Source organism: Lycorma delicatula, chromosome 1 (genome assembly GCF_047948215.1).
Source record: "Lycorma delicatula isolate Av1 chromosome 1, ASM4794821v1, whole genome shotgun sequence".
NCBI lineage: Eukaryota > Metazoa > Arthropoda > Insecta > Hemiptera > Fulgoridae > Lycorma > Lycorma delicatula.
The window spans coordinates 253,453,847-253,525,935 of record NC_134455.1 but is presented as its reverse complement, the minus strand read 5'-3'; positions in this window follow the sequence as shown (position 1 = coordinate 253,525,935).

Sequence of the window (72,089 nt, the reverse complement as noted above, 5' to 3'; positions counted from 1 at the left end):
CAAAAGAGAATGGTAACTTCCAAAAGGTAAGTCCATTCTTAATTGCTAGAGAGATTACAAATTGTGCTGGTGGTCCTGTCAAGGATATCCGTAAGACGTTTAACGGATTACATGTCGAAACTATAAACGACATGCAAAGTCAGAAAGTCCAGGCGTTGAAGAAGATCGGTGAATTTGCGGTTACTGTCCAACCGCATAGTACACTTAATTCATCTAGAGGAGTTGTTGTTTGCCGTGATCTTCTTAACTGTACTGAAGAAGAAATAGTGCAGGAAATGTCTAGCCAGGGAGTGACACATTGTCGCAGACTTTCTATGAGACGAAACGGTGAGATTCTTCCTTCGGCCTCTCATGTATTGACATTCAATAGGCCAAGTCTTCCTGAAAAGGTACGAGCTGGCATCCATCGGCTTGATGTACGGGCATTTATTCCGCAGCCGATGAGATGTTTTAGGTGTCAACGTTTCGGACACACTGCCGCTAGATGTGAAGCGCAGGAAATTTGTATATGCGGATTGAAGATACATGAGGGTGATCCATGTAAAGACCCTCCAGTCTGCATTAATTGTAAAGGGCACCATAACTGTCGATCCAGGAACTGCCCAGTATACAAATCAGAAACAGCCATTCAGGAGGTTAAAACGCTTCAAAAAGTCAGCTATCCTGAAGCGAAGAAGATTGTTAACCTACGTACACCTAGACCATCGACTTCATACGCAGAAGCAGCTGCTGCTCCCCCCACACCTAAAATCAACGTGGAGCAGTTGCTTAATACGATGGCGCCAAGTCTCGCGACAATAATAGAAAGAATCATTGATTCCAAGATCGAGTCTACTCAACAGATACAACAAAGTAAACATGAGAAGGCTCAATCCCGGACTGACGTCGCCGACAGAAGACCCGCACCAGCGCAGTTTAAAAAACCGGCAAAATCCTCGATTATAACTCCAGCAATAGACGTAATGAAGAAAAATCTTGATCTATCCAACAAAGATCTAAAGATCACCCCGACGACGAGTCATATAGCTAAGGATACTGTGACAAGAGTACAGGAAAAATCTGCGTCAACCAAAATGGAGGTGCAAGTAACTATCGAAAAAGCACCAGACACAGACGATATTAAAACCGTACCTACAGAGGCCCCAAAAGCTCAGAGAACAACTGTGGCGAGAGCATCTGTATCAGCCGGCCCAAGCACAGCCTTAGATATCGAATCGAGTTCATCAGCCGCCGAAAGTGCATCGGTTGCAAGTTTAGACTCAATTGCAACGATGCTCACAGCACCATTGAAGCTTTCATCGCCTGATGTAAGCCGGCGAACGTCATTGGCGTCAGAAAGAGAAGACGAAGCCATGTCCGAAGCCTCAGACACTCTGTCGTCGGAAGTTGAGGCCGTTCGCAGGATGGAAAAGCGGTGTAAAAAAGGTTGGCCGAAAGGAAAGCCTAGGCGGTAATTTGTGGATTTTAAATTAGAAGATTGAAATTTTGCTCACTTATTTTCTTCATGGAAATATGAATTAAAGAACCTTTTTTTTTATTTTTTTTTGAAGTGGGATGGGGCTAATGACCAAAGTAGTCGATGCCCCTAAAAACCTCAAAAAAAAAAAAAAAAAAAAAAAAAAAAAAAAATAATAATAATAATAATAATAATAATAATAATAATAATAATAATAATAATAATAATAATAATAATAATAATACAGAAGGGATCCACTGTTCATGAATTTTTCTGAACAAACTAACGTGGCAGAGGGTGCACGTAAACACCCTCGTTTAGAAACCGCCGATTCGCCACAAGCGAAGAGGAAAAAAAGCAAGGAGAGTGATAAGTTAAGAAAAGATGCTGATAAAATCAGTAAAGATTTAAGAAAAGCTTTGTTTGGAAATAATTTTCCCAAACCAAGATTTTTGATCATTACAAAAGAGAATGGTAACTTCCAAAAGGTAAGTCCATTCTTAATTGCTAGAGAGATTACAAATTGTGCTGGTGGTCCTGTCAAGGATATTCGTAAAACTTTTAATGGATTGCATGTCGAAACCATCAACGACATGCAAAGCCAGAAAGTTTTGGCGTTAAAGAAGATCGGTGAATATGCGGTTTCGGTCCAACCGCATAGTACACTTAATTCATCTAGAGGAGTTGTTGTTTGCCGTGATCTTCTTAACTGTACTGAAGAAAAAATAGTGCAGGAAATGTCTAGTCAGGGAGTGACACATTGTCGCAGACTTTCTATGAGACGAAATGGTCAGATTCTTCCTTCGGCCTCTCATGTCTTGACATTCAATAGGCCAAGTCTTCCTGAAAAGGTACGAGCTGGCATCCATCGGCTTGATGTACGGGCATTTATTCCGCAGCCGATGAGATGTTTTAGATGTCAACGTTTCGGACACACTGCCGCTAGATGTGAAGCGCAGGAAATTTGTATATGCGGATCGAAGATACATGAGGGTGATCCATGTAAAGACCCTCCAGTCTGCATTAATTGTAAAGGGCACCATAACTGTCGATCCAGGAACTGCCCAGTATACAAATCAGAAACAGCCATTCAGGAGGTTAAAACGCTTCAAAAAGTCAGCTACCCTGAAGCGAAGAAGATTGTAAACCTACGTACACCTAGACCATCGACTTCATACGCAGAAGCAGCTGCTGCTCCCCCCACACCTAAAATCAACGTGGAGCAGTTGCTTAATACGATGGCGCCAAGTCTCGCGACAATAATAGAAAGAATCATTGATTCCAAGATCGAGTCGACTCATCAGATACAACAAAGTAAACATGAGAAGGCTCAATCCCGGACTGACGTCGCCGACAGAAGACCCGTACCAGCGCAGTTTAAAAAACCGGCAAAATCCTCGATTATAACTCCAGCAATAGACGTAATGAAGAAAAATCTTGATTTATCCGAGAAAGATCTAAAGATCACCCCGACGACGAGTCATATAGCTAAGGATACTGTGACAAGAGTACAGGAAAAATTTGCGTCAACCAAAATGGAGGTGCAAGTAACTATCGAGAAAGCACCAGACACAGACGATATTAAAACCGTACCTACAGAGGCCCCAAAAGCTCAGAGAACAACTGTGGCGAGAGCATCTGTATCAGCCGGCCCAAGCACAGCCTTAGACATTGAATCGAGTTCATCAGCCGCCGAAAGTGCATCGGTTGCAAGTTTAGACTCAATTGCAACGATGCTCACAGCACCATTGAAGCTTTCATCACCAGATGTAAGCCGGCGAACGTCATTGGCGTCAGAAAGAGAAGACGATGCCATGTCCGAAGCCTCAGACACTCTGTCGTCGGAAGTTGAGGCCGTTCGCAGAATGGAAAAGCGGTGTAAAAAAGGTTGGCCGAAAGGAAAGCCTAGGAAGTAGTATAACTGGATCAGAAATTATAAGGAAAAGCAAAATTTTGATCATTTTGTGAAATTTTGAACCTTTTTTTTTATTTTTTTTTGAAGTGGGATGGGGCTAATGACCAAAGTAGTCGATGCCCCTAAAAACCTCAAAAAAAAAAAAAAAAAAAAAAAAAAAAAAAAATAATAATAATAATAATAATAATAATAATAATAATAATAATAATAATAATAATAATAATAATAATAATAATAATAATAATAATAATAATAATAATAATAATAATAATAATAATAATAATAATAATAATAATACCTAGGCGGTAATTTGTGGATTCGAAGTTAGGAGAACATAAATTTTTGAACATTTTTGATTCAAAGAAATGTGAATAATTGAACCTTTTTTTTTTTTTTTTTTTTATTTTTTTTTTTTTGAAGTGGGATGGGGCTAATGACCAAAGTAGTCGATGCCCCTAAAAACCTCAAAAAAAAAAAAAAAAAAAAAAAATAATTATTATTATTGTCGATCCCGTTATCGTTGAGTGCCTAAGTGTCGTTATGGGTAAGTGGTGCACAAATCTTTTGTTGACTATTCCAGATAAGAACCCCGTTAAGGTCGGAGTAACACAGATCAACCGAGGCATTTTTCAGGGCGATTCCTTGAGCGCTCTATGGTTTTGCTTAGCGTTGAATCCTCTGTCTGCCATCTTACGGAAGTCCAAGAAGGGTTTTACTCTTGGGCAGTACAGTTTTAGCCACCTCATGTATATGGATGATATTAAGCTTTTTTCTGACACTGAAAAAGGGATCCGGCAACTTGTCAAATTAGTCGAGAGGTTCAGTGTCGACATACGCATGAGTTTTGGTCTTGACAAGTGTAGGGTCAATGCTATGAAGAGAGGAAAATGGTCGCAGATTGAGGCGTGTGAAGTGCCGAAGATGGATGCTCCTGCACTCATGAATGCAATGCAGCGTGGTGAGACATATAAGTACCTTGGTTTCCTGCAGGATATTGGAATTAGCCATAGTCGAGCGAAAGAGGACCTTACATCTGGCTTCAAGAGTAGAGTAAGAGCCGTCATGAGTTCCCAGTTGAGTGGTTCTAATAAGGTAAAGGCCATTAACATATTTGCCGTTCCGTTGATTTCCTATAGCTTTGGCGTGATAAATTGGACGCGGACAGACCTTGAAGGGCTTAATAGAATGATTCGTGTATCGTTCACGCGACACCGCTCCCATCACCCGCTCAGCTCTGTCGAGCGGTTTCACCTGTCCAGGAATAGAGGAGGAAGAGGCGTTGTGGATTTGCGGGAGGTTCATGCAAAACAACTGCTGAATCTCCGGAAATACTTCCTAGAGAAGAGCCAATCCAGCTTGCTCCACGGGGTTATAGTAAAAAGTGACAGTAATCTAACCCCATTGCGCCTCGGGGATGACAAATTTCAGCCCCTTGAGGATACCTTCTCCGAGATCAGTGTGATGGATAGGTGGCGTTCGAGGGAGTTGCATGGGAGGTACTATGCGGCGCTTATGGATGAAGCGGTTGATCGAGATGCGTCTGTGGCCTGGCTGAAGTATGCCGAGTTGTTTGCTGAGACGGAGGGCCTTGTATTTGCTATACAGGACAGGGTCATCAGCACACTCAGCTACAGAAAGCATGTCGTCAAGGATCCTGCTGTAACCATTGACCTGTGCCGTCTCTGTGGATCGACCAACGAGTCCATCGAGCATGTGGTTAGCGGGTGTCAGTTTTTAGCTCCAAGGGAATATACAGTCCGACATAACAACGTGGCGAAGATACTTCATCAGAGACTGGCTTTGGACCTGGGTCTTCTCTCCGTTTCAGTCCCGTATTTTAAGTATGCTCCTCAGTCTGTATTAGAGGACGATCAGTATAAACTGTACTACGATCGTACTGTTCTGACGGACAGGACAGTGGAGCATAATAGGCCAGACATCGTTCTGACCAAGAAGCAGGAAAAAATCACCTTCCTGATTGATGTCACAATCCCATTGTCCACCAACATAGTGAAGAAGTACACGGAAAGACTAGTGAAGTATAGGGATCTTGCAGAACAAGTCAGGGAGATTTGGGACCAGGAGAGCGTAACAGTGGTCCCGGTGGTTTTGGGCGCGATGGGAGAGATTCCACGTTCTCTGCATGGTTCATTAAGATCCGTTGGAGCACCAGCAAATCTGTTCCGACCAATGCAGAAGGCTGTGTTGCTGGATACATGCCGCTTGGTCCGTCGGTACATCACAAGCTCGAGCGATAAGGTAACGCCTGTTCTTGAGGGGCCACCTGATCGTCATCAGATGGAACTGCAGACGGGGGACAATGGCCGTTAACATCGGCTGTTCATAAGTTGTTATGTCTGGTATTTTATCTTTCATTCTTAAATTTTACCCATAGTTTTTTTTTTTTTTTTTTCAATAGTTCATGCTACCATATACAATGCACGTCAGAACAATAGTTAAGCTCCTGCGCCTTGCCTATGGGCCGGCCAGGATGCTTTTTACTGGGCTTGCCCAAGAGAATAATAATAATAATAATAATAATAATAATAATAATAATAATAATAATAATAATAATAATAATAATAATAATAATAATAATAATAATAATAATAATAATAATAATAATAATAATAATAATAATAATAATAATAATAATAATAATAATAATAATAATAATAATAATAATAATAATAATAATAATAATAATAATAATAATAATAATAATAATAATAATAATAATAATAATAATAATAATAATAATAATAATAATAATAATAATAATAATAATAATAATAATAATAATAATAATAATAATAATAATAATAATAATAATAATAATAATAATAATAATAATAATAATAATGCCCTGAGGTAGATAATCCCCACGTCCGGAACACAACATCTATGTTCCACGTCCAGGGCGGCAACAGCTGTACCTTTGTACATCACATATAGCTGGCTAACGGGGTTCCGAGTAAATTCCTCGGTTATGCATTGTTGAGTTTGACCTGGTTCCAACTTCAGGTCACTAAACGGACTGGATTTTTGGCTACCTGCAGGAAATGGAGTAATATATGATTTTGGAAATGGATTCATACCATTCTTAGAGCTGGCGATGTGGCGGCCAGGGTCAATGTTATTGCAGGTGTAACGGAGACCCTTCCGTTGTCCACATGCCCCCTGCGATGGCAAGCATGTAGCAATGGTGCCCATGTATGTCGGTGCATGGGAGCTCTGAAAGCTTCGGTGAGTAGGAGCCTGGAGTCAGTGCAGAGACTGCGCATCCGCTCTCTGCCAGGACATATGCCGGTTCCACCGGAGTACCGGATCGGACCTCCAAGGTTAGTAGCCCTGGAGTGGGGGTGTACCCCGGCGGCTAGCCTTGCTACAGAAGGGATCAATGTTCATGAATTTTCCTGAACAATCTAACGTGGCAGAGGGTGCACGTAAACACCCTCGTTTAGAAACCGCCGATTCGCCACAAGCGCGGAAAAAAAGCAAGGAGAGTGATAAGTTAAGAAAAGATGCTGATAAAATCAGTAAAGATTTGAGAAAAGCTTTGTTTGGTAATAATGTTCCCAAACCAAGATTTTTGGTCATTACAAAAGAGAATGGTAACTTCCAAAAGGTAAGTCCATTCTTAATTGCTAGAGAGATTACAAATTGTGCTGGTGGTCCTGTCAAGGATATCCGTAAGACGTTTAACGGATTACATGTCGAAACTATAAACGACATGCAAAGTCAGAAAGTCCAGGCGTTGAAGAAGATCGGTGAATTTGCGGTTACTGTCCAACCGCATAGTACACTCAATTCATCTAGAGGAGTTGTTGTTTGCCGTGATCTTCTTAACTGTACTGAAGAAGAAATAGTGCAGGAAATGTCTAGTCAGGGAGTGACACATTGTCGCAGACTTTCTATGAGACGAAATGGTGAGATTCTTCCTTCGGCCTCTCATGTATTGACATTCAATAGGCCAAGTCTTCCTGAAAAGGTACGAGCTGGCATCCATCGGCTTGATGTACGGGCATTTATTCCGCAGCCGATGAGATGTTTCAGATGTCAACGTTTCGGACACACTGCAGCTAGATGTGAAGCGCAGGAAATTTGTATATGCGGATTGAAGATACATGAGGGTGATCCATGTAAAGACCCTCCAGTCTGCATTAATTGTAAAGGGCATCATAACTGTCGATCCAGGAACTGCCCAGTATACAAATCAGAAACAGCCATTCAGGAGGTTAAAACGCTTCAAAAAGTCAGCTACCCTGAAGCGAAGAAGATTGTTAACCTACGTACACCTAGACCATCGACTTCATACGCAGAAGCAGCTGCTGCTCCCCCCACACCTAAAATCAACGTGGAGCAGTTGCTTAATACGATGGCGCCAAGTCTCGCGACAATAATAGAAAGAATCATTGATTCCAAGATCGAGTCTACTCAACAGATACAACAAAGTAAACATGAGAAGGCTCAATCCCGGACTGACGTCGCCGACAGAAGACCCGCACCAGCGCAGTTTAAAAAACCGGCAAAATCCTCGATTATAACTCCAGCAATAGACGTAATGAAGAAAAATCTTGATCTATCCAACAAAGATCTAAAGATCACCCCGACGACGAGTCATATAGCTAAGGATACTGTGACAAGAGTACAGGAAAAATCTGCGTCAACCAAAATGGAGGTGCAAGTAACTATCGAAAAAGCACCAGACACAGACGATATTAAAACTGTACCTACAGAGGCCCCAAAAGCTCAGAGAACAACTGTGGCGAGAGCATCTGTATCAGCCGGACCAAGCACAGCCTTAGACATCGAATCGAGTTCATCAGCCGCCGAAAGTGCATCGGTTGCAAGTTTAGACTCAATTGCAACGATGCTCACAGCACCATTGAAGCTTTCATCACCTGATGTAAGCCGGCGAACGTCATTGGCGTCAGAAAGAGAAGACGACGCCATGTCCGAAGCCTCAGACACTCTGTCGTCGGAAGTTGAGGCCGTTCGCAGAATGGAAAAGCGGTGTAAAAAGGGTTGGCCGAAAGGAAAGCCTAGAAAATGATATAATTGGACCAGAAATTATAAGGAAAAGCAAAATTTTGATCATTTTGTGAAATTTTGAACCTTTTTTTTTTTGTTTTTTTTTGAAGTGGGACGGGGCTAATGACCAAAGTAGTCGATGCCCCTAAAAACCTCAAAAAAAAAAAAAAAAAAAAAAAAAAATAATAATAATAATAATAATAATAATAATAATAATAATAATAATAATAATAATAATAATAATAATAATAATAATAATAATAATAATAATAATAATAATAATAATAATAATAATAATAATAATAATAATAATAATAATAATAATAATAATAATAATAATAATAATAATAATAATAATAATAATAATAATAATAATAATAATAATAATAATAATAATAATAATAATAATAATAATAATAATAATAATAATAATAATAATAATAATAATAATAATAATAATAATAATAATAATAATAATAATAATAATAATAATAATAATAATAATAATAATAATAATAATAATAATAAACAATAAAAATCAGTACATGAATTCAAGCAGTTAGAATAATCGTCCTTTCATAAAGTTCATGAGATTTGAACTCGTTTATTGTTTCTTCTTTATAAACCAATTTTTTTTTCATTTTTAGGATCAAACAATTAATATTGTATATCGTAAATATTATTGAATATTACCGTTCGAAAAAAAAATTATAACGATATTTTACATTTTAGAAAAAATAAATACACAAAAACACTAGTTGATGTGAAGATCCATCATTTTTGAAAAACAAGTTTCGTAAAATAAAATAAAAAATAAGAAGAACATACTAGCAATAGTAGGAGTGCGTGAGCACGCTTATATACATAAAATAGTAGTGTAAAATTTGAAAATAAAATCAACTCTGAAAATATAATACAGACAAAAGCCTAAGGTAAAAGATTTAAAAGGTTCCTTCATAATAATATCAATTATGCAACCCTAGTGGGAACCCCTGTCTCAATATCGAAAAATATAACCAATTACGGAGAGTTAAAAGTACTGTTAAGCTATGTATTTTTAAAGGAGGAAATGAAAGCATTTCGAGTTGACATGAGTAACGCATGGATAGTCTGTTATTTCAAGCACAAATGGTAAAGGAAAAGTTCACAACAGTCCCACTTTAGTTTGTTTAGTAGTACTTAAGTATTTTTTGTGTCCTAGCTTACTGTCAACCTCATTCTACTAACATCGGATTGCTCGATTTGCTTGGCCACGGACAACTACTACTTCTACTGAACTATCTTGAACTAACGTTTCACTAAGTACAGTCGCCTCCCAGTAAGCCGATACTTTTTAATGTCAGATTTTTTAATCCAGATATTCTTTAATCCAACACCTCCAGTAATCCGACACTCGTCTAACTGTTGAGACAGTTCGTATAATGCCACCTTTTATTTTACTTCCGACTTCTGTGCTCTCCGTCACAACTTATAAAATAGAGAGACGCCAGGGCCGAGTGGTGAGTATGTTGTTTTAAGTGAGTAGGCCGCGGTTACGTGGAATACTCTTATAAATTACGGTACAGTACTTCTGACCGTCGCCGATTACGTCATTGGCTGTGTCTGCAGTTGAACATTACCGGGGTCTGCAGACGGCATTAAATTTTTTACGGTATCTTACTACACGCCTCAATATTGCATGTGATCGTCTCCCGTGTTTAGTTGTCATATTCGTTTTAACGTGTCTACTTTTCCCTATCTTATAGTGTTCAGTTTTTCGTATCTTAAACAGTATCCGAACTTCGTTGTTTTTAGTTTTGAAGATGTCGAAACCACAAAACCGTAAGCACATCACGCTATGTTATTTAAAAAAGCAGAAATTCATAAAAGTATTGAAATAGGCGAAAAATTGATATCGTAGCTTTACAGTCCGGAAATATACGTACAACGATTTATGACTTAAAAAAATAGAAAAAAATTTAAAGATGTCATTTGTAAAAGTGATTGGAAAATATTCAATTCTGGCCCTTTCCCGTTAATGGAAGATGCACTTATGCTTGGTTTATCCAGGAACGTTCCAAACATATTCCTCTTTCTGTTGAAATCATCAAAGACTACTGAAATCATCTAAGCTACTCTATAAATAAATAATGAAGAAAGATTTCTGCGAAAGTGACGGGTGGTTCGACAAATTCAAGAACCGCTATGCAATCCGTTTACTAACCACCACAGGAGATAAAATTTCTTGTGATTTTACTGACGTCAAGCCATATAAATAAAAATTTATAAAGGCAGTCAAAGAGTTAGGTCTTGGTCTTGACCCGGTATCCGATGAGAGTGAGTTGTTAGCTGCTACCAAATGAAAACATTCGTCCATTGTTCTGAAAATAACGATTCAGGTCGGATAATGTCGAAAAACAGAATTACATTTATGCCTTGTTCAAACGCGAGGGGTACCCGTAAACTTGAATTGCTTGTTATATAGGCAAGTCCAAAAATCCTAGGACTTTTAAAAATGTAAGATTTCCTGTAAAATACAAAAATCAGAACCGAGCATGAATCACAAAGGAATGGTTATTTGTATTTTTGGAATAGTTGATTGGTTTTACTTCGTCATTAATAAAAAATTTCCTTAAATAAAGATGGTTACCAGAAAAAGCATTGTTACCTTTAGAACTGCACGAGGCACCCAAATGAGGAAGACTTCGAAAGTAAAGATGGGTTTATCCGTGTCTTATTTGTTTCTCTAAATGTTACAGCTATTATTCAGCCGATGGATCAAAATTTAATCCAGATGGTTAAAACAAATTAAAAAAAGAGTCTAACGTATAGTGTAATGAGTAAATCGAAAAATACGCCTATTTTAAAACGTTTAAAAGAAATAAATCTTAAAGACGTCGTGTTTGATTTCGCACAAGGATGGGAAAATAATCCTGCCAAAACAAAAGTCCGCTCCTGGAAAAATTTGTGCCCAACTCATCCTCTATTACATTTATATGAAGAACGCAAAAAAACAGTGGAAAATTAACAAATACCGACAACATCCGAAAGTAGTTTCAGACAGCTACTCTCCGAAATTACTATTTTGGAACTACTATTCCGAAAGTAATGATTTCAGTCCTGATGCAGATATAAACGAAATTTTGGAGTCGCTATCCCAAATTTGCAGTCAGGATGATTCAGAGGGACTGATAAGACGACGTAAATGAATGGCTGACCGGAATTGATGATTGAAATTATCAATTGATGACCGACTGGGAGATAATTGAAGATGCTGGATCAGGACGAAGACGATGATGACAGCGAAAACGTGACACCTTCGCCATCGATTAGTACCGTAGGTCACGAAAGTGCTTTCAGCGCTTTTAACGTATTTATCAAGTGGGCTGAAGAAAATGAAGTGGCAGCTGCCGCGATATTTTAGAATTAAAAGGTTTGAGAGAAAATAATTTTTAACTGTCTATTGAAGCAAAAGAAAAACAAAAGACTACGTATAGTGACCAGAAACGTTTTGTTAAGTAGTTAGTTTTATTATTATTTTCTTAATCAAATTACGTCAGTAATTCAAATTAATAAATGGATATGAAAGTACTAACGTTTGCTGTTGATTATTACATTGAAATTAGAATGATTCCAGTAGTCCGAAAATTTCCGGTAATCCGACATCAGGGCTTCCCGATATGGGTCGGATTATCGAGAACCTCATGTACATAAAATTGTAATGAATCACCCTTTTCGCGATTTCGGCTTAATGCAACACATACATGTATCTCATGAGATACTGGCTTGTATCTCCGGGACTGCATTTATATTATTATATAGAACCTGTAGAACATGTAACACCGTTTTGGTTAATCCAATGATCCTCAGAATCATAGTTGTAACATTAAAACCCGATTCACTGGATCGGGTTTTAATAACATTTTTCTCCCCGCAAACAGAAATTATTTTTAAACAGTTATAAAACTGCTTGCAAAGGGATATGAATATTACAAGAGAAAAAGGAAAGTTGAAAAAAAAATGACAGTTCCTTTTTATGAAGGTTATGTGTAGTTATTCCTTGTTAATGTTATGTGTAATTCAGATAGATTCAATTAATAAACTCGAATTCAGTTTAGTAAACATAATATACTGTAATTAACGTTTACCGTACATTTTACTGATGTCTAATTTAGTAATTTTATTGCTATTCCTAGATTTTTTCTTTATTTTTTACAATTTTTATATTCCAGTTTCGAGATTCGAAAGCTGTGAAAGTTAGCTGTTGCATTTTTCTTTCAATAAAGAGAAAAATATAAGTGATTAGAAGACACAAGACCTTGTTATTTTTTCCTTACTTTCATTTTTCAATTTCAACAGGAATGCTAGAAGGGGAATACCTTCGTAATAATACTGGCAACTCCTTAACAGCGGTAAAATTGTTATGATATTTACTTGCGAAATATTTTCGCTTACAAATAGAAGGTACATTGAAACTTTTATAACAGTATTTCCGTAACTCATAGGATTGTAAATTGAACATATCAGAAAATATAACGATACAACGATTCATACATAGCGATATAACGATTATCAACGATATTCTTACCAAATATTCAGTAAAATTCAGTCGATATTTTATTGAAATAATATTTAGTTCTAATGTTCAGTTGTATTTTCAATAACGGATATTTATCAAATTTTACTGTCACACGTCAATCATTTCGTTGAAAATCGCATCACAGTTTCTATTGTTATTTACAATTCGGGAACATCAATAATATAGGAGAAAATAATGAGAAGAAAATAGTATGAGAGTTGCAAAGTTTGGGGAATTGTGAGAAGATTGAGTTGTGTTAGAGGTCATGTCGTACGAGTAACTGATGGAACATATTTGTCCTCTACCTATTTCTACATTACATTTTTTATCTATCCTTGATGAATATTAGCTGATGCGCTTGGGTAATTTGTAAATTCTATAAGAAGAGCTTTTATAACCATAAGAATAGTTGAATGAAAAAGATAATTTTTCAAATGGATGTAATTTTATATTATTTTGTCGGTTTTACATATCACTAATTATTAAATACGGATTGGGCTTTTTAAAACTGTTGATAATGAGCTAAGAAAGATTTATTTTTAATTGTGTTGGTTAGTGTATATTGCTAACTTTTAGATAACCTGATTCTTCTGCTTAAAGTAATTATGTATTACAGAGAAAATACCCTCCCTTCTGCTAGTTTTCGGCAAACAATTACAATAGAAATTTATTTGAATTGCAATTTTTGAATACCAATACCACAAGAGAAACTGAAACCGATCATTATTTGTTTAAATCTGGCAGATATTTGCTAATTTATTCCTGTAAAATTTGTTTAATGTTTTTTTTAATTATGATAATTGAGAGATATTTTTGATGATTTTAAAAGAGCCAAAAATATGAGTGTAACAACTGGAGACGAAACAAAATTGCGATTAATAATAAGTATGAAAAATTGAGATCAGGTTTATCATTTAAATATCGTAAACCAAGATGTTATCTTACATTTTATCCATAAAAAGAATAAGTTAATGAACTACAACTTAATTATTAAGGGAGAAAATTTAATCTTTCCTGTAAACTTTCTTATTTAAAAAAAAAAATGATTCTTGGTGCGTTGGCCTAAACTTATATGACTATTTATAACTAATACTTTACGAAATTCAACAGAAATTGGAAACAATATGCTGAATACCAATATGTATTTTCTGTATGCACAATCTCATTTCGTCTATTTTTTTAATACGTTTCTTTTATTCTGACACTGAAGTTGGTATTTGGGAGTTATTCTAAAAAAGGAAAATCTTTAGTTTTTCTACAGAGAACACATCAGGTTTTAGTAAAATTGAACCCACTAGCAGTGAAAATGATAATTATAAGGGGATAGTATTTTTTTTTTTTTTTTAATTAAAACATGAATTAACAACTTGTCCATAATTTGAAGCATTATTGGTGCATATATTTTATACAGAAAAGTTTTTTATACACATTTTTATTAAGTATTGCTGTCATAGAATCAAATGTCATTATTTATTTTATACATGCAGAAACATTCCACTTCTTTAGCAAGAACACTTCTTTTGACAAGATGTATCTTCTTTTAAGTATTATTTCAATTTTAAAACTATATCTGTTTTTAGTGAAATAGATTTATTGATAGTCAACAGCTCTTTAAAGGTAAAATAAGTCGTAGTAATTGAAATAAAATAGTCATTTAAGTAGTAGTTACTGCAACAATTCCAATAACAATACGGATAACATTTTGATTAATATCAGACACACTTTACTACAACTTTTGAAAGATTATTAAAAGTGAAACAAATTAAACTTGGGTTAGTTTCTGAAAATTAACAAAGATCAAGCTACTGGATTTATTATTCACGAATGTTGAGGTAAAAGAAAAAAAATATGTGTAAGGTTTTAGATGGTATTATTTTTCAGGAATATGACCTTTTGAGTTTATTATATTAAATAAAAAAATATTTTTCTCATACGTAAATCCAAAAGGTTGCGGTATTTATGAAAAACATGTAGTAAAATTTTATGACTTAGTTTATTTGGCGAATGTTAATCAGTATGTTAATCTACATTTTCCCCTAACATCTTTAAGTTTTAGAATGTGAAATTATGCTTTTACGCGACACTCTCTTCAAAGTTGATCTCAATAATAATTTGTCGACTTTTAAAGTGAAAGATAGTTAAAAATAAATTGACGTTAAAAACAACTTGTCATATGTAATTTTATGTGTGGTGTATTTTAAGAGTCAGAATCATTGGAGTGCAAGCACGAAGCACTCACGATTCAAATTCATATAAATAGATATTCAGTTAATCTATCATAACATTTTTTTTTTAATAAGTGTTGAAATTGAATAAATTTTAAACGTGAAAACTAAAGGAGAAAAAATACCACTTAATCCGGTTTTAGTACTTGAAAATAAACAAGAAAAAAACGAAAGTATTAAAATGTAGTAGAAATAATGTAGATGACCACTGAATATAAAATTAGGAAGAGAAAATATTACGGAGGTAGGAGAATTTTGTTATTTGGAAAGTAGAATTACTAAAGATGGACGAAGCAGAAGCGATGTAAAATGCCAAATAACACAGGCAAAACGGGCTTAGAGTCAGACATATAATTTGCTTACATCAAAAATTAATTTAAAAGTCTGGAAAACATTTTTGAACGTATATGTTTGGAATGTAGCTTTATATGGAAGTGAAACCTGGATTATCGGAGTACCTGAGGAGAAAAGATAGAAGCTTTTAAATGTGGTGCTGTAGGAGAATGTTAAAAATCAGATGGTGGATAAAGTGACAAATAAAAAGGTGTTGCGGCAAATTGACTAAGAAAGAAGCATTTGGAAAAATATACATTTATAATTAAATATAAAAATTTATATTTTATAAATAATTATTCCGATTAATTTCTTTCAACAGTTGCTATGATAAGTGCGTTTCAATTAGTTAATATAAACGAGCAGAAATATTCCTTACTCGTATCCCGCAAACAGAAATGTTATTTCTTTTGTTTTCCAAAAAAATATTACCCGAATTTCTAAATTCTATACATGTTACCTTACAATAGTGCGATGAACAAAAAATAAGTTAAATGTTTCTGAGAATTATTGAATTTATGTTTCATAAAAAGAAAAAATAACGCGCTTCTTTCTGGATTGAAAGAGCAATAGGTCTTTATTTTTCCATTTCGGTTTTCAGTTTTCATCCTAATATATTTACTCTTACCGGGATAGAAAACCTGTTTTAAAATTATAAATATTGTACTGTTAAATCGGTTAAAAGAGTTTTGTAAAAAAATATCACTAGTGTTAAGTTATTTTAAATTATTATAGATCACTCTTTCTTCATGCAGTTTAAGTGAAAAAGATTTTCATCAAAGAAACAACATCATTATAATAAAATAATAATAATATAATCAAATAATAGTTTCATAATTTAACGATAATTTTCTTTTTTAAACATAACTCGCTTTAAATTATTCAGCAAAGTAGTAAGGAATGAGTAAATGGGAATTAGTATTTAGAGCGCATTTATACTAGACACGATTCAGAACAAGGGTAAAAAGTTATAACAACGGTTTCTCTAATATCTGTGAATGTTCCTAAAATTTTAAAGAAAAAAATATTCAGCAAAGATGCTGACTACGAATCTCTATGAACTGTATCTCGAAATTCAATTTTAAATCTATAATAATTGAGTGAAAATAGGAAGAAGTGATACTTCCAGTTTATTTTCTAAAAGTGCTGATAACATTAAACAAAACCGTCATGTAAGGGACAAGCATTTTCCATATATTACATATTCTCCATATATAACATATTCTGTTCACCAGATGAAATTTTAAATTGACTCTTTAATATAAAACAACGTTATGATCTGTAAGTGCAGAGCGTACAGAAGGGACTTATAAATAATAAAGTGGTAGCCTAAAAAATTCTGCATTTGTACACGTGAAGAGCGGATAATTTAGTTCGTGTAAAAACATGAGGATAGTAATTAAATAAATTTAAAAAAATTAAGAACTACTACTAAATCAAAAGCTGTAAATCAACTACAAAAAAAAGTTATGACAACTAAAAATTTAGTTTCAATTTCTTAGTTTGGCTGCAAAGATTCATATACATATTTGATTTAGTGTTTTAATTTGGGGAAATTAAAATCTGTATCTCAGTGGTACAGAATAGCTGGACCGAAGGTGCAACCATATCGGAGAGGATCTGTTGAGAGCCAGACTAAGGAATGATTCCTGAAAGAGGACAGCAGCTCTTCCAGTTGTTGGTAAGGGCGTAGGTTAGGGCGACTTAAACGGCATTATCAACATCACTCAATCCTCTGAGTACTGTGCAGCTGAAAGCAATGGAAAACTACAGGTGGTTTTTTCCAAGAAAATATAGCTCTCTGCATTTTCATATAACAATGATGCAAACGCCTTCCTTGGTAAAATATTCCGGAGGTAAACTAGTCCCCGTTCGGATCTCCGAGTGGGGAATACTAACGAAGGGGTCACCAGAAAATTTAAAAAAATAACATTCTACGAGTCGGAGCGTGGATTGTTAGAAGTCTAAAAAAGGTCGGTAGGTTAGAAAATTTAAAGAGAGAAATGGATAGGATAAATGTGGATGTAGTAGGAATTGGCGAGGTTGGTTGGGAAGAGGAAAACGACTTTTGGTTAGGTGATTTTAGAATAATTAACTCAGCTTCAAATAATGGGGGGCAGGAGTAAGTTTCATAATGAACAAGAAGATAGGGAAGAGAGTACAGTATTTCAAAATGGATAGCGATAGAATCATTGTTATAAGGATAAAATCGAAACCTAAACCGACGATTGTTAATGTCTATATGCTTACAGGCGCCCATGATGATGATGAGGTAGAGTGTGTATACGAAGAAATTGACGAAGCAATTAAACACATAAAAGGAGATGAAATTTTAATAATGGTTGGAGACTGGAATGCAAGAATCGGAAAAGGCAAGGTAGGAAATATAGTGGGTGAATACGGGCTGGGCAAAGGAATGAAAGAGCCTTTAGTCAGAAATATAATTTGTTTACGTCAAAAATTAATTTAAACGTCAGGAAAATACTTTTGAAAGTATATGTTTGGAGCGTCGCTTTATATGGAAGTGAAACTTGGACGATCGTAGTACCTGAGAAGTAAAGATTACAAGCTTTTGAAATGTGGTGCTATAGGAGAATGTTAACAATCAGATGGGTGAATAAAGTGAAAAATGAAAGGTGTTGCGGCAAATCGATGAAGAAAGAAGCAATTGGAAACATATATTTAAGAGACGGACTTATAGGCCACATATTAAGGCATCCTGGAATAGTCGCTTTAATATTGGAAGGATAGGTAGAAGGAAAAATTGCGCAGGCAGGCAACGTTTGGAATATGTAAAACAATTTGTTAGGAAACACGGAGGTTCAAATGGAATGATGTGTTTATGTCATGTTAAACTTTGTTTGCCCACCGGCTACTAAACTTAACTTTTATTAACTAAAATTAAATGCAAATTATTGTTTTGTCAAGCCGGAAAATAGTAAAAATGATAATTCTGAAAAATAAATAACTTTGTAACAACTGAGAAAATCTTCTAGTTACTAACTGCTTTCTGTTTATTGTGCTCTTACAATGATAAACATCGTTTGGTTTTCAGTATTATTCAGTGCAATATTAAAAGTTGGTCATGCACTTATGTAGTAAGCAGATCTTTTATATAGTATGAGAATGCTAATGTCCGTAGGTGCTATTTCCAACCTTCTCAATTTGCAATAAAGCCTTGTTAATTTTAGGTCATACCTACCGAAACGAATCTCGCTCTGTATTTAAATAGATCTGATTGTTATTACATTGAATGAAACAGAATTGTGTGGGTTTATGGTTTCATAATCAAACTCACCAGAAATTTTGTTAACGGAAACTAAATTCCAAAACCACGAGAAATATTTAGATGTCATGTTTAACATTTATAATTTGAACATTCGTCTACTTTATTTAAATTTTATACAACAGAACTAATATAATCCAATTACTCTACACTATATTATATTAACTTAGGGTTAAAAATTTTTTACAAAAAAAGATTTAAAATATATGAAAACTAACTGCTTAAAAAAATAATTACAAAAAAATCTGATAATTATAAAAATATTGTAAGATGTGGTAAAATTGTTTAATTCTCTGCTATACGTGACAGATGGACGGTTGATAATGTTTCAGCATCTGTAACAAGCTACCTGGTAAGGAAGGAGTTTAGAAAACTTTTGTGGACTTCTAAAAAATTATGCTGGAACTAATTTTTTAATTTTATTAATTCATTTTTAATCACTTATGAAACTTTTCATTGAAATGAAACCCGGAAAACTACCAAATTTATCTAGCTATTCTTTTATCTGTAATTAGAGTACATACGTAACTAGGAAAACATATATTTCTTCCACACCTTGCTTTACCTCTTTACGTGTTAAGTTTTCGTTACGATAAATTACCATATAATCAAGCTGTTTTGTTTTTTTTTTTTGTAATAAATTGTTCCATATATGTTGTATTTTAGTAGATGATCTCAGTAGCATGAACAAATACAGTTTTTCATTTAACGTCTTGAATAAATTCAAATCGAGTTGATTACAGTAATTATCTAAATACAATAATAGAATTGTCAGAAGGAAACTCCTCCACGAGTTCTATACCAGTGATAGTTAATACATAATGTAATACATATTCCATAAATCAAATATTGTTGCTGTAAGGCTGTTAGCAGCCTCACTGTCAAAAGTGAGGCAGGAATTTAAATTTGACATTTGGGGGTTAATAAAACGGGAGTTCCATTAGTATTAACCTTTAGCCTTAGTATTAACTTTTCTTTCGGCAATGAACCTTGGACCAAAAGATTGAAAGAAGGAAACATGCACGAAAAGAGAAACGAAAAAAGGAAAAAAAGAAATGGATAGAAAATCTTAAGGAAAATACATTACAGCAAGAAAAAAGAGACGATTAAGTTAAATAAGTAAATATAAGTAATTTGCAAATCAACAGGTACGAAAAAGCGAGATAGATTGTTGCATATTAATTACGCTGAGCAGCTATCTATATAGTATTGTATACGCTCATAGTAGCATAGTAGCAGTATTAATACTGCTACTATGAGCGGTGGTATCCGTATGGTCCTAATGATAACTTCTGATTATGGAATATAAAATTTTGATTACAGAAATAGATGAGTTTCACTAAGTAGTGTTACTGCATCAATACATCTAAGTTAGGTGTTACTTGAGGATCGTTTCTGTGCAAATATAATGCTAGCGTTCCATAGGAGAAAGAATAATGACTGTATGGTTAGGATTACTTATAGGTTGAAATGTAGATGAAGAATTGTGTTGATTGAGATATTTAAAAAGATAATATTGTAAATAGATAAACAGGTAAGTCGTAATAAAATGTTCTATTATCAACTAGAAAGGACGGTATTGTTAAATTGTTAGAACTGTCTGGGTTACCGTATTCTCCTCGTTCAACTGAAAAATAAGAACGATAGCTGATCATATTTGAATTGAGATTTGGAAAGAGTTCTGTGTATTAGTAAAGAAGTGTGAATCTCCATGGCGGAGTAGTAGCATCTCGGCCTTTCATCCGGAGGTCCCAGGTTTGAATCCCGGTTAGGAATGGTATTTTTCACATGCTACAAAAATTCATTATCATCCATCAGTAACTGTAGGCGGGATAAGCCTGTTGATACTGAATAAATAAATAAATAAATAAATATGTATTAGCATTAGCGCGTATGTGTTAAAACTTCTAGAGTTTGATATTTTTTTGCCATATCAAAGATTTTCTAGTTCATTATAAAAAGAACAGATTTTACAATTTACTATGTGCTTCTAGTTGCAACCAAAGTCGTGCAGTGTCTTTCGTTTTATTACACTTTTTAAAATGATGGTCACAGCGCCCTTATGTAGGGGTCATGAAAGCAATATTCTTTCGTATCATTATAACATCGACAATTTTCCTATTAAACCTCTATTTTATTTCAGATATTTCCCTAGAATAATTTTATGAAAACATTGATTAATTTCAAAACACCTTCAACTTTACTGGGCTTAGGATGTAAATTGAGAAACATAACGGCAGAGTCTCATATGTTGGGATAACGTTAATATCAATTTCAACATTTTGTATCATTTTAATAAATATGTTAATTGGATAACTTTTTAATAAAATCGGGTAAAGTTGAATGATGTCAGCCACATATATCAGCTTTTCTACGCGGTCATAATAATTATTACGTATAAAATTTTTTGTTGACTTCTCTTGTGACTTCTTAAATAACGAAAAAGTAATTCATCACGGTGATATTATGCAGATTAGGTAATTAAGTTGTAACTATAAAAAGATGTAATGCTCAAGAATTTTTCTGCAATTACAATAGGCTGTTGCTTTTATTATTACACTGGATGCAGAAGTTGAATTTCAATTATTACTTCTACTTACATAAATATAACATAAAATTGATTAAATGCTTTTATGACAAACATTTTTGTAATGTTTTTCGGCTACTATTGACGAAGTAAATATGTGGGAATTAACACTTTTAGCACGAATTTTGGGAGTGTAAATTAGTTAATTCGCCGCTCACTGATATTTCTAATTGGTGTGTTAATAACCTGAAACCAGTTTTTTTCAGTAAAATTAAAAAAGATATTATAACTGCTAAAGCGCATTCTTATTTAACGGGTTTTTCTGATATAATTTTATATAATTTGATATTGCTTGATATCGCTATTGTTGATGGTTTTTTGTCAAACTTAAGAATTTTCGATACTGTAATTGATTTATCACTTTCTTTTTCTTTATCACTTTTCCTTTTTTCTCTTTAAGGCTCACTGACTTCAAATCGTGCATAATTTCGTTTACGTATTATTCATTTAAAATCCGTCATACCCATCACATCAAATGCGGATTTATTTTTCTCAACATTATTCATCCTTTAAAATAATACAGCATCAATACTGGCATATTTAACGTTAACTTCCATCTATGAAGTAACTTAAATTATTAGTGTGATATCTTTGCTGGTTGAGTACCTGGTTGAATACCTTAACAAAATTAAGATATCAAGGTTAACCCTAGAACACTCATCTGATACTGTACTCCTTCATTTCTCGTTATACGTAAAAATTACGTTCATTTATATATATATTTTTTAAAATCTCTTAACTCTAATACGAAGATGGATTAAAAAGATAAATATAACTCTAATATAAAAAACGTATATTTTAACTTAATTTTGGTTACATATTTATAATCAAAACTTTAAATTGAACTACAATATAACTTTAGAATTTTAGGAACTTCTTGTTAATAATTTAAGATGTAATAGTAACTAAGCATAACAAATATAATTACTAACGGAACAAACATTTTTTTTTAATTTCGAGCAAACAACTTTATTTTGGAGTTCATGACATATGGGATTCTTGCATGTGGCAGAATAGATCTTGGTCATTTTTTTTTTGTGTAATGGAACTAATAACAATACTTTATTGGCTCTTCTTTAGAGTTGTTTTCTTTTTGAATAGTCAGTCCTTCACCACCTAAAGTTTCTTCAATTATTCCTCGGGTTTGATGTTTTAATGTCGGTGATTGTCATCTTCTAAGTTTCCAATCGGTCGTTAACTGTTCATATAGTTTTAGGAAAAACACATGTCTGGACAATGATTTCGATTTGTTCAAATTCGTTTTTACAAAATTTGACAAATAAATGACATATGCCGATCTTAACCATATTATAAAAAAAAAATAAAGGCCACCTTTTTGTTTTTCGTTCACAGTTCGTATTGTGGCACATTTGGTCGAACATGTCGACGGCCCCTTTCGTCTGACTAAAAATTTTTATAATTTCAGGTTTCTCTGAAATATTATCAATCGTTGCATCCTCATACATTGAAGAAACTAATGTTACAAGTTTGTTTTCTAAGTAGCAGTTATGTCATTATCAAATAGAAACATGCTGGATCCTGCTTTTCGGTTTTTTTGATTTTATATATATAAGTTTTTAAGGCAATTCTTTTCTACTTTTTTTTATTTTCCCAATCACTGTGAGACCGTAATCATCCAGAAGACGTTTCACAAGTGGCAAACCCTAAATCAATTTTCAGTGGTTATGTTTCTGTGAGATCCCCTTACGCATTTCACTAACTCTTTCACAAAGTAGACGTCGGCAGGGATATTTATTGGAAAGGTGCCTTTGCCAACATAGGAGATTGCATTTGAGACTTATTTCGTAGAATTGTTGCACATAATTATTATTATTATTTTAATTCCGTACTTCTCTGGTGTTGATGGTATGAATATCCTAATGGGACAACGACCACGAAAACCTGGTAATTGTTTATCAATAGTCAATCTGAACAAGGTCTGTAATGGGTTTGACAGTTTTTAATAAATAAATTCACACTTCTGAAATTGGAGCAGGTTTGGTGTTTTTCAACCTTTCACTTCTTGTGTCCCTACCATCGTACCTCAAGCATTTAATTATAAAATTAAACCTATACTTTGGCATTGTTCTAATAAATTAGTTTCCACAAAATGTGGTATCAAATATTATATTTGTTGATGTCGTTTTTTTTTTGAGCTCCAGCCAAAATTAAAATTCCTAGTAACCCATAAAATTCTTCTTTACAAATTCTTTTTTCATTTAATATAGAATTTATTGATTACGGTAGTTAAGTTTTTGCCAGCAAATTTTTTCATTCGTGTGAGTTACAATTATATTTATGATATTATCAGGGAGAAATAAAGACAAAATTTCCAGTGGCTCGAAAAGCTAAGTGTCTCTTCCAACTGGTCAGGGTCGAATATATACTATGTTCTTTTTGCTTATTTTTTTCCCGGTTCCGTCAGGAATAGAATTTTTTGCCCATTCATACTCATATTTTCCGTAATATTTTTCTTCTTTTAAATTCAAAATTGTATAGGTATCTCCCATAGACGCTGATATCCGTCTGCGTTTTCGTTTTTGTTTTATATTTTACTTTTCTAGTTGGCATTCGTAGACGTCAAGATTTTTGGTGGAATAGTTCGATCATTTTGAAGCGAAATTCATCCTCTGGAGATTCCTCAAGATTAAAGTCTGGATGTGCATCGGTGTCGTCTGAATTTGCAGCAGTCTTCAACCTCGCTTCCAGATTTCACTTCTTCAAACAAAATGTGGTGGATTTCTTCCACAGCTTCCACAGGTCGCGACATAATTTCTAGAAAGAAAAAAACATGAGGTATTTCTTTTTAATATATAGGTAGAAACATGTTTCCAAAACATTAATCGTTACAAATACAATTAACCTCTACTTTACATACATTATTACTCATTATACGTAAAAAAGACGTAGAATGTTTAACTGACATTCCTAATTATACTTAAAATTTACGTACAAATTCTATAGGTATTGCTCATTATACGTAAAAAAGGCGTACTTTCTTTTACAAAATCTTATCTGCTGTAGATAGTACGTCTATTATCGATGTTCACCACGAAAGTTCATGTGGGACACTGATTGGAGGAGCCTTAGTCGGGTAGTAGGGAAAAGCGCGACGAGGTGGGGAGGAGTGTTTACGTGTTTGCACCTGCTACACGTAATTTTTACATAGATGAGTGTTCAAGGATTAATATTATTTCATTTTGTTGTTACTTCTCTGTTAACTTACACGATTGTTTGTTATTAATTTAAAAAAAAAAAACACAAACAATACTGAAATATACAAAATTACCTCATTTCAGTTGAAATGATATTATAAGTTAATCTACGCCCATATACTTAGACATAAGCCGTTTAATTAAAAGTTTATTTTCTTGGGTTCTTATCCCCAAAAAAATTTTACTAAAAATCTACAGAGTGTAAATTGTAAAACCTGTTCCCGTAAGTTAGTAAAAGGGCATGTTTTAAACATGTTTAAATGGGCAGTTAGAAAACATGGTTATGTTTGATATTTTAAAAATTCCTGTGAGAGTGGAGCGCAGTTATTACTTTTACTTTTCATCCACTAATTCTTTTCTTACACTGCATCCTGAGTATTTGCATTAAAAAATATTTAATTAAATGTAAGACGGTTTTTAAAGTGCTCGTAAGAATCTAAGAGTAAAAAAATGTTTTTAGTCAAGATAAGACAGTCCACCGGTAAATAATTCAAATTAAGAAATAACACAGAGCTAAAATTTTAATCGTGTAAGTTTTTGTTTCCAGTTACCATAAGTCAATTCTCAAGTTTTATTAGATCAGGTTGTAGGATTCACGTTTAATCCCGTCATCTCATTAGAAATCAGCTATGAATTAAGTTAACGGACACAAATTTAAACAAAAATCCATTGAAGATAAAAACTTCATTGCTTTATTTTTGTATGGAATTAAAGATAACATGAAAGTAAAATACTTCATAGAATATATTTGCAGGTAAAACTTTAGTTACACATACTTAGAGAACGCTCACTAGAAAAATTTAATCAGTTGCCTTCGTAATACAATCAAATTTTCTTCTTAAGTGCTATGCATCAACAGTTTTGATAAAAACACATTTTGATTAATGATATAAAAAAGCAAAATTAAGTTCCTTTAATAAAAATCACTGGTGGAAATCATCAACCGTTTCTTACAAAACTTGATACAGAAAATGACTAAAAATACAAATAAAAAATAAGACTTTAAAGTAAGTCACGTTTTGTTTTAAGGTCTACTGCTCATCTTATAATGGAGTGATGTACATAATTTTACTCTTAAAACATTCTCAAATTCAATATAAACGCAGGTAAAAGGGTCGATTTTTGCAGCAGTGATCTTGAGTTTTAAATGACAACGTCACATAGAGCGACATAACATAGTACATTCATACATAAGGAAACCCAGGTATATGTTAATGCATCATTTATAAAAAATTATTTCTTATTTATTATAATGTAATTATTTACTTACAGACTATTTTACTTAATTTTATTTCTTGACTAAAACGTTTTTTTTTTTTTTACTACATTTTAAAAGAAATAAACTCAAAGATTTACCCAAAAAATACATCACTACCGAAGGGAAAACCTTCCGCAATTCCGTTCACCGGTAAGAAGCTTCCCAAAAACTATCATATTTTTTGAAGAAATAAGTTTGTAAGAAAGTTAACCAGGCGGTTTATTTAAAATTTTATCTTTTAGTAAGAATTTATTTAAAGCAAACGTATTAATATTATCTGATTAATGATTTTTATCATATCGTTGGACAACTCTCTGCTGAAGTTTGGTTGGATATTTAATGAAAGAAATTTTGCTATTTTGTATGGCGAGAGAGGAATTTTGTTCTATTTGCTGCTTTCAAATGATCTGGAGAAAAATATTTTATTTAATTCATTACGAATTACCACTTATGATATACCGTTGAAAAGCTCTCGATAAGAGCTTATTACTGCAGTTAAGAAAAGTCCAAAATCCAAATATTTTTGAATTTTTATTTTTTTTATGAACTTTTTATTCAGTCGATTACAATCAAAAGAGGAGGCGCACAACTAGATGTTACAACAGTCCTAAATCCAAAATTTCAAAATTCTACGGCTAATCGTTTTTGAGGTGTGCGAGATACATACGTTCGTACGTGTACGTACAGACGTCACGCCGAAAGTAGTCAAAATGGATTCAGGGATGGTCAAAATGGACATTTCCGTTGAAATCTGAAAACCGAAAATTTTTGCGATTACAATACTTCTTTGTAAAAGGATTTTATAACATTTACAGTTTTTATTAAAAAATATAAATTTTTATAATCTCCAGAACATAATTTTTAATATTTATTAAATGTCATTAAATTTCAAATTTTTCTTAAAAAATGTAGTGCGATGAGTAGAGTATAAAGTGTATACATTTGCCAAGTTGCAGTGGCTGAGGTAACAATACAATTTAAGATCGCATTCTTGCTGCTCACGTACTGAACGGCCAGATTACAGTAAAGCAATTTAGTTATTACAGTAAATTTTCAGGAAAAAACTTTAACCGGTCTATTCCACTCACTTGTGGGAAAATTTTATGTTGTCACTATTTATACGATAAGAAAAATATTAAGTACGATAGAAAAAATTAAGTAGTAATTTCATTGCTCAGTTTATATACGTTTAGCATAATGCATTTTTTCTTGCAACAATTTGTAAAATAAGTAGGTGAATAAGAATAATACACCGTTAAATGATAATATTGCTTCGAAATAATTTAAAAAGTGAAAGATGCATTGCATGTAATGAAGTTGTTTACGGTGAATAACGATGTAAATAAGGTTAATTAGGAAACCGTAATATGATCATTTTTTATTTCTAAATAATTGATTCTAAAACACGTTATGTTACTTTTGTGGCCATTTGATGGGGCGGTTACTATTATGATACTCACCGTACAGGATTACATTCGAGGCTCAATCCTTAAATTACATGACCTTGCTTTTCCTTACTGTCCACCTCTATATTATTTTCATGAGAAGACACAACTTAAAAATTGAATAACGTAGATGTAATTACAACGCTAAATTTTATGTAATTTAAAAAAATGTGATAATATTAGGTTACTTCATTTTGCTGAGAATTCCAAACAATTTCATCAAAATATATATAAAGATGTGTTACATTAAAATTAAACCAATAATACAATTTAATTTGCTCAACCACATCGGCATTACAATTTCTCCCACTCTAATTTGGATTAAGCAGGAAGGAAGTATTTTCTTATCCTTATCCTTTAAATTTATCATTCGAATTTCTCATTTCTGTGTACACGAAGTAGTTAAAGCTTTTTTAAATAATAAGAAAAATATTGAATGAAAGAAAACACCCGAGAAGTCGATAGTGAGTCCTAACCCCTCTTCACCATCTGGTTACGTGAGGGAATAAAATTTGAAAATGATATTCATCCCGATTTTTCGCAATTAATTAGTGCGGATAATGCTTCTTTTTAGTTATTCCAATTTTCATGCTTACTGAACAGACTAATGCTAGTATATCACGTTTACCGATGGACGTATACAAATTAGAAGGCGTATCAATTGACTCTCCCAAGTCTTGCCTATATATTTTCTCGTATTCTATTGATCGAATTTGTCTCATCTTTTGTCTAAGAAATATTAAAAAGATAAGTATAATTAGTTCAGCCATGAGGTGCAGTTTTTTTATGGCCAATTTCATTAGGATTTTTCAAGGGTAATTTTTTCCAGTTATAAAACGGTTTACGTTACTATTTTTATTCTTCATTTATACCAATAAAGAAAGAGAGGTCAGTGCATGATGATACTACAATTTAAACCAACTACTGAAGTAATATTTAACACCTATACACAAACACACACACACTCTCTCTCTGTATATATATATATATATATATATATATATGCAATTTAATATGTTATTATTATAAATACATATACATGAAACTGGGTTTTTTCCCGATAACTTTCACTGCATTGCAAATAGCAGGAGGCCTATATGACAAGCCGTGAAGCGGTCACCTAATTTGACCTTATTCTTCTACAGAACGCGGCATCATGTCTTGCCTCTGAAGAAAATACATTCGCTCTCTTTCTACCCGTGAACTCAGTTTTCTTAATCGGCTACGCTTGTGATATTATAAAGAGGCAGTTAAATTGCTATAGAAATAAATCCTCTTTATTTAGAGAAAGTAGCAAAAAGTTTACGATTGGTATATTTATGAGATTGGTTACTGGGAGTTTTGGGAAAAAATTAAAATCTCATTAAGATTTCATTTTTAAATACTTAGAATAGACTAATTTTTTGCAGTTAAAAATAAATGCAAATAATACAAATCATACGCATTTGTATTATTAAACGTGTTTCTGCATTTCAGTGTTATAACTTTCAGAAAATAGTATTTTTTTTGACGTTCAGGTCAGGACACTTAGCGTAAAGTTTTTTGATACAACATATGCTTCAAATGAAATACCAGCAGCTTCTTTATCAGCCACAAGCGGGATTGTGCTACTTATTAGTGAATCATGTTAATTTTAAATGAAATAAAATTATGCCAGCGAAGAATGTGCATTAATGAAATTTTTTATTGAAGAAAACAATTAGATAATTATCTGATTGCTTAAATTGTTTTCCTGTCAGTTAAGTATAAATATTTGTAAAGAACATAAATCTTAAATTGACTCTCCAGACATAAAACTATATATAAATATAATAGATGATGATCGATGATATTTTCTCAGTATTAGTTTATAGTTTCCCTTATTACATCAGGTTACTGTTTACAATTCCAAAGGAAACATAAAAGTCCAAACAAAACCATTAACTCACTGGAAATTAAACAAAATAACCTTTTTAGAGATAGCCATTAGTAACAAATGCATTAAATACCTTTCTAAAGTTAATATCGTAACATTAGTTTAATTTAGAGAAAAGTCATACTTAACTATTATGATGAACAAAATAAAGGCTCACTGAATTTTTACAACGGGTATAATGAAGCAATTTTATTATCAGATGAGACAACGTTTACGCTGGTCGTGTGATTAACTGACCGCAGAGAAAAAAACGTTCAGGGAGATCAAAAAATCTCTGGGTAGTGTTTGAGACAGCAAAGTATATTAAAAACGGAATCGTTTGTTTGCATTTTATTCTCAGCAAAGCTATTCTGCTTCTTCGTTACAGCGTGTTTCTAGAAACGCCGTACTTGTTTCGTGTGTCTCAGTGAAAAACTGCAAACAAGAGTAATTTTTTAATAGGATATATTGCTCCTGTTGGATATTAATATTTAAGCATAATTTGCTAACCGTTCCTGGTCGCTGAATTAAACAGGATTGTACCGCAATCACACCAAGCTCACGCGATATAATTCAACTATATCTCTTGGGGTTTATGCCAAAAAAATCCAGGGTTTAAGTAGATTTGACACACAGAAAATGATAACTTTCTGAATCTGTGTACGCACAGCGTTTGGTCATACATATTATGACTGGAGTTATTTTTTGTAGGCCAGGTTTACATCTAGTGTTGCAACTTACTTCCAGAGTAGTGGGTCAGGAACGACATAGTCGGGCTTGGATACCCCGCTCTAGGAGTTAGAAGCAGCAATGAAAAGATCTAACCGGCGGGCTGACCTGTCGGACTAGACTTATGGCCGGTGGACGGGGAGGTCAGTTTGAGTAGACAATGATCTGGGCTGCGCTTTGCTTTGTTGTGGATCCAGCCCAGAAGGTAGGTTGGAAAAAAGGCAACAAAAAAAACTTACTTCCAGAAGGATTTACTCATGCATCTTATTAATTTACTAGGCTTCTTATTAATTCGTCGGACATTGCCTAGATAACTTTCGAGTGACAGAAGGAGCCCATAAACCGGTCTTTTGTTCTTATTACAGAACAAAAAAGTTACTAAGTGACTTATGGTCGATGAAACAATTTACAACGAATTAGAAACAAGAAAACTTTCAAAAAATGTTTACAAAACCAGACCATTTTAATTAACTATTAAAATGGTATTTAAACTGATGACTCTTTGTCATCAGTCGTCAGTAGTCAATCGTCATCATCAGCAGATACTTAAAAATTACTATTAAAAAAAATATACAGTTAATAAGATAAAAAGACACTTAGAATAAACGTACACTTAATAAATATATACTCTTTTTAAATAATAACAAATTATAACTAAATAAATAATTCTTAAAAACATACCAAGTAAGAACTTTTATATTTGATTTAGATAGTTCCTAAAATAACCTTCGGCTTTTGACTTGCTTTGTCTGTGACCGATACGTTGTAATTTTAGTCAATAGTTATTTTATTGTATAAACTTCGGTAGAATTTTTTCTGTGGGTAAGTATTGTTTCTTTGTAATTATTATTTTTTTCTTTATACTTTAATATTTTATACTTATTTCTCTAATCTGCTGAAGATTATTTAAAAATCAAAATTTTCTGCTAGTTTTGATTTTAAGTAAATTTATTATAAACTGTTTTAAGAGGATTTTTTTTTACTTCCGCTTAATTTCAGTAACCGTTAACAGAGTTCTTTCTTTATAATTCAATAATGTTTTGAAATGTTGAACGACGTGTGAATATATGTTTGAATAAAAAGATCCGCTTTAGCAGAATAGTAGAATTTTCCTTTATATATTTTTTTCCTTTTATTGATGATTTCCAATAATTCAAACATATAATTTGTAAGTGATGTGCATAATTAAATTTATAGCGGATGTTCCATTCTATTATAAATATATGATACGTAATCAATAAATATGTAGGATACACGATGTGCAAAGTGATGTATGAATACATCCTTGTAATGTTGAATACTAAATGAAGGGTTCTACTAAAAAAGTTGAATATATTTTCTTACAGAAATACATGATGGAAACGTGTAAACTCTATTGTTTAGATTGTAAAAAAAGAATTTGTTAACTGATAATATTATTATAACAAATAATGTAAAAAGTTATGATTTTCTTTTTAATCAAGCGATGATTTGACTGGTTTCATGATTTCCTATTCCTTCTATTCTGTACTATATTCCTGTGTTATATTTTCCTATAATTATTTTATTTTTTAATAATGAGTACAAATAATAATTAGTTGTACTATATTTCCTATAATTTCTGTATTGTTTTGTTCTGTATCATTGACCTTAACATAATTACGATTTTCTACATGATCAGTTAGCTGTCAAATGTTCAAATTTTTATTTTCCCCTACGCTTTTTAAATTCGTATAAATCTATTATCAAATTAATTAAACATTAATGGCTATAATAAATTCTCTTTATCTCTAGACAAAATTGTGACACAAATCTCAAATCTCAAATCTTCTCTCTTTAATTAGTTCTTCAACCTCTTTACTCTGTACGTTACCAAACCACTTTAATTTCAACGTCCAAACATCTCCTGTAACACTATGTCATTAATTATCAATGTTTTTAGTCCCACGACCCCAAAAATTAAAAAAAAAAAAATATAACGAATATTTCACGACCACCCAATTCCAACATGATGAAATCTAATTAAAAAAATGTAGCTGCGTTGATAGCGACGAGTATAAACATACATATATGAAGTATACAAACATGAGCAATTTACAGGTTCCAAATTGATGTGTACGTGCTTCTTGTAATTTCGTCAGCTTGCATTTGCATAATATTCGTTGTGAGAGCGACAAGTTTGAACAAGTCGTTCTCTCAGCATTATAAAAGAGGAGAAATTGACTGCAGAATTTCAGTATATTTTCGAACGGAAAGCTTGCATCTGGTGCTTTCATTTAAATTTTTAATAGCGTAGTTTCATTGAGATTAATAATAATTAATATTTCGGTTTTTTAGTGAGGAGTCAAACAGTGTAACCGGTTTATTTTTAATTAGATTCTTATGCAAAATGGATAAGTTCGTGAAAAACTAAGTCAGCCAACTACATTCAATGAATCGATTGGTAAAAAGACAAGGTTATACCATGACAGTTAAGTTAAGATTTTACCTCATTGGGTGGACAGCCACATTGCGTTGTTTGCATTTAATTCCTCTAAGATGAAAGCATGAAGCCTTCAAAATTAATTCGGCACTTGGAAACTAAAAATCCGGATCATAAAAATAAACTCTTGAATTTTTCGAAATAAAATTACGTTACTTTGAGGAATCAGCAAGCTTCTATTAGTAAATCAATTCATAGTTATAAAAGTACACTTGAATCATCATATCTCGTAGCACTAAGAGTAGCTAAGATATCCAAAGCCCATATAACCACAGAAAACCTTTTACTGCCTACTACAATTAATATAATCAGCGTTATAATACGTGTGGAAGTAAAATGTTGAAAAAAGTCCGCTTTCTAAAAACAGGTTATGAAGGTGAATCAATGACATGGCTGCCGATGTTCGCGAAAAGATAATTCAGCAAGTGAACTTTTTGGTATTCAGTTTGATTAGTCAACAGGTGTAGTAAACAATTCTCAGTTCTTACGGTTAGTGAGATGAATGCTATATGAACAGATCAGTCAAAGAAAATATGTTGTTTTGCAAATCAATCCCTGGTAATGCGACAGGACAATGTATTTTTGATGTTTTTTATGAAGCTGCTGAAAACTATGACATAGATTGGACAAAATGCATTGCAGTATATAGTGATAATAAAAGGCGATAATAGGAATGAACAGTGGATTTTTGAAAAAAAAATAGAAATATCGTTTTATACAAGGAGTGGAATGGATGTTCCTTCACAGATATTCTATCGCCACAAAAATTATGCCGGAATATCTCAATCAAATTCTTTGTAAAGCTGTAAAAATGTTTAATTTGTTTTTAAAAGTTGACCAATAAAGAACTGGCTGTTTGCCAAAATATGCAATGAAATTGGCGAAAGAAAATATATTTTATTCCATTCAGAAGTCGAATGGTTATCGCGGGGAAAAGTGCTTACCCGGTCCGGTTATTGGAATTGTGAGATGAATTAATAATATTTTTTCAGGATAAACAAATGCCATTCTCAAAGTTTTTACAGAATAATGAGTATATATTACTGTTGACTTACTTAGCTGATGTATTTTCGCATTTAAACGTCTTGAATATGAATTTACCAGGACGTAATAAAAACATTTAATGACAGACAAAGTTCTTGCTTTCATTACGAAGCTTGATATCTGGATTATTCGCAGTCAAAGTAAAAATTTTGATATGTTTCCACTCATTTCCGATTATATTGAGAAAAATTGGATGAAGAAGACACTGTTATTCACCATAGTTTGGGTAGCATGAAGATGCATTTGCGTAACCTAAAAACTCAGCGGAGTATTTACTAGAAGATAAAAATGATTTCTCGAAGGGGGTACTGAATGCATTTAGTGAAAACGTTGCAGCTACTATGTTTACAGTTGAAATTCACGACCAGCTCAACGAAATGTCTGCTGATAAAAAAAACAAGAAAAAACCTGTTACAACTATAATTCAAACCCGAAGATTTAGAAACCTTTCGGCTACTCATTTAAATGAATACAAAAATTTAGTCGCAGAAGAATTGAAAATATTAATCACTTCCACCAAGTTTTATTTCTATAAAAAGAATTTTTTCGTCTACGGTTGCGCTAAAAACTGAATATAGAACTTTGCTTTTATCGCTTGAAAACAATTTGCTGTTTTGTTCTAACATAGATCCACGTATGGAAAAAATTTTAATTGAACAACAAAAGCAACCATCTCATTAATTTTTATTCTTTCCATGTGTGCTTATAAATTTAAGTAAAATGTTTATAATAAATGATTTTTTTCCTCATAAAACGATTTCATTGTTGTTTACGTCTATTTTTGAATGCTAATTTCGCGACCCCCTTTCATATCACTGCAAACCCTAGGTTGAGTAACGCTGCCCTGTGTCAAAGTCGTAATACTATCCCCTCCGCCTTCTTATTGCCAGGTTTCATTAACATTGTAAAGAACAGCCTATTTTAAACTAGCAAAATTATTTTTTGTGATAAAACTAGTCTTGCTTATCCAAAATTCTCGTAATATTTCAAACATATTTTATCTAACAACCCTAAATATTTCTCCTTTTTATAGTATCTCTACCTATTCATATAATCTGTTATCTTTTTTTCCCCTAAACAATAGTTTTTCATCTTCACCACTGATAATACTAGATTTTGGGAATTTTTCCTAAGTTTTCTGAATTCCTGACCTTTTTGTTCACTACATCCACCTTTTAAACAATCATATTTTTCTTTATTTCACTACAATTCTGTTTCAAACAATTTTCTTTATCTTTTTTGCACATTCTGGAAATTTTAGTTTTAAAATATCTATATAATAATTTCCTTCAACAGTTTTGACATTTCTATATCTTCTACGTTCATAAATTCTAACGTATGTTTTCTAACCCGATTTTCTACAAGTAATTTACCTTTCTACCTAATATTTCATATCCTTCCTTAATTATTCTCTGGTTTTTCAGTTAATGAAATCATTTTTTCAACTTCATCAACTTTTACAGTAATTTTAGGTCTGAAATTCCGACTTATTTAAATTTTAACTTCATACTATTTTCTTTTAACGCATTCCTCTCCTACACGGAATTCCGGTCTCCCGAAACTGAAAAATCATCATATTCTGTTACGTATTTGATTAAGATCTTCTATTTCTTCATATACTTAATCCAGTTTGGAAATAGAAATCTTGAATAATCGTTACTAAAATAAGTCTTTCACTGTGCTTCTTAAAGTAAGAAGCTGTTAACTATTTTGTAATTCATTATTACTTCGACGACTGCTAAATTTAAAATGTTTTAATAATTATTCCCCACTCTCCTGGCCAAAAATTTTGTTCATTTTCCACCTTATCTCACTAATTCCAACATCTAAGCTGTAATATACACATTTTATTTTTAATTATCTGGTTTTTACTGTTATATAAGCTTATAATATTCCATGCGAAGAATGACTAGGGACTTATACATCTCCATGCTCTCAGGTTTTCAAGTTCTTAGGTGGGAACTTATTTGTTCAGTCCTGACAGAATAATTTGATTTGAGGAATGATTACATCACTTCAAATTTATTGTTCACGGTATCAAGTACTTGGCTACGTTCTTTCTGGCCTTCCCAAAGATATGTTCAGCTTGTATGCAACAGCTACGATGTAACTATCCACTTTTCAAAGGTATGCAAGTTTCTGTGTGGGGAACATGGCTGTTTACGGACAGCCGATAGTCTGTGGCAGAGTATTCTTATTGACTACATCTTATTATCTGGTTTATATAAATGTACTTTTTTTATAGATTGTATATGTTTTACATACATTATATCAGTCTATCAGAACAGGCAACAAAATTATTTTCACCTTATTATTTTTAACACTAACGGTTTTTATCCTCTTTCTAGTGATTTTCTAGTGATTGTGCTATACTATTATTACTTTCAAATTGACTTAGAGGCAAACAACACGTCTATTTTATTTATTTATATGTAAATCCATTCATTTGTCTATATTTCATAACTAACCTCTGACTAAGGTAAAACATTGATCCATCCAGGCAAATTCTGAAGCGGTTTCTTTTTTATTCCACGAAATAATAACACTCCTGATTTTCATAAAATAAATATTTTAATCTGATCGGTACAGAATTCCACATGTAAGTTTATTCAAGGATCTCTTAAAAAACTAAAACTTATAAATCACGTCCATAATTTTTTTATTTTTCATTGCATTAAGAAAAAACCACTTGCGCCAAATTATTTTAATTTTCCTGTCGTATTCTCTATTATAATATTCTGACTTCTTTTTTCACTAACTATTATAACACACTGAATCCATAGATGTGTTTAGCGCATGGTTACTTTATCGTCGTGAAATGTTTTTGTACCCCTTATATACAAGGTGCCTTTTTTTTTAACTTACGAAATGGAATTGGCAACAAGAAATATCTAATATCCGATTGAACAGTGTAAATGTTATTGGCAAACATAAAATGAAAGATTTAAATTATATGTTGCCGTGATACTTCTTATCATTGTCAACAGCATAACAGAATATAAAGCTGTTCCCTTTTCTTTTACGACCTAACTGGCTGAGTCTTCGTTTCACATGAAAGTAATTTGGCTCATTACAGAGTCTAGTATTTTCTTTGAATTATTGAAAATTATAACTTCTCATAAGAGAAACCAATATTTTGTACAGTTATTCTCAAAAGTTTAAGTATTTGTCATCTGTAATTTTCTATAGAGCGTGATATTTTTTGTATATTTTCATTTGACAATTGTTTTAAAATATAATTGTAAGAGATTTGCATTTGTGTTCTATTAATAAAATTGCATCATACTATACACGATTCATAATTAGAAGAAAAGAAAAAGCTTATGAACATTATTTCTGTACCTATCTGCAAAAACTAAACTAGAATATACAGTTGTTAAGAGATGCATTTTTGGTAACGTAACCTGTCTCCTCATCATCAGAGGTCTTATATTCTTGTACTATCACTTACTCATAACACCATTCTAGTGAATTTAGATTGAAAATTCTTTCTGGAACTGTCTGTTTTAATGAAATGAAATCGATAAATGAGTATTATACTTTAATACAGAATAGTTAACTATTTGGTAGATTTTTTCCAATGTTTTCAACTTCACTTATGCACATTTAAATTGACCATCTCCCGTTTATCGTCTAGATCGCCTTTTCTGTCGTGCAGAGAGCGTAACTTTTATAAGAACGCATCTTTAAAAAGGGAAAAACACAAACATCGAATGACTATTGCGTCTTATTTTCCCCTTTATTTGAGCAAATTTAATATTTAAATAATTTAATTAAGTACTTTTATATTAAATTTTTAATGAATATGAATACTTGCGATGAACAAGTTTTGTTGATTATTGCACATGAATTTTATGCAGATAAAAAGAATGTTATCCCCAAAGTGTTACTTATCGATTCCTAATGATGATGAAGTATTTCATTTTTCATATTGAATTTATTATTTTTAAACCTGGAAATGGCTTTTTATAATACATAGTTATTAGTCAATTAACGCTTAATAAGTATTAATTACTTAATTTATTAATATTTATAAAAGCCACTGGCATTGCATTAATAATATTTCAAAGCTTTATTAAAAACTAAAAAACTATATTATCATTTTAAAGTGAAACTAGTGAATTGTTTACATTTACTTTTCAGGAAAAATACAACATTCTTAAATAATTTATTTTTTCGAATAGTTATTAAATTTAGTATTATATTTGAGTACTTTCACATTGAATTATTTTCATCCAGTTTATAAAATGCATAGTATTTTATCGTTCTTTAGCTTTACAAAACTAGCATAATTTATAAAGATCATAATACTGTTAATTTTACAAATGTTTTGTTTGTTTTAATCGTATGCGATAACTTTCGTTTCGTGGTCGATTATATTTAAATACTTGTTTTACTCAAAATTAATTTCTTAAAGGAATTTATATTTATTTTTGTAAACATTTAGTTATAAATATTGCAATTCTTAAAAACAATTATTTTATAAAATAATTATGAATCAAAGAAGAAATAATAAAAACGAATTTCTGGGAATATCTTGTCAAGTTACTTAAATATGGTTCCTGCATAAGACATTTCAAGAACCGCTCCTTTTTTTGTTATGGTACACAAAATGTAAATCTTCAGATCGGAATATCTATCTACTGTGCTACTTATGAGATTCTACCGTACATTCAAAGCAATTCTGCTTTTACTCGGTAAAAAAATAAGCGTGAATAATTGAGTCAATATCATGTGCTAATTATTGTGGTTGATTGAAGCCGGCTAGTCACACTAACGTAATAAGGATAAAAAATCCAATTACTATAATTAAATTTTCTATAACAGCATAAGCAACTATTAATGAAAATCTACTAAAATTATTCCAAAAAAACATAATTAAAAGGAAAGTAACTTTCTTAATGATCACTACTGTTGTAAATATATTTTTCGATGTTAAGCTCTTTTATTATCATTATTAGAATAGCAACAGTTCTTTTAAATTTGCGGATTTTTTCATAATTATGCTAGCGTAATTTTTAGCAAATTATTTTTGCTAGATTTGTCGTAATAAAGGTTATAATCTTTCATTTTAACAATTACGGTAAAATTATTTACCGTAATTGTTAAAATTAACTTCATTATTAAGTATATTATTTTACGTAACTATCTAATTTTGTAGCTACATATATAAAAAAAATATGAATAATAATGTACATAAACAATGTAATAAAATAATATAAAAATGATTTACGTAACCCTGAAACTAAACTGTATTAATTAAAAAAATTGTCTTTACCACTTTAAGTTGCATTAGATCTGACACGGTTATAAAAATGTATTTGACAATTGACAGAACTTAACAAAAGTAATATTTAAAAATTTTCTTCAAGTTGGTATCACGTATGTTTAAATTTTCTACTTAATAACAGTATTTTTTTAAATGTTGTAATTTCAAAAAACTGTTGAGGTTAATTTTTATTCAATTAATACCCTCAGCTTAATTTTCCGGAGTCGTTTGACAAGTTGGTTTTAAATTTTATTTTTGTAAGTTTTTCGATCTTAAAAGGAATAACTTTAGGTATTGGCATTGAATATTGTCTATGTCTTCGGAAATCATCTTTTTCAATTATTAATGATTTAAATTGTTTCACACTTCATCACGGCAATAATACACCAGAGTATCACTTTCTCATCGGCTCTTTTACAATTATTTCAGTTCGCCGACAATTTATTGTTAAAAATAGTATTAGATGACCATAAGAAAATTGAAATTACACTCAATTACCGTAACTATAAATGTTCTGCAGTTTATTTGTGGTTATAGGACAACATTTAGGATTTGAAACTCATTCTACGTTTGTGGTTCAATTTTATATTTTGTTTTGCGCTCTAATATAATAAAAAAAACTTTCTCTGCCTTAACAACTACCGAGAAATTTTAGTTCAGAATAAAATTCTTTTGAAAATATTTAATCTCAAATAACAAACAATTTTTAAAATTGTTCTATTCCTTTTACAAAAATAAATCTAATTTAAAAAAATTAAAATATAAGAAATTTTATTCCAGTTTTATTAAAACTATTAAAGCATAAATTAATGATTTGTTATAATTTATCACTTATAACTGAAATTTAATATTTAGAAAAGCATTTATAGTCACTTGTTCTTATAACATTTGATTTTACTTTATAGATTAAAATCAGTTATAAAAATATAAATCTAGAAACACACATATCCTTACTGATATATAAATTCCAAATAAATTAGAGTATATATATATATATATATATATTGATTGAGGTTTTAAATATTAATAATAACCTTAAAAATTAACAGCTATGTCATCATGCCGGCCTCCGTGAAAATCATCATGATTGATGATTTATACTGCCTGAAAAACCAAAATAACCGTTTTTTACCCACTCGGCTCGTTTGTAAGAAAGGTGGTCGATGATAATAAGTTAGTTATGGATTAGGAATAAAGACATTTTTAAAGGAATAAAGAAATATGTCACGTAAGTCTTCGTGAGAAGAAGATCCTGTTGAGGTGGATAAATCACTTATGATGAAATTATGACTGCTATTTACTGAGGCCAGGCAAGCAAGAACAGAAAAGTTTTAATTATCGTGGAACGGCAAACAAGGTCAAAATAAGGTGAAAAAAAAAAATAAAGGTGATATCGTATATAAACATATTGGATAATAAGTTTAATCAGTAATATTTTTCTAATATTTTTTTAAATATTCTTAAGGAAGATAATCTTTAATTATTATACGTTGCAGACTAATTATGTATTTAATGTTATAAATTAATTGCATATTTTCAGTCCTGGAGAAGTTGTGAAGTGATATTAATGGTCGGTATAAGCTATTATAATGATTAATACATTATTGCTTTTCTCTGTTGTAGCACAAAACAATATCCTACCGGCCGGAGAGTATGTACATACTCTTTAACTTATTTACATTAGAAAAGGGTACACTACCTCGGTCTTATCACTGTGAAGCATGTCAGCAATTCAAGTAGAAGATGCCCAAGCCAAGCTTTTTGTAAAAAGTACCATAGGCTTTAAATAGCCCAGAGTAATGATGTTCCATGAAAGCCCAAAACCTACGATGAGCTGGGTGGAAGTGACAACTATAGGACGACTATAACGTTTATTGCTTAGAGCTTGGACCGCTAGTATGTGAGAAAATCAAAAATAAACTCGGTTCGATGAAGAATGTAGTGAGGAATTACTTCATATCGTACTTCCCCGAATAGGCACGGGGCATACGATTTTTATGATTCCTGAGCAAGGCCCCGTTTGGGAGTTACTTGTGTTTTATATTAGATCTTCTACAGTGTTGTTGTTATGCCACCTAGTAAGCAAGCAGACGGTGTTTAGGATTATTAAAAGAAAACATTTTTATTTCCTTTATATCGGTTAATTCTTAGAATTTCTGCGCACTTGTGTGCGTTTGATTATTTCCATACTCAATGAATTTTCGAACGTATGGTGATTGTTTGTATGAAATTAAAAATATTTCTGTTAGAATGTATTTATTAATCGATTATTTAATTTAATATTTTCTGATTACTTGAACAAATAATGCTTGTTTTCTTTATTCTTAACCCCCAATCTATCCTTATGATAATGCAATTGAATTTTTTAATTGGACTTTTATAAGAGCATTCTAGCGTTTTATTCTTCGTTTTTGTTTTATGTTTTTTGATCAAACCACAATAAATAATTGTTATGCATAAAAGCTATAAATATAGCCCATCATTTTAAAGTTTCCCATAAAATTCCGTTATACAAGAGTAAAAATCAGTTTTACGTTTATTAAACATATAGATATTATCTATTTGGAAATTTAATTGTTCTAATGATACTTCTCAAAAGAACCTACCACTTTATGTTTTTACTACTACCACTTTATGTTTTTACTAAGATTAAGAAATTTCATTTACTCATTTTTCTAATAATCTTTTTTTTATAAAAAAAGGAATACTAAACATTAAAAAAAATAATCTCCACTTAGATTTTACATGCTAATAAAAATATAGCGTGAAAAAGTCACTACAATTTAATATTACTTCTTCAGATTTAAATCAATCAATCACAGTATTTAATTAATTGAAATCATTGGCAAAAAATCTACGTATTACTTTTAGCTTTATACATAATTAACTTGTTTTTTTATACGTTAACCGTGTTGCAGGATTATATTATTAGGAACATACTGTACATATCTGTGTTCAGAAGCGTAGGTTTACGCTCTGGGACTGATTTCTTTATATTGGTATATTTAGTAGATAGTTTAGAGTAATAGGCAGTTTATTGTAGCTGTTTCCAACCTGGTTGAAAATTGATCGCGACTCCGAACTTTTTGATAAAATATTCTTTTATTAATCTAGGCTGGATGATGATAGCATACGGGTGACAAGTATTCCTTCCCTCTAAACGAGTGCCTGAGGTTACGAGTGCATATAAACAAAAGAATTTGTTTCTGAATGTACCGTTACGTCGTTTAAAGTTGTAATCTTCTTTTCATCCTACCGATCAAGTAAAAGTAAATTTGAATAATAGTTGAAGTTATTTAAATAAATTTTTGCAACTTTTGCAGTCTTCCCGACGTTGACAATTAATAAGTAAATCAAAATTTTATTAATCTGAAGAAACATTATTAAAAAAGTTTTGGTTTTACACGAGGCCCAAAAAGGATTATAATGTTTTTAGGATGTATATATGTATGAATGTTTGTTCCACCGTAGTAGCTCAACAGCCGAACCGAATTAGATGTATGACCCCGCGTTGGAAACTTTACCAGTTACGGGAAGTGACATAGGCTATATAAATATGTATATACATATATATGTTTAAATAAATTTTTTAAAAATTGAAAAAATCTATCAGAAGAATGAATCGTTTTTTAATTACTCGCATCTCACGTACTCATTCATCTGATAGATTTTTCAAATCTATCATTTTATAGATCGAATGATCAATTTTATTTATGTAACTAATGTTTTTATACGACTGTCCAAAAAGAAATGTAATAATTTTTGTTAATGTATGTATGTACTTACGCTTGTTTTACCGTAGCAGCTCAACTGCTGATCCGATTTACATGTATGACCATGTTTGAATCCTTACGTTAACGGGAGTGTCATAGGCTATATAAATATGTATGTATATACATATTTAAAAAATTTGAAAAATTTATAATAGATGAACGAATCGTTTTTGAATAATTCGCATCTCAACGCTTCATTTTGAGCGATTCAAAAACCTCGTATCTCTCACATATGAAGTTGTTGTCTTACTAATGTTTAAACGTTCACATGCTAGTAAAGACAGTTGCTTTTATATGGATTTCAATACAAGATTGTAGATACCGGTTTCTTTGGTGGTTGGGTTTCACTTAACCACACATCTCATCTCAGGAATGGTCGACTTAGGGTATAAACGACTACACTTCATTTACATTCATACATATCACCCTCATTCGTCCTCTGAACTAATACCTTACGGTGGTTTCGGAAGCTAAACAGAAAAATAAAGAGTTTTTTTATACGATTGCCCAAAAAGGAATGTAATGTATTTATTTACGGTGTACAAATACACTGTAAATAAATACATTAAACAATAAATAAATACAATGGCTGAACCGATTGTCACCTGCACTCTCTTTTATTACCCTATATTAAAGAGCAATGTTTGCCAGGAATGTTTTTTAATATTTATCCCTTGTTTTAATTAAAAAATCTGAGTTTATAATTTGCTGAAGAAAAATAGCTTTGCATGATGCAAATCAATCAAAACTTCTTAATATTAAATATGGAAATTTTAAAATATGTAAGAGTAACGGAAATTTTAAAAGTAATTAGTAAATAATTGTAAATCGAATTAGTAAATTTAATTAGCTTTTCAGTTATCATTACATTAATTTGTTGTGGAACACGAACGAAGATTAATGAAACACCCTTGAATTTCTGTATCCTTAATTACTAGCAGTTGAAGCTTTGCAGATTGTTTTTTTTTTAATTGCAGAAAACCATTGAATGACTCGAGATAATATAAAACTTAATATCAGTAGATAAATATTTGAAGCATATCTGGTATAAAGAAAAGCTCATTCATTGTTATCAATCTACAATGCTTCTGCACTGTTGCCAAGTGCAGAAACTTATGGGTGACTTATTTTTTAAAACTGTTACGGTTTTTTTTTAAATCTGTAAAACAAATATTCCAGCTGTAACTAACAAAGGGATTAGCAGTTCAGTTCCTATTTTTGTACTTAATTATTTGTCTTATAGAAACCTATTTAATGAAATTGGAGAAAGTCCTAAATTTTTATTGTAATAATTACAAGTCATAAAAATCTATTTTTCATATTTTTTAAAAGATGAAACGAGTATATATATATATATATATATATATTTTTTTTTTTTTTTTTTTTTTTTTTTTGAGTATAGGAGGAAGAAAAGATAACAAAGAATGTATATTAAAAATTGTATGAATCTCTACATATTTTCCTTTGTTATAATTTTTTTTGGTATATTATTTATTGCTCTTCTATCTTTACGATTTTTTTTTGTGACTGCTCATTAACAAATGAGAAAGTTAATTAAGGTTAAATTAATTATGAGGTTATCGAATTAAGGTTTCTGAGAAATAGATGCTGATATCACAAAATTATTATAAATATTAATAGGTGCGCAAATACATTTTCGGTTATCTATTAAAGTTAAAAAAAAGTAATATTACATAGAAAAGAAGCTAAAAAATTCTGCTTCTTTATACTTCAATTTTTAGAAGCTGGAGTCAACTTAATATCCAATTACCGACACAATACTTGATTTTTCTCAGATTTCAGTTAGTCAAAATTTGAAAAGTCAGGAGTGTTTTTTTTTTTTACATTTCATAATGATTTTTGAAGACTAGTTTGTTATTTTTTTTTTTTTAGTAACAAGAAATTAGTTATACGTTTATACTATATTTTACTCTAATCTTTTTAATTACTTTTCTTGGTTTTTGAAGAAAAGGATATCATAATGACATTAACCATATATCACTACACGATTCCATAAATCAATTCTAAACAATCATGTGACAAGAAACGGAAAAATATTTTTAAATTAATTATAAGACACGTAATTTTTTTGGTTAAAGAATATTTTTCTCAAGTTATTTAAAAAAAAAAACACAATGTTATATTGGAATAATTTCTACACATAAAGTAAAAGAATTAACGAAATCGATCAATTTAATGATGAGTAAGACTTGATCATAAATAGAAATTAAAAAAAGGTTCGGTTCAAATTGGAAATTTTCTCTTCTTTTTTTAAGTTTATCAAAACGTGTGAGAATGCATTCGCACATTTCTGTGTTTTTAAAATTTGTAGATAGTAATTTAATTTTTAGTGCGCTCCTTTAAAAAAGCGAATTGTATATTGGAAAACAATCGATTATTTTTTCTGTACAATTATCTCATTTTTTTCATCGGTATAAGAATAACAATTCTATGATGTAGTACTTTTACTCCATTCATTTTAAATTGAATTAGTGACATAGATGGAATGTTTTCCAGATTCTACTGCTAATTTAACAGCGTTTTCACTGATTGTTGCTGATTTCTTCTTCTTAAACAATGTTTTGGCATTTTTTTCATATACTTGTATATTATTGTTCCGTTAATTTTTTTAAATGATGAACCAAAATTTTCACTGACTTCTATCTAAACATTTTATTTAAGTTAATTTTATTTTAGTTATTCAAATAATCTTAGAGACTGTGCTAATCTTAATTCGTTCATGAGTTTAAACGTAGTCTTTGTCATATACGATAATATAAAATCAATTTAAAACTTAACCTTTAATAAAACAGTCAGTCTGTTTTCTATTTTAACTCATGACATAATTTCCATGTATAAATTCTTGACCGCACCAATCAAAACGGGGATGCTATCAGTCTTTAACAATTTTTCGGGAATATAATTAAAAAATAAGCTTAGCATTACCAGCAGAGTGCGCACGTACTGGAGCTAGGACTTCAAACAACTAGGTACAACTTTTTTCCCAGAGAACATCGTTTGAGACTAGCTACAATGAGTCATCAACTCTTCAGCATGATAGTTTCCAACTTGGGTTACGGTTGCGTTTTGTAGGTTGTCGCAACACCAACGAGAGTAAGTGTAAGAAGAGAATACCCGTTTCAAGCATTTAATCCGCAAAGTATTGTTTTTTTTTTTTGTTTTTTTCACGCGCACTACTTCTAAGCCTAGGAAGAAATTTAAAAAGTTCTGTTAAAAAATATTCAATAAATAGAACGATAGCTTTTCGATTTTTGGGGAACGGGGAATTTTGGGTCAATTTTTTTTTTTTTTTAATTGGTAAGATAAGCATGAATGTTTTTACGTAGCAATATAAAGTGGGGTGTTGTTTGAAAAGTATTTATAAAATTAGGATCCCAAAAACTATCTACTCATACCTTGGAGATATTGACCCCAAAAAATTGCGCCAAATATGCCAGTCGCTCTTCAACATTTCATGAAAATCAGTATATCCATTCAAAAGTTATTTAGCTTCAAATACGCCAACACAAGTACATACATACAACATTACCCCCTCCCATAGTTTCTTTAATTATTTTTGAGATTCCTCGGTCATGAAACATCTATAAATGCAGAAAAAACCGTACCCCATTTTTTTTATTGATTAGCATACTTTCCTTCTTGCAGCATAGCTCTAGAGCTGTGAGGCCAGGAAAGTTTGTTTTGTGTTTCGGAGCGTAAAATGAAGATTTATTAGAGCCCGGATGCAATGATTTTAAAATAAGCAAACAAACAAGGTAAACGTCACCAACGCTAAGTATAAAGGAAATACAAACTAAATAACAGTAACATCCAAATAAAATTAACAGTCAAAACGCACAATAACATAAGAAAAATAAATAAAAAATAAAACACATCATGAAACACTAAAAAATATATTACATTAATTTTTAAATATTTGAATATCGATTCACAGTCTTAAGAAACAACAAGAAATTCGATAACACTGTCTTATTTTTTCTTAGAATATATCGCACATTAGCCCCTTATTTAAATGTCCGGCGCAATGCCGCATAACAGACACAGTACATAAGAATGTAGTGGATCATTATTTGGAAGTCACAGTGAACAAAAACGGGTGTATTGGTCTGATTCATAAGGTGTCCATGAGTAAATTTAGTGTACCCTATTCGCTAACGGCACCTAATAACCTTCTTTCGACGGTTATTTCTATATGAAGACCTCCATGTTCACACAGTGTTCTTAACTCTATAAAGTTTATTGTTGATGATAGCATTCCATTCGCTTTGCCACTCATCACGAACCACCCTCTTCAGAAAACAGAAAACATAGTTCGAAACACGATTTGTTAAAGGAGGCTACAAAAAAATATCGTTTTTAGCACAATCAGCGCGGTTATTGCTTGAAATTCTAATATGGCTCTGGATCCAGCAGAATACAGATGTATTACGTACTCTCAGATGTGTGTTACGCTGAGTAATTTCAGAAATAATAGACTGTGTATCACAGAAAACAGGGTGTCTGGAGTACATATCACTAATGGCTTGCAAGACACTTATGAAACCTGAACAGACAAGTACAAATCAGAATGTTGGGCAAAGTATATTTAAGAATTATTTATAACACACAGCTCGGCGACGAAAACACTGACGATGCTGGGAAGGCCAAACAGGTTTCCTCTATACTAAAGCAAGGGGTTTTCAATGTTCACTAGTAGACTAATCACAGGCTAGAATTTGAAGCGCACCTGTAGCAAGCCGGATAAATGAATGATAGACAATATCGCGCACCTAAAGAGCATTAGCCCTTGCGGATGAATAAGCCACGCAGCCGTAATCCAAGCGGGAACGGACCAGAGCTCAGTAGAAAAGCAACATGCATATTCCTTTAGCTCTCCAACGAATATTAAATAGAACCCTCAGGATATTTAACATTTTTAGACATTTTACCTTAGACTCCTTTAAATGTATTTCCCACGTAAATCATTGGTGAAATCACAATACTTAAATTCTAACCCACATAAATGGTTCAACTGCTTCACCATGCAGAGTGATTGGTTCACCAAACAGTTCAGAATTCACCGTGTAAAAACAGTTCTCCCAAATGGGAAAAAGGTAATGAATTTCGTTTTATCCGGGGAAAACTTGAATCTTGTCAATTTACACCACGATTCTAAACGGGTGATTGAATTTAGGAGCAGCGTCTGGGCAGTATCTAAAGTAACGAACACAGCAGGTTTGTTATAAGTTTATATGCATGCATGTTATGGTTATACATGCTGTAGTTATAGTGTTATTATATGTAGTTATGTGCAGGCGTGGTTTGTTGTAGTATTTATGGCTATGGAAAGAAGGTAACACTTAGGACATTTCCCTGTGGTATTCCGTTTTGTAGTTTAAAATTTTAGGATACCATCATTCGAAATCGAACTCGAAAGGACCGATTATTGAGGAAAGTCCTGTTGAAAGCATGGAGATTCTCTTAGGTGTATCCCATTCATGAAGTGTATTTAGGATTCCCGTCCTTCATGCCGTATACTATTCCTTTTGAATATCGAAAAATACAACAAGGAGACGTTGGCGAAGTTGGAAGGCATTTGAGAGACAGATTCTAAGGTAACTAACTTGATCGATAAACGATCTATCTTGGCGAAAACCGTAATGTTTGTGGATAATTAGAACGTCTCTCTCAAAGTACCACACTTGACGACGGTTTACCATTCGTTCCATCATCTTTCACAGAATATTAGCCAAGAAAGTAGGACGATAATCTGAAGAGCATGATTTATCTTTTTCAGATTTCAGTATGGAAATTACCAGTGCTTCTGGTCAAGAAACTGGAAAAGCCTGGTCAAAGGATATTTTATTATAGATGGACAAACGATGTCGTTGCAGTATGCGGGAGGTGAGATAACGTACTGAGCCTGATATTATCATTTATGGGAAAAGTGTCTTGGGAATTATTCAAGATATAATTTAGCTCATCAAAAGAAAAGGAAAATTTTAATTCATTTCGCAAATCTCTCGTCTAGTAACAAACATGGCACTTTCATTTGCAAATTATCTCTCATAAACTCGGGACAGAATGATGAAATATGGGAAATTAACATAAACGAATTTCCAAACGTATTTGCCATATCAGTTGGTGTGGTGACAGGATACCGTTGTTTTCCAGTCCAATCGGCTGCGGAAATTGTCCTGACCCATACATGGTTCGAACGTTTCCCCAAAAAACAGTTGATAGAGTTTTCTGAGAAATGGTATCCACATAATTCAGCAACGATTTCCGTTTAGCACACCGAAACGCTCTACGATATAGAGCTCTCGCATTTCGGAAGGAGCTGAGAAATTCTGACAATTATTAAACAGACCCAATTGTTAAACATGGCAAAGGAACCTGTGAAAACAAATTGGATTGATCATCCAGTCCGATATCTGAATATGGGGGAAGGTGTAAGTTGCAGATATTCGTTTTAAATGACCTCAATATGTTCACTGCAATTGTAGGAATGTTTGTCAGCGGAGTCCGCGTGACTACTAATATTTCCTTCAGGATAACAACCGTACCTTCATGTCCTCTACCCTCAGTTTGATGGTAGCATCTCTTGCATACGTACCACCAAAAGACACTTCATCCTAAGGACGGAGGTGTATTTACTGCAAACACACTATTAAAGGATTTTCTTCCTTGAGTAGGATTTTGATATCTGCATGGCCAGAACGGAGACCGCAACCATTTCAATGAATGATATCTGTACCGGTAAAAAAATACCTTTTTCCCGTTAGACATAAACATAGTGATGATCAAGGCCATACAAAAAATATTTTCAAGGTCATACAAAAATAATCGAGGTCACCTATTTGCGCACGTGTTGGTCGTGACGGGTGACGGGTCTTCTAATGCTAGTAATAACATGCACAGATAATATTGAAAAGCACTATTACAGAATATGTCTAGTACGATTAACCATTGTTTTATATATTGATGTTAAATTGTTTTTGCGACTGCAGTAATATAAATATTAAATGACGCATATTTAAATGTATTAGAAGTAAATAAGCCTGTGATTATGTGTATATTACTATGAATATAATATTTCTGTATATATTTATTAATATAAAACTATTTATTTAGTTATGTAAAATAAACAGATAGGTAATTTAAGATGAGTTAAAATAAAAGCTTTTTAAAAAATATATTTATCTGTTCTGTTTTTACATAAGTGAGTAAAATAAAAAACTATTACTTCTAAACGACATTTTAAAAATTAACCTTGAATAACTAAAAGCTTTATGTTGTTAAATACACTGTTCTTATATCTTATGTAAATTAATCTTATCTGTATATAAAGAATTCTCTCGGCTGGAAGTAGTTCAAGAAGGAACTGAACTAATTATTAAGGGGATAAAACAAGTAGTTTATAGAAAAACTTGGATATGTATTAGAATTTGACAATTTGTACTCTTTGTATTTATCAAATTACTGGCTTGGGAAAGAAGTGAAGAGTTTAGATAAAGATTTAAAATATAAGCTAAAATCAAGTTGAATACTATAAAAATTACTCTTATTAAAAAATAAAGAGAGAGAGGTGTGCTGTGTATAAAAGTGGAATGAATATGAATGTTTATTTTCTTAATCACTACCCACAATAACTTGCAAAAGCAATCGGCTATGTTCGATAATCTCCGTACATCTTCCAGAAAGTGACCTTGAAAAGTAGTTGAAACAAGGTAGTTAAAAGCATCGCAGCCGTTCTTTCTTACCTATATGAATAAGTAAAAGCTTCATATTATTAAATAGATTGTTATTATAGCTTTATGTAAGTTAATCTGTTCTGCACATAAATTATTCTGTTCCTATATAAGTAAAATAAAAATAATATTTTTTCTAAAACAATGCTGTAAATTTATTCTCAAATAAATTAAATCTTATATTAAATAAAATAAACTATACCTATATATTAACGTAAATTAATCTCTTCTGTATATAATTTGTTTTGTCCTCGTATCTCGGTAAATAAATTGTATATACACTAAATAATGTTATTTATATTCACTCTCAGACATTAATAGAATCCTATTTAGCTCGTAGATACTAAATACTTAAACGAATAATATTATTCAGGAGTTAAATATTTGTAATATTCAACTTTAAATAATTCTTCTTTAACTATAGTAGTAGTGATAGAATAGAGCTCCTGCGTAGGAGCCGATAAGAAGCCAGGATTTTGTCGTGTGACCTAAGCCCCGCCCCTGGCTCCAGCCCACAGCCAATTTAATTATTAAATAAGTTGGAGTCTATGTGTTATATTATTAAATATAACTACTTAATTAATAAATAGTTTGTATTGGTATTTAATTTATAATAATATAGTGTATATCTATAGACTGAAGATTATGTATTTTTATATACATATTTAAAGTGTGTTAATATTTATAAAATTATCCAGGTGCTAAATAAAAATTCTTCTCAAACGCGAATGGGAATGTACATTGAACATTTCATTACGACTTACTAAAAATTAGTAATGCATCGATTAATTACGACTCATTAACCACTAAAAATTATTATTTTATATTTTATCTGCAATATGTACAATAAACTAGAAAATAAAATACGTATTTATGACTGAAAAATAAGTACGTATTAAAATGCTTTATATATTTATTGTTTAAAGACAACTATTTTAAATAATAATTATTTAAAAACTATAATTTAGGGCTTCACATGATCATTGTATATATGCTATAGAGGTTTCTATCGGTCGAACAAAAGGTTAAAAACCGCATTACGATTTCCTGAATTTGAAAGACCTACCACCATTCATCTGATGTTTTGGATTGAAATCGATTACATCACCTATAATCTTTACTACTAAACGTTTTTATCGGCTACTTACTTTAAAATATCTTTCTTTTCTATATACGACCGTGATTTTATCGAACCTCAACAATCGAACGAACATTTTATCGCTCTTTCTTTTTAATAATTTTTCTTTCAAATAAACGTTACCGTACTTGGTTCTACTAAGTTTTTCCGCATAGAAACTTTTCTTTATTACTTTCCCCTTCCCATCTTTAAGCATATATCACCGAATTAATCATTGTAGCCCTACAAACAGTAAAAACATCACTCGTCCAGTTCGGAAGATAACCTTTCGCAAATGTCTTTTTATACTTACTTATTCTTACCTTTCAACCCACATTAAATTTAATGACCGTACCCAACTGTTTTTTGGTAAAACTGCAATGTTTCGTGACACCTCTTTGTTATTGGGCGAAACGTCTTTAGATTTAAAACCTATGGTTCTATGGACTGTATTGTCGTACTGATTGATAATTTCATCCAATACACCGCCTACCCACCGATAATTACCCTGCATCAAAGTCTTCTTATCAGAATATGTCGAATAATGATGATATCATACTTTAAAAGTAAAGTTTTCGTTTTCGAATTAAACCACTCGCTTCCATGGTCAGTTTGAAAATTTTTCATTTTGTATTTTTGAATCAACTATATAATATATATATATATATGGATGGATGAATAAAAATATATTATTTATTAACCTTTATTTATACATTATTCAAGTTACATTTATTCAAACTCAAGTATCTCATTATCTTCCCCTCCCAAATCTTTTCCTCTTCCCTATATTATAATCCCACCATTATTATTCATATAGGTAAGAAACAGGATTGCGATGCTTTTAACTACCTAGTTTTAAGTACTTTTCAATTTCACTTTTCCGAAGACATACGGAGAATATCGAACATAGCCGATTGCTTTTGTAGGTTACGATGAGTAGTGATTAGAAAATAAAGATTAATTGTCGTTTGCTTTTATACAGAGAATACCTCTCCCTTTATTTTCTGATATGAATAATTTTTATAGTATCCAACTTAATTTTAGCTCATATTTTAAATTTTTTCAAAATTCTTTACTTCTTTTCCAAGCCAGTAATTTGATAAATACAATGAATCCAAATTCAAACATATCTAAGTTTTTTATAAACCACTTGTTTTATCCCCTTAATAATTAGTTCAGTTCCTTCTGGAATTCTTCTAGCAAAGAGCGTTCTTCATATACAGAACAGATTAATTTACATAAAGATATAAGAACACTTCATTTAATATTTAGCCGAATGGCTTCGACGGCACGTGGCACTTTATAACTTTTTGGTAGTCCTGAGAAAAGCTATTTTTTCGTTGATTAGTTTCGACGGCTAGTGATAATTTCTCACCTTGTAGTATATCTACAATTTGTTGATTTTTTTTATTGTACCATATTCACCTCCAGATCAACGACGAGGTCATGATCTTGACTTTCACCTCAAGTTATGACCTAGAACTCATGACGTCATAGAATCGAAGGTCAAGTTTGTCCAAGAAGCGACAAAAGTATACTACTCACGATACGCACTCTACCTTTTGCACCATAGTGTACGTTATTTCTCATGTTGAGTGATTTTCTATATTCCCGACAAGCCATAGGAAAGGACACTTTCTGTTCATTACAAATTCTTAATATAGGATGTTCCTCCATATAAAAGGGGCGTTCTCGGGACCTTGCCGAATTCGAATCCTTACATTTAAACATGATTGCATGTGCTATCATCATGTCCCGTACAGCTGAACATGCGCAAACTTGTTCCCTCTTGCAACCATTTTTTTGTGACCAAAACTCTGACACTGAAAGCAGCGTCTTGGGTTTGATATATATAGTTGCACATGGAAAGTGGTAGCGAATTCGTATTCGCGCAGGAACAACTGTAGTAGAAAAAGTTAGGATAAACGAGGATTTGGCACATCAATACTGTTCTTCTTCCTCATGTTCCTCTGAACAGAAGTAACTAACTGCGGTGATAGCGCTTCATATATTTCTTATAGTTTAATACCAGCCAAATAACGTCAAAAGATCATCGGCCCTTGCTGAAGTTTAGTGTATTATGTGGCTTCACTCTCACTTTGTCATTTACTGTGTATTTAAGGCATAGGCGCTTCAGATTCTGTTTATCATTACTCACCTCAAACAACAGGGCGTTATTCATAAGGTTTTTTATTAAATTCGGAGAGTTTTTCGCGAGCCCCATGAAGGGTCGCGATGATATGAAGTAAGGGGGTGTAAAATTAGCGTACAAATTTCACGTCAAAAATAATGAAATCATTTTATGAGAAAAAATTTTTTATTGTAAACATTTTACATATATTAATAAGTAGTACTCATGGAAAGAGATAAAATTAATGAGATGGTTGCGTTTGTTCTTCAATTAAACGTTTTTCTATACGCGGATCTATAATAGAAGCACAAAAAAAAATTGTTTGCAACCGATAAAAGAAAATTTCTAAGCACAACCTTAGACGAAAAACCATTTTTACAGAGATAAAACGTTGTGGAAGTGATGAATATTCTAATACGCTTCTGTGACTAAATTTCCATATTCACTTCAACATGCAAGGCAAAAGGCATCTAAATCGTCAGATGTGAACGGTAGTTGTAACGCTTTTTATCGGCAAACAGTTCGATGAGCTACTCGTGAATCACAACTGGTAACTTAGCAGCTGCAATATTTTCATTAAATGGATTCTGTACCCATCCTTCGAAAAATCATTTTTATCGTACGGTAAATTCTCCGCTAACTGAATTCTTAGTCACGCAAATGCATCTTCATGCTAGCCAAACTGTGGTGAATAACAGTGTCTTCTTCATCCAAATTTTTTCTCAATATAATCGGAAATGAGTGGTAACATACCAAAATTTTGGCTTTGATTGAGAATAATCTAGATATCAAGGCTTCGTAATGAAAACACTAACTTTGTCATTATTATACTCATTATTCTGTAAAAAGATTGAGAATGGCATTTTTTTATCCTGAAAAAATATTAATAATTCATCTCACAATTCCAATAACCGTATAAACACTTTCCCCCGCGATAACCATTTAACTTCTGTATGGAAAAGAAGAGATATTTTCTTTTCGCCCATTTCATCTCATAGTTTGGCAAACAACTAGTTCTTTATTGGTCACCTTTTAAAAACAATAACCGTTTTTACAGCTTTACAAAGAATTTTGTTTAGATTTTCCGACATCATTTTTATGGCAAGAGAGTATCTGTAAATGAAGCAATGCGCCATTCCGCTCTTTGTATAAGACAATGTTTTAATTTTGTTTAAATCCACTGTTCATTCTTATTATAACTATATACTGCAAAACATTTTGTCCAATCTATGTCATAGTTTTTAGAAGCTTCATAAAAAACATTAAAAAAAAACATCAAAACATCAAAAAAGACATTGTTCTGTGGCGTTACCAGGGATTGATTTGCAAAACAACAAATTTCCTTTGACTGATCTGTCCCTATCGCATTCATCTCACTAAACATAAGAACTGAGAATTGTTTGCTACATCTGTTGACTCTGCAAACTGAATACCAAAAAATTCACTTGCTGAATTATTTTTTCGTGAACATCGGCAGCCGTGTCATTGATTAACCTTCATAATGTGTCTCTAGGAAGCGAACTTTTTTCAATATTTTACTTTCTCACGTATTATAACGCTGACTATATTAATTTCAGTAGGCAGTAATAGGTTTTCTATGATTATATGGACTTGGATATCTTAGCTACTCTTAGAGCCACGAAATATGATGTTTCAAGTATACTTTTATCAGTATAAATTGATTTACAAATACAAGCTTGCTGATTCCTCAAAGTATGTACTTTTTTTTTTAGAAAAATTCAAGAGTTTAATTTTGACCCGGATTTTTAGTCTCCAAGTATCGAATTAATTTTGATGACTTCATGCTTTCATCTTAGAGGAATTAAAATCAAACAACGCAATTCAGCTGTCCATCCAATGAGGTAAAACCGTGATTTAAATAACTGTCATGGTATAATATTGTTATTTTTACCAATCGATTCACTGGATATATTTGTCTGACTTCGTTTTTTCACAGATTTATCTATTTTGCATAAGAATCTAATTGAAAATAAAACGGTTAACTGTTTGACCTCTTACTAAAAAATCGAAAGATTAATTATATTATTAATTTCAATGAAACTACGCTTCTAAAAACTTAAGGGTTCAGATGCACTCTTTGCACTCGAAACTAAACTAACGTTCTACAATCCCTTACGTCCCTTTTATACTGCTGAAGGAACGACTTCTTCAAATGTATTGTATTTATGTTGAACATGACGCTCCCACAGCGAATATTATAGAAATATTATGGAAAGCTGAAGAAATTACAAGGAGCACGTACACAACAATTTGGGACCTGTAAATTGCTCATGTTTGTACACTTCATACATGCATGTTTATAGCAGTCGCTATCAGTGCAGCTAAATAGTTGTAACTAGATTCCATTTGGTTGTGGTTGTGGGTCGCAAAATTTTTATTATTTTTTAAAAAGGTTGAGAATCACTGCCTTAGAATTGAGAGAGATACCTTACCAATAGATGTTTTAAATAGTCGAGAACTGTTTCTTTAATCTCTCAGCAAATATCACCTTCCTTCAAGCCGTTATTAATATGATTGTTTTATATTCGTAATTTCATCGTACAGCCCTTCCAGATTATTCTTTACAAAATCCAATTTCCAATGCTTTCATTTCCTATAGCGATTCAACAAATGTGGAAAATACATCTTTCTATTCAAAAACCAGTGCAGTGGTACTTCCACATCCTGCTTCTCTTGTAACCGTTACATTTTCTTCACTCAGCTATTTTGGCTAACCCACCGGGTTGGTCTAGTGGTGAACGCGTCTTCCCAAATCAGCTGATTTGGAAGTCGAGAGTTCCAGCGTTCAAGTCCTAGTAAAGCCAGCTATTTTTACACGGACTTGAATACTAGATCGTGGATACCGGTGTTCTTTGGTGGTTGGGTTTCAATTAACCACACATCTCAGGTATGGTCGAACTGAGAATTTACAAGACTACACTTCATTCACACTCATACATATCATCCTCATTCATCCTCTGAAGTATTATCTAAACGGTAGTTACCGGAGGCTAAACAGGAAAAAGAAAGGAGCTATTTCGGTTGTTTTTTTACAGTCAGTAATAAACTCTAACCATCCTCAATACAATGTGTACTTATACTCTTTATGGAAAACAAAAGCACAACTTTTTTCAAACCGTCACTAATCGCTACCCAAAACGTAACTGTATTTGCAATCGTTTAATCAACAGAATGAATAATTCTGAATTTATCTACTCCAGTGTAATAACGAATCGTAATATTAAATTGTTCTGAAGCATTTCCCAACTGTGGCTTTTTTCTTAGTTTCAGAGAGAATATTGCCATCATTTTGATTCTTTGTCAATTCTAATAAAACTTTAGTCTATTCCGAAAATCTTGAATCTTCCATATGCCAAAAATCAATGTCCATTTTTGTTTTGTAATAATATAATTAAAAAATGTCTGTATTCCGTGGCATTCTTTGGCAAAGTAGCTTAGAATATAGTAATTTTACGCAAATAAGGAGCCGGCTTACCTCATAACTCCTAATCGTAACGATCAGGAAACCTTCTGTTAGGATTACCATACTTCAGCCGATTAATTTCCATTTTGTCACCAAGAACCCTCCTCTCCACAAGCTTCCTTCTTATTACGTAAAGACAGCCCACATGGCGCCATGCATTTGCCCGGAAGTCGAATCAAGGACTCATGGGAGTAAGATTTGCTGGCAAAGTTGACAAACAACCTTCATGGAAATGAGTCTCTTCCATTCGATATCACTAAAGATATCACATAATTAACCTTGAAACTGATTTCGAATGAAATTAATCCTGAATTTTTATCGAGTACTTTCCATCATTAAATGATTTAGTTATGCAACTTATTCGACATAAGTTCCCGCCAGTGCCGTTTACTAGAGCTGAAACTCCCTCCAAATTACTTCCCAGAATGCTACAGAAAAATAACATATAAACTTTTATAAGCAAAAGGATTCATTTAACAGCTGCTACAGAAACCGTTTTTATGTAGTCATTTTTACAAATAACTAATAAAAATCAGTCTTTTAATGAGGCAATATCCGTGATTATGGAAGTCGTAATGAACCTTGACTGAAGCTCATCATTTAGAGCGATGAGCTTCAGTCGAAGAGCTATTGCTCTCAGAACAATGGATAGAAATAAATGCGGTATAAAAAATAATAGAAATTAATTTTAAAATATTATCAAATAATATCTGGTGATTGATCTCAGATTGATCTGTAATAAATACTAATGTTAATATTAATACTCCTAATATTTTTTTTATTAGTAATATCACTATAAGTAATGATTATTTTTAATCTCTTATTTCAGAATAGTAGCTGATATTTGAAAGTATAGTGGAGAGTAAGCCATTCTCAAAAAGCTACGCTTCATAGCTAAGCAAAAAAAAATTAAAAATTAATTTTTTGATGTGACAATTAGCATACAAAATATTTCCTGCGTATTCGTATTTTAGGAGAAATTTTTCAATGTTATGAAACTTGGAAGAATATTGCCTGCTGCTCATTTGTATGTACAGTTGGTACTTCTTTATAGGTTGTGTATTTGTATTTTTGTCTATTACAATATTGATATTAAAAAAAATCTTTTACTTTCAAAATCACAAGTCTTTTTTCACCAGATCCCTCCCAATTTACGAGTAAAATGAGAAACTTTGACCCAGTAAAGTACAATTTAGGGTCGTAAGACGGCAATCGATATGTTTTGTTGTCAGCTGGTGTTCAGAACCACATGTTAAAATTTACATCATTTGGTGGCTGAGCACTAACTAACTTGATAAATTTATAATTTTACGCGGTGCAAGCGTGCATAGAAGAAAACATTACATCGAGTTTCGAATTCCATTTAATTCAATTATTTATCTTCTTTTTAATTATATAATTTTTAAAAGGTTAAAATTTAAGGCCGAGTAAAAAAATTACAAATAATAAAAGGAAGAAACAGGATTTATAAGATTTGTTTTTGTTCTAAAAGTATTTTAAAAGGAAAATTTCTTTAAAATCGTTCTTAAAAACGATTACAATAAAATTAAACAATCATTTAAATAATCCTTTTCGTTTCTCAGAAATAAGTAGTAGTGAATATGCGACAATTGTAGTCAACGACAATTCCGCACACATAGTTAAGAATGACATAGCAGATCAATATCTAAGAGTTCTTTGATCTTGTTCTGTCATTCAAATAAGGCGATAAGTTTTACGCAGTAGGAAAATATTGTTTTCCTACTGCGTAGGAAATATTAACCGTTTATAAATAATGTAATTAAAAAAACTGTTTGTTTTTTTCTTAACTTGTTTTATAAATAGAAACAATAAACAAACTCTACAAGGCTTTGAAAAAAATCCATTCTAGTTATCGAGATCTACTAAATAAACTCACCAGTTTGGTCTAGTGGTGAAGGCGTCTTCGCAAATCAGCTATTTCGAAGTCAAGAGTTCAAACGTTCAAATACTAGTAAAGGCAATTACTTTTATACGAATTTGAATACTAGATCTTGGATACCGGTGTTCTTTGGTGGTTGGGTTTCAATTAACCGCACATATCAGAAATGGTTGACCTAAGACTGTACAAAACTACACTTCATTTACACTCATACAATATCATCCTCATTCATCCTCTGAAATAATATCTGACGGTGACTCCCGGAAGCTAAACAGGAAAAAAAAAAAGAGCTGCTAAATAATTATACTCTGCTGAATTGTCACTATGCACAATTATAAAACTGTTAACGATACTATCATAATCTGTAATGATTGCCGATTGAAGTGTAATTGCAAGAAGAGTAGTGCAAATAATTCTTGGAAAAGAGATTCCAAAAAGTCTTAATTTAAGAATGAATGTTTTAATACAATTAAATAATCAGAAGATAGAGGAAAATTTGAGGCGCGTTTCTAGGCTGTGTGTCATATACGTTTTAGTGAACTTTTATTAAATATTTGGTCATTTCTATTGTTACCATTCTTTATCCCCTGTATTTTTATTTTAAGTCTGAGCATTTTCATTTTTACTTTAATTAAACTTGCTTGATATTACAAAACGGCAATGCACACCCAGAGTAAAGATTTCACCGCACTCTGGCAGCCAACTCTGTAAGTACTTACCGCTGGTCTTAATCGACAGATCGCGCAGTAATGATCTGACCCACGGTTGCTCTAGAGAATTGTTTTATTCACTATTAAATAAACGTACGTATACGTAAGTTCTGTCATTGATATATCCGTGTATATTCTGCATAACTATATATATATATATATATATATATACACATATATGTATACACATGTGTATACACATACATATATGTATATATTTATAATATTAATTAGAACTCCTTAATTGTGAATTTAACTTACAAAACCTAAAAACAAAATATAATTCTAAAAAAAAAAAATTTAAAAGAATCTGTTAGCCTAGACTACATGTCATTTCTTAATAGGGTAATAGGTAGTTTTCAACATCCTTTTACGATTAATTATAAATAAACAAACATAATTAAACAAATGTCAGCCACGTAATTCTTATCTCATAAAATATCATAAATGAATGTTAAAGTAGTTCTACATATTCAAACATATATTTCTCAGTATCTACTCTTGACATTAGTTCAGGGTTCTATGAGGGATTAAAACAAAATAGTTTTTGTATGTTGGATTGGCGGTAAAATCATATAAAACTTTATTTGAAAGTTTAAATTTCTACTATTTTCAATTAATATTATATATTAATATACAGTATGATGTTAATTATAATTGCTGCAGTTTTTTTTTAACTTTTACCCTTTTAGACAATTCTGAATTAAAATGTTAAATAAATTAATTCTTAAATTCAAATGTGTTGTGAGATATCAACTATTTTCTAACTATCTTGCAAATTATTCACAAAATGAGAATAATAATTCATTGTTTTTTGCAATATTAAGAAAAAATGAATGTTTTTCATAATAGAAAAAAATAGTGTCTCCATATTATTTATCACTAATTTGTAGGTGCTATTAGTTTGTAAACACAGGTAATTTGTAAGTACAATTAAAATATAGTACATTCTCAAAACAATAATCAAATAATAACAGGATTTTTTTGTATAAATTCCTACAAAAGATTATAGAAAAAACAGAATGTTTCTGAACTGTTGTGCTACATTGTCAGCTTTATTCAACTTAATAACTGACTACAATGAAGCTGCATTACATGACTTTCTGATTGTAGTTTATGTACAGGTGTAACACTTGTATTTCATGTAAACATTCCAAGTTTTGTCTAAAGCAAAAGTATCTCATACAAGGATAAAATATTTGCAAATTTTAGTAAAAGAGTATGCACCTAATATAAATTTGAGTAAAAAGAGGTTTTTTTTTCAAATAAAAATAAAATTATACAATTAAGAGTTTATTTACAGAATCCCATTCTAATAATAAAAAATGTTAACTAATAAAACGTAAAACACGTTTGCTTAATTTACAATGAACTAAATTTAAATTTTTGGAATGGATTTATGATATCTACCAAAAATGTATATTGTTATTGTGTCCAATATAAAAATGGTATAAAAACACATTGAACCTTATTACACATTTATTCGTTCTGAAAAAAAATTGTAAATACTCATATAATGATTATTGTATAAAATATAACTTACTTTTAGATGTAACCCACTTTAAAATTTAAAATTAATGTAACTGGTAAGTTCAAATTGTTAAGTTTACATTAATCATTTATTAATTTTAATAAACAAATATTTTTAAAATACACACAATATTTTAATTACATTTTTTCTTAATGTAATCCTCACAAACATTTTAAATTGTCAATTTCAATCTCATTTTCACATGCTTATTAATAAACTCAAACATTATATAGTTGTTGGTTCTGGATTTTGTTTTAGATTACTTTTATTCTGCAATATTTCACAGTTAGTCCTCTGAATTATGTAAGTCTTTCAACAATAATTCTGTTTTCATATTACGTGATTTCAAGGTTGAATTTTCACTCCTCCTGATGTTATAGTTACTGAACTGAAAAACTGCTGCGAACTCAGTGTTGTCTTTGTATTAGTATATTTTGTAATCAACATATCTAGATACGTTGTGCTAATATATAATTTTTTGCCATTTTTATTGTTTATCATACTTTGTGTCTTTTTGGTATTGCTGCTAAGATATAGAAAAAAGGAAAGATTTTTGGATGGCTATAAAATTGTATGTACTATTTTTTAGATACCTAATGTAATTCTGTTTTTTAATAAATAATTTTTCTTATTTTATACATACTTTGTTCTATGTAATATGCCACATGATGTTTGCAATCAATACAGGTGACTACAAGTATTTTTCTTTATTAAATAAAGTTAATATTGAGTTAAAAGTTATTTTAATCTTTATCTAGCTTGTGAGATGTATAATCTTACAATCTTTCTCTTTCAATTAATCTAAATCACCATTCTTATCATATTTTAGAGATATATTCCTCTACAAGTGACCTTCTTTCTTTTCTTGTTTAGCCTCCTTCTTGTTTAACTACCGTTTAGATAATAGTTCAGAGGATGAATGAGGATGATATGTATGAGTGTGAATAAAGTGTAGTCTTGTACATTCTCAGTTTGACCATACCTGAGATGTGTGGTTAATTGAAACCCAACCAGCAAAGAACACCAGTATCCACGATCTAGTATTCAAATCCGTGTAAAAATATCTGGCTTTACTAGGATTTGAACGCTGGAACTCTCGACTTCCAAATCAGCTGATTTGGGAAGACGCGTTCACCACTAGACCAACCCTACAAGGTGGGTCTCTACAAGCGACCTAAAATATTAAATTATTACTTAATTTTAAAAATAAATGAAACAGATTAATGTATCTAATCTAGTTTATTCAACAGAACAGTTAAAAAACAGGTACACTAACTTGTAAAAAAGGTTGGTCATAGATTTTTGAATTAGTTAATTTATTTTAACTTTGCAATGAAGATCAGAAAATCATATTTTCTGTTTGAACAATAAGAAACATTTTGTCTTATAAAGATATGTTTAATGTTGCAAAAATTTCATGACATATTACTTTATTGGATTGCTATTTTTATGTTACAAAAAATAAGATTTTTTTACGCTTTTGTAATAAATTATTTATTTAGATGTATTCTCTATGCCAAGAATTAATTGCTATTGGCCTTTTCTATAAGTTCCATGAATAAAATCGTAACTCTCATTTAAACTTTTGTAATTTTTTTATTTTTTGAGGTTTTAGGGCCATCTACTGCTGTGGTCATTAGCCCCTTTCTAAAAAAGATAAATATTTCTTCCCCACTAATAAAAACCCTACCGATGTAGTCAGAAGATTTGTCAATACAGATCATCTAATAAATAGACTTGTCAAAGGTTTTTGAAACCTCAAAGAAATTCAAGATGACAAGGATGTAAAGGATCCTTGCAACCTAAAACTAACACATTTAAAACAAAGTTACATGTAACTTAAAAATACTTAAAACACTTCATGATTTCTAGCAAAATATTGTCAAAATAACTATCAAAAAAATCAATTCACAAAATTTATATGAAGCCAAAATTAATTTAGAAACACATGTATACTGTTTTTCATTCAATTTTAACGTCTAGGTTAATCCTTACTGCCCTCATAAGAAAAAAAGCAGTCACTCCAGCCTGTTGTATTTGAGATATGTACATTTAAATCATAGAAAATCATGTTTCAGAAATGTATTTAGTTTTCAAAAACCAAAACGCTACCCCCACCAAATAACCATTAAACACGAATAAAACTTGTTTTATTAATTATAAGTCAATTTTATTTCAAATTACTTTCAAAAAATGTAAAAAAAAAACTGTGTGGAATTACTGTTTTATTTCTTATTATGTCTGGAATAACAAGTATTATTCTCAAGAATTTTTTTTCTTGATGATATCACCACATAAGTTTGAAGCTTGTACATGGGATATGAGAATGGAATTTTTTAGCACGTTAAAAAAGTACCATGCCCAACCAGGATTTGAACCTGGGACCTCTGGATGAAAGTCTGTCACTTTACCACAGAGAGCGGTCCAATAAAATAACAGTATCTCCAAGAAATAACATAACATTTAAAAAAGCAAACCAAAATATTTTTTAATTAATTATAATACTCAACACAAAAACTACTTCTATCATTAAACAAAATCTAAAAATCTATATTTCTTTGAATTAAGAAAAATAAACACATAAATTTTCTAATACAAAAGATTTTAACCAAATTTTATTACTGTTTCCAAGCTAAATGCAAATAATTTAACACAGAAATCTATACTAAACATCTTGCTTCTGTAAATTACTTAGAAAACTGAAATCATTTATCTAACATAATATTAATTAGCCAATTTTATTAACTTACTATGAAACAGAAATTTAAAAAAAAACATTATTAAATTGTTAGTTGCTAAGTGTTTGTTAACCATATTCATTTGTAAAACTTTAGAGTTAATGTAATAACACAATGAAATAACTCTTTAAATCAAGATTAGTCTTTAAAATGGTTATGCAGGGTAAAAACAAACATTAAACAACTTGCACAATGTTAAACAAAAATAATATATAAACTTATATAAAATGCTGATATGGACACCACAAAAAAATGTGATGCAATGTGGTGTCCACCACAATGCAATTATGTAACTGTCTAATTTATTAAAGAATTGGAGGAATGCATCTGACTTTCAAATGGAAAAGTGCAGCAAAAACATGTGTATGTAATTTAACCGGTGTACAAGGAAGTTATGTGGTGTCCACATCAGATTTTTCATCTTTGTATTTACACTGTTATTAGAATCATTTGATATATTGTTAGATGTAATATCTGTTCCATTTGGAGCTGTTACAGTTATTTCAATGATGACATCATCAATTGGTATTGTTTTTGATGATTTTTTACCAGTACCACTATAACTAATATCTTCAACAATTGTACTTGATGTTAAGTCAATACTATTTTTCTGACTTGAAGGCGTCGAATTTAACTATTTAATTTCTTCAATTTTCCAGAAATTCTCGAGTATAGTTGAGAGATTTTCATGAGTGTTACAAGCAAGAAAAGATGCAACAGTACTACTGTGCTTAATGTTGTTAGGAAGGTTTACCACTAAGCATATATCCTAATTTAGTTTCCTGAATAATAGGATATCTGGAATTTCGAATGAATTTCCCAGGCAAGATATGGGATCTGCTAGAAATACATTATGAGGAAGATTAAAATTGGATATGTCAAATGTGGTTGATGGAAGGCTGTCTAATATATCAGATAAAACAGCACATTAATCTTTGAATGAAAGGATTTTATAACGAGTGTAATGTGAGTGTAATACTGTATTTAGATTGAGATAATGAGTTATTTATGCCTGAAATGGGGATTTCATTTTTAATCCATTTAATTCCTAATTTTCAGGCAAATTTAATTTTAAAAAATTTGCCTGGCTACCAGAATCTAATAAGATTCTTATGAATGGTGATTACCATATATCATTGGTGTTACATATGGTTGTTGATAAAAGTATATTTATTTGACTGATTATTAAATGAACAATAGGTATAATTTTCAGGCTTATTGCTATCTAAATTAGAATCATTAATTTTTTCCATATGAATGAGAATATTTTGTTTTTTATTACAAATCTGACATCAATATTTTGAATGACATTCATTAATAGAATGACCATTGCATAAACAATTAGAACAACAATTATTATCCCACAAAACAGCTTATGATCATCAATTGACAAATTAAAAAATTCTTTACAATATGGTAAATGATGATTTGAAATACAAAACAAATATTGATTAGAATTAAATTTTGAATAATAATTAAAATTATTTCCTATAAATTATTTATTAGAATTTAAGGTAAAACATTTGTTAGAAAAATTTGGATTGTTTTGATGCTTTCCTTTGGTTTAGTTTTCTGTTTTCATTTACGTTTTGTAAGTGAATGTATTAATATTTTCGAGAAGTATACATCTGAAATTAAGAAATTCGATATATAATTTGGAGGTGGGAAATCTTTCATTTGACAACTTTTCGTTACATAATATTGAAGTATTGTAATCCAATTTTGATGTTAGAAATTGGACGACAATAAATTCATACGTGTTTAAAGAAAGTTGCATTGCTTCAAGCAAATTCACATATGAGGAAATTTCATTAATAAATTTTGCTAAAGTATCTACTGATTCTCTTTTTATAGAATCTGATCTTAAAATGCTCTCAGCATTATGGAGTACAATTATATATTTGTTATCAAATCATATTTTAAACAATTCTAGTAGTATAATACAATTTTCATTTGTCAATATTAAATTATTAATGATAACTAAGGCTTCATCCTTAAAAAAAGAATGTAAGTGGTGTAATGTCTGAATATTAGTAAGTCATCTCTATCATGAACTAAGTCAATAAATATATTAAAATAGTGCTGCCACTCTAACACATTACCTCTAAATAGAGGCTAAAAACATCATCAAAATATTGCAATTCAATTTCTGATTGAATTTTGTCATATTCGCTTTGCAATTCAAGAAGATTCCTTAATTTAATTTGTAAGGTGGGAATATCACCTTGTGAAGAATCATAATTGTGAGTAAATGTGCCAATCCTAGTTATAGCAGCCTTTAATAACCCTCTTAGTCTAATTAATTGTTCCCTATTCATAATAATAGTGTAAATTAACAATGTGAATTATTAATATAGCAAATTAAACGTGAAAAGAAATGAATGATTTTACATAAATGATGAAACAGTGTAAGTTAAATGTAATAAATAAAAAAGATATTATGCAAATGATGTTGTAAATCTAAAACATTGCAAGTCCTTTTATTGTAGTAATTTGATGAAATTCTGGAAGACCCAAATGATGATTCTTCAAAATTTCAAATGATATCCGGGGTTCTGAAATACCAAAATGATATTTCTTCAAAATTGCAGATTATTTCCGCGACTGGAGTACTAAAAATGATGTTTCTTCAAATTTTCAAATAACATCCATGGCCGGAGGACCAAAAATGTTGAACAATTGCCACCTTGGTTAGGTTTAATTATTCTACATCTTTGTTTTGTGGTTAATTAAATAAATAATAGTATTTATTATTTTATATTGTAAATTAATTTTATTATAACATTTTAACTGGTAAATAACATTATATATACCAATATTATTTTATTATAATCCTTTAACTTGTAATAAAATCATATATCAATATTGTATTAACACATGTTGAGTCATTGACGACTGGCAGAAGACTGACTATTTTAGTTAGAGCCAGTGTAAAGTTTGGCTTTTAGTGTGGAGCTAGCTGAGAGCAGATGCCTGGAGCTGTATGCAGCTGTCCGAAGGACCTTAAAAGTCTTTCTTTAAATAAAATTTAAAGTTCCTCATTAATAATAAAATTTAAAGAACATGGAATGAAATCTGAGTCTTAACCCCGCATTAAACAGCGAAACCGAGAAGCACAACCGCAACCAGCATGGAAAGCTTGGGACAACCAACCCCATACTACACCGGGAGCTGCTGTCCATAACAATAGTCCTGTTGGCTGACATAAGTGTTGGTTCCGAACTATCATGCCAATGCCTGCCCTAGACGTGTGCATAGATGTTACTGCACAGATGAGGGATTGGATTTGTTTGGGGCATTATTTTATTTTTTTTATTTTTTAAGTTTTAAGGACATCAACTGTCATTGTCATTAGCCCCTCCCTTTCCACACCAAAAGGAAAAAAAGAAAAATTGAATTTCCTTTTTGTTGAAAAACACTAATGACATAGTAAGTAGACTAATCTTGTTATAACAGTTCATCCAGAAATTGACTTGTCAAGGGATATTAAAAAACCCCCAAAAAACACAACATGACAAGGGTGTAAAGAGGCGTTGGCACCTAAAAGCATTTAAAACTAATACACTAAAAATGTATCAAAAAAACATTAAAACACTTTAAAAAGTCAAACCATTACTAATGAAATATTGTCAATACTATCAAAATAAATTCAAATGTCAAATAACAGAAATTAAGAACCTCTCTTTTGATTAAATATCTTCAATGTCATCATAACCTATCTCAATTATTAACTCAATCGGCTAGATTTTCCTTCTTGGCCATGCTTTTTCCGTTTTTCCATCTTCTTGAAGGCCTCAATGTCGAATTCAAAGTCATCTGAGGCCTTGTAGATGATGTCTTCAGATCCTCTGCAGTAAATCATGGAGGATCTCCTTACGCCGGCATCAGATGACATCAGATCCACTGGCATGATCAGAGTCGAGACTTAATGCATTCCCTGCTAAAGCTTGTGGCAAAAATGCTCACCGTCTCATTTGAAGTCCTCTCTGTTTTCGAAGGCTCAATTGTTAGTTTTTTGGAATCTTCCATTTCCAAAATCTTTATTTCTGGTTTTGCAGGTCCCGAGTGGGGATTATATCAATCTGTAATTTATTTTCAGTCTTCTTGATTCTGGTTTCGCTTTTAGTGTGCCATGTGGTACAACCTCAACGTTGATGAGTCCTAACTTCGTTGCTTTCAATAACCATGATGACTCTAGGTCATTGAGGGTATTCACAAACAAGCTCATAGTTATCTTCATGGTCTCTTTTACAGGCCCTCGCGCAGCTTAAATGATTCTAACAGCAATCACGAAAGGACTAACTTTAGAAAATCCCCTTCTTTCTCCTTTATCACCAGATACTTTCAAATTGGTCCAAAACACATAGGTTGGAACTTAGTTCAGGTGTTTTTCTCTTACTCAACGCACTTCCTTCTCTTCTCTTCTGAAGATAAAGGTTCTCCTGGACGAGGGTTTTTTTACATGAAACCTCTACATGGAAGATGTAGATGTAGATGTTTGCATAGCCTGTAATATAGTCAGTCAATATGTCGTAACGTGCGAGTGAAAAGAAGGTTGGGGTTGCCCTGAATCATATATTCTGCCTATATTTCCCCCAGTCAGCACCTCCCACAAATTTAACCTAGGCCACAAAGTAAGGTAGTGCCTGACCAACAATACTGACATCTCAGGGCTCGCACGTAGCAGTCGGGCTGCGATACCCTTACGCATAGAACAATCCCTGCCAAGGGCCGTAGAGACTAACTCACGCTGAGAGGCGCAAGACTTTGTCAATGCTAAGTTCAAAACAGCCCATCCACAACCCGGTTCCACAATCGACAAGAGGAATGAGCACTTCCTGTCCACATACTACACAGTGTCAGTAAAATCAGGTCACCGATCATGCCTCCCGCCACCGCCGCAACCAAAAAGCAAACCGCAACCAGCTCGAAACCGCCAATCCAGTATTCCACATGAAGGTCCTGAGAAAATCCATTGCTCCGTTGGCCGAAGTACCAGGTTACCCGCCCCGGACGTGTGCGTAGATGTTATTTGCACGGACGTGGTGTTGGGCTTTGTCCGGAACATAATTATTATTGAACTGAAGACGATGGGTCATGGGTTCTCTTTTAACGGGTCACTGGTACTTCCGCGCTTATCTTCGTGGGAAAAGTGCCGTTCCCCGACTGTCTCTATTTCTCCAGTGAACGGACGACCCTGAGCAAACCTTTTTCAAATGTGCTCGGTGGGCGGCAGATCAAGGGACATTATAGGCGGATAGGCGTAGCACTAAGCCCGCACAACGGGCTTAGTCATCATGAACTGGATAGTCATCATGATCAAGGTGAAAATTAAGTAGCGGCCTTCTCAGTCTAGCATAGGAGGACTCGGCCTGAAGTAATGCGTCGAGTCCAGGTTCTTACCAGACATGACTCTTTATGACTTATGTTCCAATCAGTTCTTATCATTCTATTCCAGTAAAGTTTCATATTTTAGTTTCAATTATCGGTTCTGCCTTAAATGCAGAGTATGGATTCAATAAATTTATTATCCTGTTAATGTACAAACGTAGTTGATGAATCATTCCTGTTATACAGTCGTGCATCCTTGTATATTCCCTTGGGGCTAATATGGGATGTGCACTTACTATGTGGTTTACATTTTCACAAGCCCCACAAACCTCCCGCACTCCGGCATTTCTGTGTATCCAGTTCAGCTTATTTCAAGATGTGTTTCCTGTAGCTTCTTTGGGAAACTACTTGGTCTTGAATCACCAACATGAATCCCTCTGTCTCCGAAAAATTGCTTCCTCTATTTAGCCATATATAACTTGCCCTTTGGTCTACGTCTGCGTTCTTCAAGTTAGCTGGGAACTGTCCGTGGAGCTCTTTACTTTCCTAGGCTTTGATTCTGATATTCTCAGGTACTGTTTTTATACATGGGTCGTACTGCATATTTTTTAGCTTAAGGGTGTCAAAGCTTGATCTGCTCTCACAACAGCTTGATGCTGACAACTAACCTCTGCTCTCTTACAGAAGAAATCTCTCAGCTTGTCAATCTGACTATAGCACAAGATTTTAATATTCATCTTTCTGCAGCCTCCTATTTTCAGCAAGAGGTAGAATCTCTCAACAGAGCTTCTGGGATGGTGTACCCTGAATAGTGTGCAAGTAGTCCTAACCATTCGATTCATTGCATCCAGTTCAGACTCAGTCCGGGCTAAAATTCCCAAACTGAATAACATCATAGGTAGAGTGTAAGTATTCAGTGCTTTGATCTTATTGCTGACATGGAGCTAAGTGTTGAAGACTTTCTTTACTCTGACCTGGAACTTATTTGTAATTTCTTCCTTCATCTTGAATTGCTGTATTCCAGTAGCCTGTTGGTAACTTAGGTATTTATAAAATTTACCTTGTTCCATTCCATCTATATCTGACCACCTTCTGCTGCAACCTCAAACCCTTCATGATACTCCCATTTTCCTCTAACCATCCTACTTGTCCTGCACTTGTCAAATCTGAATGATATTTTAACATTATGGCTGAATTCTATGGACTGTTTTCAATAAGGAATCAAATCCTTTCTTCATTTGGGGATACATTTTTACATCATCCATATACATCAGGTTCAAAACCATAACATTATACTGTGGATTGTGTGTAAAACATTCATTCTTACTGTTTAGAACTCTAGACAAGAGTTCATTGTGAGGCAAAACTATATGGAGCTAATGGCTTCTCCATGGAGTATCTCTCTTCTTATATTAACTTTTTGTGCCATGATTGGCCTCTTTCTTTGCTTATGTAGGCTAATGGTTGTCATCCTATTTTCCCTTACATAACTCTAAGTATTTGAATATTTGACTATCAACCTAATATAAACTTAGTACTTCCACAAGCCAAGAGTGAGGCACACTATCAAAGGCCTTCTGATAGTCAATATAGGGATATTTTGTTTCTTTTAGAAACTCCAGTTATGGATGAATCAGTAATTAGCTGCTCTTTACACCCACAGCTTCCTCGCTTGCAGCCTTTCTGTTCTTCAACAATTATTTCATTATGACTGAAGTGCCGATTTAGTTTTTCTGCCAAGAATGCCGTAAAAAAATTATAGATTTTGGGGAGGCATGTTATTGGCCTATATTTTCCTGGATGTAATGAAGGAGTGGTTGTTTTAAGTAGAAGGTATGTTATTCCAGTGGTTAGAAATTCAGAGGCTGAAGCTGGGTGTTGGAGCAGCAAATTGAAGACCTTGGTCAATTGTAAGTGAGCCGCTGTGAATATTTTGAACCAGAAGTTCTGGATTTTATGCAGTCCAGGTGCTTTGAAATTCTGCACCTTTTACAGTACATCCTGGTCTTCTTGTTTGCTAATGGTGGAGTCATACATATGGCTCACACGCTTTCACTTCTCTTTTTCTCCTCTAATCCATCTTGCATTCCATTTATGTTTACCACTGGTGGATTATATATTTCCCCAAAATCTTTCACTTCAGAATGGCTTGTGTAACCTGATATGTAATTCCATTGTTTAGTTACTTTTTCTTTATCTTTATCTATCTCCGATTAGATCTGACATTAAAATTGTTTTCATTCCCTTCGAACATTCGTTTTGGGTTCTTCTCTGCTGGCTTTCTGTGTACCATGTCAGTCATTCTGATAAACCTTCTGGGATCTGTTTCAAGCTGTCTATCATAATATGATGAGGAGTTTGTTCTCAAAGTTATTCAAGACATTTATGATCGTTTTGTAATTCTCAACCACTCTGTGCGACACATTACCATTTAAATATTGGATTAATATACCAATTTTCTTCCTCACTTCAGCTACTTTGTTTCCTAGTCTCCTTTGCCACAGTGGCAGTTTGTTCTTCTTACACATCATTTGGGCATTCTGAAGATGGATGTCTTGCCCATGTAATTTGAGAACTGTGGCAGTACTGACTTATATAACTGTGAAACCACTCTACATTAAAATCAGCTGTAATTTTAAGTCTGAGGATATCGTTAACTTTTGTAATTACTGATACTTAATTGGTTTGATATTTGGTTTTTAATTTAGGCAGGGTAGAACATTTTATTGGGTTAATTCCATCATACAATATGTGCAGTTCTTCAAGTATATTATTCCCTTCATTAGTTGGTGTTTTTCCTCACTCAGAACACTGTTGTACTCATCTTGTGGATCTCTAATCATCATTCCCAGTTCCTCCTTCACCTCTTGCTTATTTGTTCCATCCTTTTTGTTGATACTCTTTTCTTAGTCAA